This window comes from Eucalyptus grandis, chromosome 6 (genome assembly GCF_016545825.1).
Source record: "Eucalyptus grandis isolate ANBG69807.140 chromosome 6, ASM1654582v1, whole genome shotgun sequence".
NCBI classification, from domain to species: domain Eukaryota; kingdom Viridiplantae; phylum Streptophyta; class Magnoliopsida; order Myrtales; family Myrtaceae; genus Eucalyptus; species Eucalyptus grandis.
This window is the reverse complement of record NC_052617.1, coordinates 18689010-18741303: the sequence shown is the minus strand read 5'-3', so window position 1 is coordinate 18741303 and position 52294 is coordinate 18689010. Positions and strand designations below refer to the sequence as shown.

The following is a 52294-nucleotide window of genomic DNA, read 5'->3' as shown; positions in this document are numbered from 1 at the left end:
ATTTCCCATTTTTTTTCCTTTTTCTTTCGTTTAGCCCGTACATAATTGACCCAAATTTTAAGTTCATTTGAAACTAACAAGATATCCTTACTGTATTAAACACGTTTCCCATGAAAAGATATATTTTTATGGCTAAAATAATGAAAATGGGGACTAGCGCAAATACTTCATGTTGTGACTACCATAAGTCTCCTGCATCGATCGATTTAAGTCGTAAATTTTAATCCACTAGGATTGAAAAGGTTTAAGGTAGATTAGCCTGTAATCGCAACCCGACTGGCAAAAAAATGAATAAAAGCTAAAACTTATTAAGGTTGCAAACAGATATAGAAGTTGCAATAAAGATGTTTAAACAATTTTCTTTTAAGGATATTTTATATTGATGATGTTTCTAATATATATCTTTTCTATTTCTTAATTTTTTTTTTTTTTAATCTAAAATAATCCACTTGGTATGTGGATCCACAAATTTCTTAGGAATTTGTTCGGATTCTTTGGGAAAAATTTATGGCGGGGTCTCCAAAGAGTAAGGGCACCGTCACCCTCTCATTTTCGTTTTAATCGCAAACTCCCAAGAAACTCTCTCTTTTAAAAATTCATCTTTTTTAATGTCGGCACATTAGTAGGTGGACATTCACTATCAGCCGAGAATGCACTCTATCCTCTTTCTTGGGCTCAAGATTTCAAATCCGAAAGATTTGAGATCTTAAAAGCCATTCCGATTTTTATATTACTGTCTCATTCGTCATCACACTCACTCGTCCTAGATTATATATATAAATTATATATTCTATCACTCTGCCCCAGTGCAATTATCACACATGAGTAACACTTAGTATCAGCCTGACATGCACTCAATCCTCTTTCATGGGCTAGACGAGATTCGAAACTGTAATTTCGAAAAATAAAGAGTTCTCCGAAATCATTTCAATTTTTCTCTCACTTCCTCTTTTGTTATCACTCTAACTCATCCTAAAATAACATAGATTCCAACTAAGGGTGTCATCGACTTGAATCAAGTCGATATAGTAGTGCCAAAGTTTGAGCTCAACTCAATTCAATATTTGGTGCTCGAACCTCCACTCGAGCTTGATTGGGCATTATAACCTCAGCTCAAACTTGGGTCAAATAAAAATTCAAAATATTTGAATTCTACTCAATTATAATAGAGTGATAGATGAACTTGAGCTCAAGCTCGAGCTTATCAAGCTCAGTTATTTAGGGCGCGCATGACAAAATTTCTATTTCTCGATTTCTCTATTTCCCTGTTCCCCGAAACAGGTTTGGAACAGAAATCCGTTTGGTAACGCAATTTGATTTCTCTATTTCTGAAACAGATTTCTATTCCAGAAATAGAGAAATTGAAGAAATCAGAAACTGAAATTTTTAACTTCTCAGTTTCTGAAATAGAAATCAGAAGCTGAAATCAAACCATATAAAAGAACATTGTGCTTTCTTGCTAACTTAATTCACTCATAACCACAACTTCACAAATTATTGCTAATTTTCTTTTTCTTATTTTGCTTGTGTTTTTTTTTTTCATTTTTTTTTTATAACTTCCTCTTTAGGATGAAAGGCAATCGAATGGGTCCCAAATTTTCAAAAACGACCAAAATTCTTAAATGCTTACTTAAAAACAATGGAGATTTTTCCTCCTAGAAAAAGCACACGCATGGCCGGTTGAAGAAAAAGTTCTTACGTAATAGATGAATAAAAAACATGCCTAGAAATTTAACATTGTTTCTTTACGAATTCAAAATTCTTGCAAAATCAAAATAGTTAGATTGTTACACAATCTTGAATTTTAATTTGAAGGCAAAAGATTCAAGAGAATCTCTCTCTTTGCTATGCAAGGGCCATTAAAGGTTCATTGAGCAATAATAAAGAAATTAGGATGAGCAACTGAACTGATTCAATTCGAGAATCAAAATAAACCGATCTTCTCCCGATTGGTTCCTAATCATAAACGTTACTTCAAGGTAGAATTCTCATATATTTATTTGCACCATCAATTTTATTTTGTTAATAATCTTGTATAATACTAGTCTTTGATAAAATGGCAAGGCTATATAGGCGCCATTGATGGCACCCATATTCATGCTTCCACAATACTTGTTTGAACCTATGCAAGATGAGTTTGCAAACGATACATTGACCGAAGAGGAAAACCAAATAAATACGCTTAGGAAAACCATTGCCAATAAAATGACAATGGATAATAATATGTCGGAAGATTCTTATCCAAGACATGTATCATTTAATGATACCATGTGAATCACTAGAAACATGTGATGTGTATGGCTAACCCAACATGAAATTGTATTTTCAAATTTTGCAATTTATTAGTATTATTTCGACTATTATTTTGTATTTGAGGATTTCCTATGTTGTTTTAGTATTATTTCGACTATTGTTTTGTATTTAAGGATTTCCTATGTTGTTATCTAATTAATTTCTATTCCTAGAAATAGAAATTTTATTCTATTATCAAACGGATTTTTGTTTCAAAAATAGAAATTTTGAGTCGTTATCAAACGGGTTTTTTTGCTCAAAAACTTGTCCGGAAATAGAAATTGAGAAATTGATTTCTGACTAGAAATCAATTTCTGTTTCAGAAATTTTGTCATGCGTAGCCTTAACTTCCTTAAATAGTAAAATATCAAAAATGTTCTAAATTTATTGCATTTGTATCAATTTAGTATTAAACATTTCTATTGTGTCAAAATGTTTAGGACTCAATTAGTATAATTGTTAGGTTTATGATTGAATTAGCATAAGTGTAATAGATTTATGATTTTTTTAGTACTTTTTCCCTCACTAAATATATATATATATGGGTACTATGTAATTTTAAGGACTTTCCGGTCTTATTATTATTTTTTTTTTGTAATTATAAAGTATTTGTTCGTAAGTTAATATAGAAACTTGATCAGGATTAATTAGTTTGGAAGGCCGTCGAACTTTGTATTAGTGAGCTCAAGCTCGACTCAAAGTTAGGCGAGTTGATCTTGATTAATCATTGAGTCGAGTCTGAGCTATTTGCAAGTAACTTGACTTGATTACATCTCTATTTCCAATTGATCACACGTAACACAAGAGTGTATTAAAAATCACAAGCTTTTGTTACAAGGGTGTTTAACAGGTGCCCCATTACAGAACCTTTGTCATTGACGAAGGGCCATCTTTCTCTTATTATGTACGATCAATAAATTGTAAATGCAAATAATTCTTTAATAGATATGACTAAAAAGTGCTCTGAAAGCACTCGTCAATGAGACCGCAATATATTATACATTTTTTCATTGCAAAACCACGAAATTATTTGGAAAAAGCATAACAGTTTGACCTAACCTCTATTTAAGGCCCATCTTACTCCATGTTTTTACAACTCCTTGTGAACCTCTCATTCTCCAACCCCTCCTCCCGCTCCAACTACGCCATGGCTTGTGGTTTCAGTCCTCTTGGTTATCCTCATCCTCCTCTCGAAATTCACATACTCCAATCTCTTTACCCCGCTAAAGCTACGGTGCCACTTCACGAAGCAAGGCGTCCGGGGCCCAGCAACCGTCCGATCCTTGGCAACACGGCGGAGATCAACCGCCTACTCGTGGAGGCTCAGTCGAAGCCCATGCCGTTCGACCACAGGATCCTCCACAGAGTGGCTCCTTTCTAACACCATTGGTCCTTCAAGTATGGGAGGACTCTTGTATATTGGTTCGGGTCGAGGCGTAGGCTGGGCATCTCGGACCCGGTCATGATCAAGAAGGTCCTGACGAATACAGGCAGGTCGTACGACCGGGTCAAGTTAAACTCGCACGCTCGGGAGCTGTTCAGGCAAGGCCTTGTTGGGCTGGTGGGCGAGAAGTGGGCCATTCACCGGCGGATCGCTAACCAGGCCTTTACTATGGAGAGAGTTAAGGTGAGCGTTGGAGGCAGTATATATTATCAATTTACCATCGCATACATACCATGTCATTGTTTGACGTGATTTATGAACACAACATCTTAGTCCTGCACAGCCCCCACACACCGCAGAGTAATATGAAATGTTGCGAAAAAACAAACAATCAATCAATAAAAGAAACAAAACAAGTAAATAAATTGGATTTTAGATTTACATCATTCAATTAGTGGGACCTAGTCTATGAGGAGAGCACCACATTCCACAATATATCAAGTGACACAATAGAGTGACTACTTATATAGAAAAATTTGGGATCCAATAAAGGAAGTTCTTTTTAGGAAATCCACTATTATTAGAAAACCACTAAAATTTAAAAAAAAAAACATTCAACTAAGAAATCTACTCAAATTTGGAGTCCCACGTGAATTGGATTTCCTTTAAGGGTTTAAATTTAAAATAGATTTTCAACAATCTACATGTTGGCTCGACAATCTCTTCGTTAGAATTTGGACTTTGCCGTTACTCTTCCCACAACCCTTTATGGGCAAGACCACCATAAAAATCTTCCAAGCCAACTCCCTAGACCTTATTAGGACACTAATTATATCTACACGCTCCATAAGGATTTGCAAACACAACCCCATGTACCACAACTAGAGCAAAGCTCATGTTGCATTCGTTTTAGTAGGAGATTGGACACACATCTACAAAGATGATTCCACTATGGGATGTTTCAGTTAGTGGGACCCACTCTGTAGGAGAATGGCACGTGATTCCATTATAAATCAAGTGATATAATAAAAATTACTAAAAGTACTCGATTTGCTCAAACACTCATAATGTTTTTTAGCCCCCAATTACACCTAATAACTCAAACAATGTTTAACCCTCATAATTCCTCGCTTTACCAAGAGATTTAATAGCTTGAACACTGAAAGCTCCTCTTACATGCAATTCACGAAGAAAATCTTTTTTTTTTTTTTTTTGCATATATAGAAAAGATTTTGATCCAAAATAGGAACCCTTTTAGAAACCTTACCCAAATTAGGAAATTTACTGAAACTAGAACTCCTTGAAATGGGTTTCCTTTATAGGTTTAGACTTGGGACATGTTTTCAATATTAAAAATGAAAGCTTTAAATTAACATTGCAACTCTGACAGTTGAAGCTTTGGAGCAAGGGATTGCGCATTCTGTGGCAAAAGAGGTAATGATGCGAATGCAATCTGAATATGGCAATGAGTAAACCAAGCAGAAGCTAGTTTTATGTTCTTTAAATTGCCGTACGGTCTTTGGCAATATGGCGAAGATCAACTGCTCTTTTGCACTGCGAGCGGTTTTCTTCACCGCTGGACGGACTTCGCAGCATGCGTTTGCTCTCATTTTGAATAGGGGTGGATCCCGGAGATCGTGGCGAGCGCGGCCAAGATGCTGGACACGTGGAGCGATATGTGAGGAGGAAGAGAGGAGTTCGAGGTGGAGGTGCTGAAGGAGCTCCAGGGGCTTTCGGGAGCAGCTTCGAAGAGGGCAAGCGCATATTCGCCTTGCAGGAGCAGCAGATGTACCTCTTCACTCATCTCGAGGACTGGCTTCAGGTCTAATTTAACTTGCTCCATTTCAGGCGATAAACAAATTTACTCTACTCACATTCTGAGTTGTTATATATGTACAAATAGTATCTAAGGACATATGTTGCATCGTTTCTGTTGGAGAAATCTTCTTGAAGTGTTTTGAAGCTGACAAAACGTTTCCATCAGTCTAGTCTGAAGGCTTGCAGACTCTGCTATTTAAAGTCTGAAGACCTCCGGACAGCCAGACTCAAGACTCAAAGTCTATCCTCATTGACAGTCTCTAATCCGTTGAAGAAAGGTTATCCGAACTGGATGTTTCGTTAAGGATTTAACCTTATCAACGGAGAAGATCTCGTGGCTGGAAAAGACATAACGGAGTCCTTTGATTGATCGAAGATTGACTCGATAATTGAAGATCCGGTGATTGCCTAAATATTATTGGAAGGTTCTACTTATGGAAACCGAGATCCTGATTGTATGGGCGAACATGATTGATGGGCTATCGACACGTTCTTTTAATAGCTCGAACAATCTTCCTAATTGATTCCGTCCAACGGGTAGATTGGAGGAATTCCTTTGGTAAGTGCCAATGGGTATGATGGCATAAAGGAGTATATAAGGAAGACGGTCTTAGCTGTTCAAGGTGTGCGCGATGGAAGAATTCCAAAGTCTGAAGCTCCTTTTTGTTTAGACAATTACTCTGAGCGAATACTTGTATACAAAAGAGAGTTTATATTTGTGAGAAATCTTAAGGAGGTGTGGTAGAACATCTACACTATGGAATCAATGCAAAGCTGTGCTGTAACTTCTCTCTTGTTCATAGTGGAATCCAGCCAATAGGCTGTCAGTGAAGAAGAGTGGACGTAGGCTTGATATAAGCTGAACCACTATAAACCGCGTGTTCAATTTTCTCTTCTTTCAGTCTTACTTTGATTATCATTTGTCTCAAATCCATCAATTGTCTAGTATTGTGCAATTATCGAAGAAAAATCTTTTATATACCTATTCACCCGCCTCTAGGTACTTATACTAGCAATATCAATTGGTATCAGAGCCTGTGTACTTACTTTATTTGAAGTGTTTTACTTCGTAGTAAAAGATCCATGGCTAGTATGCTAGCACCAGGGCTGATGGAAGGGCAAAGCAATACCAGACCACCCTACTTTGATGGAAATGATTACAACATCTGGAAGAACAAGATGAAAGCTTTCCTACGATCAAAGGATCCTCTGGAATGGGACGTTGTAGAAAAATGAATTACTCCTATCACTGCATCAGTCTCTGAAAGAGGGAAAGAAACTGTTGAGACCAGCGGAATGACTCAGGAAGAGATAATCAAGAGACAAGCACTCGATGCAAAAGCAATTTACTCTTTATATTGTGCTTTGTCACCAACTGAATATAATAGAATATCATCTTGTGTTACAACAAAAGAAGTTTGGGACAGATTGCATATCACCTATGAAGGAACAGATCAAGTGAAGGAAACCAGAATTAACATTCTTCTCGGTCAATATGAAACCTTCAAAATGAAACCAGGAGAATCTATAACTGACATGTTTAGCCGTTTTACAGATATTGTCAATGGTCTTGACAATCAAGGACAAACAATTTCTGATCCCATGAAGGTAAACAAGCTACTGCGTGGACTCTCCAAGGATTGGAATCACATAAAGACTTCTATAAGAGAGACGCAAAGAATTATGCCACTATCTGTCGACGAGCCGATTGGAACTCTTCGAGTCTTATGAAGTGGAACGGATCAATGAAGATGAAGATCCAAAAGGTAAGAAATCCATTGCATTAAAATCAAATGATGATTCGATGATACAGATTCTGAAGATGATATGGACGATGAGGAGCTTGCTCTCATGATAAGAAGATTCAGAAAACTGAATAGAAAATGAAGAAGGTTCAACTCAAAGAAACAAAGCTTTCAAAGACAGCATACCAAGTCTGTGATGATGAGGAACCAAACAAAGATGTAGTCTGCTTTGAATGTAAGAAAAATGGACACATCGGACCAACTGTCCTCTTCGAAGAAGAAGAGAGGAAAAGCTGAAAATTTTTGAAAAGCTCTCAAAGCCGAAACCTGGAGTAATACAGAGTGTGAAGAAAATGATAATGAATATGCCAATCTATGTCTGATGGCACAATCAGACTCAGACTCTGGATCAGACTCAAACAGTGAATTTGAGGCAAGTAATTTTAAAATTCCTGTCAAAGTTTCTAAATACATTGATGAATTGTGTTTTAGTCTTAAGACTTCTCTCAAAAGAATTTCCGAACTGAAAAAAGAAAACTCATCTCTAAAACAAAAGGAAAACATTTTAGAAGAAAGAGTTAAAAGTCTAGACTTGACTGTTTCCACTCTTAAAGAAAATGAAGATAATCTTTTAAAAGAAAATGCTCTTTTAAAAACTGACTTATCAAATATTTCAAAGAAATTTTCAATAGGATCTAAAAAACTTGAAAAAATTCTTTCAGCTCAAAGACCTTACTTCAATAAGTCCGGTCTAGGTATGACAGCATAAACAATTCCCTTGATTGATTTTCCTAAAGTAAAAGAAAGAATTAAGAAAAGACTCTCGAGAGAGGCTTACAAAAATCATTTCAAGAAAGTTTTTGTAAAATCTGTAGGTAGAAATGCTCTCAGATGTTCAAAGTGCAACAGTCCGGATCACTTTGAAAAAGAGTGTCTTATGGTTTGGAAACCTGTTAAGAAAATATGGGCTAATACTGCTTATGTTACTAACACCAAAGGACCCAAGAAAGTTTGGGTACCAAAGAAAGCTTGAGACTTTATTTTAAATGCGAGTCACTTTGTCAAGAAAAAGGTAAAGTGGTATCTTGACGGTGGATGCTCAAGACACATGACGGAGACTCAAATTGTTTTATAAAGCTTGCTCAAGTAAATGGTGGAAAAGTTTCATTTGGAGGAAACAGCAAAGGAAGTATTGTGGGATTTGGAACTGTGAAAATTGGAAATCTCTCAATAAGTAATGTTTCCTTAGTGGAAGGACTCAATTACAATCTTCTCGCATTAGTCAATTGTGTGATCTTGGTTTCAAGATCTTCTTTCAAGAAGGAATATGTTTTGGAATTAGTAAAGACTCTACTCGATCTTTCATGGGCCGAAGACATGGAAACATCTATCTTCCGGATGTGAAACCAAATGAATCGCAATGTCTTATCTCAATTCAAGACGAAGCAAGCTTATGGCACAGAAAGCTTGGTCATGTCAACATGAAGCAATTAGCCAAAATCTCATCAAAGTAGCTTGTTCGAGGTCTACCCAAATTGCCTTATCAAAAGACTGATCCATGCACTCCATGTATTTTGGGAAAGCAGGTAAGAAATTCTTTTAAGCCAATAAATCATGTCTCTACTAATCATGTACTGCAGTTGCTGCATATGGATCTCTTCGGACCAACCAACACAGTATTGGAGGTAAAAATATTGCCTAGTAATTGTGGACGATTACTCCCGTTTTACTTGGGTATATTTCCTTGCAAGTAAGTCCGAAACCTTCTCGTATTTTGAAAAATTTGCTAAAAAGGTTCAAAATGAAAAAGGATGTGTTATCTCAAGTATAAGAACAGATCATGGAGGTGAATTTGAAAATCAAGATTTTACAAAATTTTGTGATGAATCGGCTTTAAGCATGTGTTCTCCTCTCCATATACTCCTCAGCAAAATGGAGTTGTGGAAAGAAAGAACAGATCTCTTCAAGAAATGGCTAGAACTCTTTTAATTGAAAGTAAGATTTCTTCACGATTTTGGGCTAAAAATCTTGTTTCAACAGCATGCTATATCATCAATAGAGTCTTCTTAAGACCTATTCTAGAGAAAACCCCTTATGAGTTATTCAAAGATAAGAAGCCTATTGTTTCATACTTTCATGTATTCGGTTGCAAATGTTTTATATTGAAAAATGCAAAAGATCGAGTTTGTAAGTTTGAAGAAAGATCAAATGAAGGTATCTTCCTGGGATATTCTACATCAAGCAAAGCCTACAGAGTCTATAACAAGAAGAGCCAGTCTATGGAGGAGTCAATGAATGTCAGATTTCAAGACTCAACGCAAGATGAATCAAGTCTAACTCATCAAGAAGAGTCTGAACCTGCTCCAGACCCTCCAAATCTTACAACTCAAGAAGCATCTCAGACTCTGGAAGACCAGCATCTGGTTGTTCATGAAGATCCAAATAAAGAGAGAGATCATCAACCAAACAAATCAACAAGTAACTGGAAGCATAAGTCAAGTCATCCCAAAGATCTTATAATCGGCGAAAATTAATGAAGGAATTCGCACCAGATCCAAAAGGCGAGAAGAGTCTAGTGATGTGGCTCTCATTTCTGAAATTGAACCAAAGAGCATAGAAGAAGCTTTATCTGATGAAAGCTGGATTGAAGCTATGCAAGAAGAGCTCATACAGTTCAACATTAATGATGTCTGGGAATTGACATCCAAACCAAAAGGTAAAACTGTTATTGGAGCTAAATGGGTGTTCAGGGACAAGATGAATGAGAAAGGAAGAGTCGTACAAAACAAAGCGAGACTCATGGCCAAGGGATATACGCAAGAAGAATGAATAGACTATGATGAGACTTACGCACCAGTAGCAAGGTTAGAAGCTATTCGACTATTACTTGTGTTTGCTTGTTATAAGAATTTCAGGTTATTCCAAATGGACGTCAAAAGCGCCTTCCTAAATGGATTTATCCATGAGGAAGTTTATGTGGAACAACCACCGGGGTTTGAAGACCCAAAGAAGCCGGACTCGGTCTTGGACCGAAAAAGGCTTTGTATGGTTTAAAGCAAGCACCTCGAGCTTGGTACAACAGATTAAGTAAGTTCTTAATACAAAATGGTTTTGTCAAAGGTAAAGTAGATACGACTTTATTTATCAAAAATGAAAACAAAAGTTTCTTACTTGTTCAAATATATGTGGATGATATTATTTTTGGATCCTCTAATGAAAATCTGTGCAAAAAATTTTCTAAGTCTATGCAAGATGAGTTTGAAATGAGTATGATGGAAGAGTTAACATTCTTTCTTGGTCTTCAAGTAAAACAATTGAAGGAATGAACTTTTATTTATCAAGAAAAATATGTTAATGATCTTGTCAAAAGGTTTGGACTGGAAAAGTGCAAAAAGACCGACATACCGATGTCAAGTTCTTTGAAGATAGACAAAGATGAAGAAGGGAAGAAAGTTGATCAAAAGCTGTACGGGAGCATCATTGGTTCACTTCTTTATCTTACTCGCTTCTAGACGACATTTTGTTGAGTGTTTGCATCTGTGCTAGGTTTCAATCGGATCCTCGAGAATCCCATCTCGGTGCTGCGAAAGGTATCATTAAATATGTCGCTTCATCATCAAGCATCGGTCTTTGGTATCCTAAGAAGGGAGACTTTAATCTTAAGGATATTCGAGACGCGAGATCCGGTTGCGAGTTGATAGAAAGAGCACTTCGGGAACTTGCCAGTTGCTTGGAAGCAGGACAGTGTCTTGGTTTTTAAGGAAACAAAGCACTGTGTCTCTTTCAACAACAGAAGCATAGTATGTAGCCCTTGGAAGTTGCTGTTCGCAAATTCTATGGATAAAACAACAGCTAAAAGACTTTGAAATTAAAGACTCATGCACAGAGATTAATTGCGACAACACCAGCGCTATCAACCTCACCAAAAATCCAATTCTCCACTCAAGAGCAAAGCATATAGAGATTCGACATCACTTTATTAGAGACCATGTTCAAAATGGAGATGTTTCAATTCAATTTGTTGACTCAAAGAACCAACTAGCGGATATATTCACAAAGCCTTTGGAGAAATATCAATTTGAATCTATCCGTTCCAGACTCAACATTTTGAGGTATGAAGATATCAAAGTCTAAAGACTTTCAGACTCAGACTTACAAGACTTTATCTGTAAGATAGTCTTGGTACGACCGTCAGACTGTAAGTCTTTCTCTCTTTAATCTCATCTTGAAAAGGTACGATCGTCAGACTGTGTTTAAATTGTTGCTATATTTTAATCGACGTAATTATTGCATCATTTCATTTTCAAAAATGAAGTTATTTTTGAAATGGCTATTTTTGCGGAAAAAGACAGTTATTTTGAAAATGCATATTTTTTATTTCATTTGTGACGGTTCGTTTATCTCTCTTTTTAATTGATCGTGCACTGTCGATTCCTCTTCACTTTACTCTCAAAAACCCTAGAAAGCATCGATCCTCCATTCCCGTTTGTCTTCTTTGTTTAATCTTCAAAAAGTTGTCATTTTTCTTGGGAAAGTCAAGCAAGGAATCTTCCAAAAACGAGAAAGATGTCATCTTCAAGAAAGTCTTCGAGAATCGCAAGCAGGGGACCACGACGAATGAGTGAGGGGCCTACGCACTTCGATCTTACTGAAGAAGAAGTGTCTCCAGAACAGCAACCGAGCCCACAACACTCTCAGCAACGTCATTCTCCTCCATCTAGTCCTCAAGGCGTTGATAATCAACAACAGGAAGAAATCATCGAGGATGCAGACCCTGTAAGAGTTCAAAAGCCCGCTTATATTTACCAGCTATATCGTGCCTTAAAAGGAATTCGTACTCCTTTGAACTATGTTGATGATTTTCTTAAAGACAAAGGACATGGGAACGAATATATCTTTCTGCGAAAAATGGAAAGTTTGGGAATTGCTCGTAAAGGGGTGGTTGAAGAAACCCTTGCGAATATCCCAAGTGATCCTCGTGGATCGGGGCCGAATCACGTAGATGGGAATGATGATGACAAATTGTACGAGTCAATTTCAACCGAAAATGGGTATTGCGGTTGAAAATCAAGGAAAAATGGGAGATTTGTTCAGATCGAAGGAACAAAAGGATATGTACTCAAAATTGCTGAAGCATGGGGTAATAAACCCTAGGAGTGTGGATTTTGATTTTCTGGATGCTTTGTGAATGTGAACTTTGAGGGAAAAGTTCGGTTATCTTCAACTTGAAAAGTTACGCTCCGACACTACGAGGCCTATCTTGAATTAACTTGCATATTTCTATTCAAATCTTAGCTTTTTTTATGCGAATAGATTCTCTTTCAGCGTTAAAGACCATGACTATGTTGTGGATATGAATATGCTGGCAGATGTGTTAGGAGTTGAAAGAGGAAGATATCAACCAATCAAAGTTTCCATTGCTCGGGCCACACTGGAACTGGTGAAGGACAGGAGAACAGATGAAAAGATCACCTACTTAAGGATGAGTGCATTCAACATCTTGCTTCACAAGATTGTGATTAATTGCCTCCGACCGAAATCAACTTCCAAGACTGATGTTTCAAGTTCAGAGGCCAAGCTGATGTATGCCATCCTCTTTGGGAAAAGGTTTTCTCTCCCTCACATTGTTATGTTTCACATGTATAGAGCAATGATGAAGGACAGAGGTCAACTCCCTTATCCAAGCCTTGTTACGAAGTTATTCAGACATTTGAATATTCAGCCTCCGCAAATCTTTTGTGTTCGACCATGCGATCATATGGTGGTAGGACTGAAAATGGTGACCAAAATGCGTCTGAAGGAACTGAGCAAGGAGTTGGAGAAATTCAAGGAGAAAAATCTTGCCAAATCTCATCAAATCTCTTCTGCAGCTAAAAGAAAAGGGAAGGAGCCCATGGTTGCTCCATCCAAGAGAAGAAGAGCTCTCCTCGTTGAGGATGAAGATGATGAGGAAGACATCACCATCTCTGCAATGGCTTTGAAGAATTTAAGTCATCCTATTCCACGAAAGAATCGGAACAAATGACGAAAGAAGCGAGAGGAGAAGGAAGAAGAAGAAAGAGAACTGAAAAAGAAGCGAGAGGAGGAAAGACCTGAAGAAGAAAGAAGAGAAGAAGGAGAACCTAAGGAACACTCTTCTCCACCTATAGGCATGGAAACAGGGGGAGATCAGGAGAAAGGAGTGAAGTCTTCATATCATGATGCAAGTGAAGGAGTTAGTTGCTCACTGCACCCGAGAGGATGTTTATGCCGCTCAGTTTCCAGAGGAAGGTCATGAAGTCTCATTGCCAAACCTGCGAGATTATGTTGATCTACCATCGTCTGCATTTACTCCATCAGATAGGGCTGAAGCAAGTACTCAGACTGATAATACAGCAGATTTTCGCAGAATCATGGATATTCTCTTGGAGATGCGAGGTCAAATTTATGCCTTGGGTTGTGAGGTTCGAAACTTGCAAAATGCGGGTCAAGTTTCTTCATGTTCATTGAATGATAAGATCCAAGCCCTCTCTGTTCAGATTCAGGCCAATGCCAAGGGTGAAGAGATTGCACAACTAAAGGAAGACTTTAAAAGGCTGGAAGGCATCGTTCAGTCTATGGAAAATTTCCAGCTTGTCCGTGTTCCCAAGCAATCTTGACTTCATCTAGTCCTTTTTTATGCTGACAAAAAGGGGGAGAGATGCAAGATTTGAACAAACTTTCAATTGTTAAACTTTTTGTTGAATTTGTTTTGTTGTTTGAACTCTGTATGACTTTGTTTTGTGTCTGGATGAGAACTAAACTAGACTTGGACTTGACTGCTTCTATTAACTAGTATTTATATCTTATGGATGGCTTTATCGTACACTAGACTAACCTATTTTCTGTGGTTGCAGATTCTAGCGTTATTCATTTAGCCATTTATCTCTATAAGATATACATATGTGTTTGAGAAATGTTTTGCAGGTCAAAGTTATCCAAATCTGCAGGAAAGTTTTGTCACCATCAAAAATGGGGAGATTGTTGGAGAAATCTTCTTGAAGTGTTTTGAAGCTGACAAAACGTTTCCATCAGTCTAGTTTGAAGGCTTGCAGACTCTGCTATTTAAAGTTTGAAGACCTCCGGACAGCCAGACTCAAGACTCAAAGTCTATCCTCATTGATCTCTAATCCATTGAAGAAATGTTATCCGAACTGGATGTTTCGTTAAGGATTTAACCTTATCAACGGAGAAGATCTCGTGGCTGGAAAAGACATAACGGAGTCCTTTGATTGATCGAAGATTGACTCGATAATTGAAGATCCGGTGATTGCCTAAATATTATTGGAAGGTTCTACTTATGGAAACCGAGATCCCGATTGTATGGGCGAACGGATTGATGGGCTATCGACACGTTCCTTTAATAGCTCGAACAATCTTCCTAATTGATTCCGTCCAACGGGTAGATTGGAGGAATTCCTTTGGTAAGTGCCAACGGGTATGATGGCATAAATGAGTATATAAGGAAGACGGTCTTAGTTGTTCAAGGTGTGCGCGATGGAAGAATTCCAAAGTCTGAAGCTCCTTTTTGTTTAGACAATTACTCTGAGCGAATACTTGTATACAAAAGAGAGTTTATATGTGTGAGAAATCTTGAGGAGATGTGGTAGAACATCTACACTGTGGAATCAAGGCAAAGCTATGCTGTAACTTCTCTCTTGTTCATAGTGGAATCCAGCTAATAGGCTGTCAGTGAAGAAGAGTGGACGTAGGCTTGATATAAGCTGAACCATTATAAACCGCGTGTTCAATTTTCTCTTCTCTCAGTCTTACTTTGATTATCGTTTGTCTCAAATCCATCAACTGTCTAGTATTGTGCAATTATCGAAGAAAAATCTTTTATATACCTATTCACCCCCCTCTAGGTACTTATACTAGCAATATCAGTTTTTATTTCTGGGAAAAGTCTTTCTTGATTCTATTTTTGGGAAAAGTCACGATTCAATGATGTGTCTTTTGTTTAATCACGAATCATTACCTTTCTACTTTTTAGAGCAGTCCTAAATTACCTCTCTTCCTCTGCCTGGAGTCTTCATATCCATTGAAGATTAGATGATCACATGTTCCACTCAATACGTAGGTTCCTACCGACTCGGAAGAATGGGCAGAGATGGAGACTAGAGAAGGAAATACGGCACGCGGTCCGGAAGCTGATGCAGAACAACTTGAAATCGAGAGAGAATTTGTCCAATTTTCTCACTCTCCTAACATCATCCCACGAAGAAGAAAGATTAGGAATGGAGGAGGTCATAGACGAATGCAAGACTTTTTACTTCGCGGGAAAAGAAACGACGGCCACGCTCCTCACTTGGGCGCTTCTCCTTCTGGCGAAGCACCAGGAATGGCAGGACAAGGCCCGGGAAGAAGTGATCCGCGTCTGTGGGAAAACCGGGCTTCCAGGTGCTGAAAATCTGAACGAGCTCAAGATTGTAAGTTAATCACTATTCCTCACTAGCCACATTACTACAAATAGGCACGTTTAGTTTTCTTCATTGGTTGTTTGCTATCTAATGAATAAAAATCATTGTTTGTCGAACTTGGGCTAGCTTCTTAGTTGGAAGAAAAGGTTTGAAACTCCATCATCAAATCCCAGGACCAATCCGAGGATGAGATGGTGGTAATTTAATAATTTGACCTGTGTGATGAAGAACTTCTGTGCACATTCAAGCAAGAAGTTTGAATTGTCTCACTTGCCTATTTAAGAAGAAATTGTACATGACATGGAGACTATCTTCCAGTGTTTGTTATGTTATACATGGAGGTGCGGTCCCAATTAATTATATAGGTATAGCTAAGGTATCGCCTAGCGGGTTCATTCTTCGATTAGGGTCAATTTAATGCTCTAAATTCACTATTCGAACGTGCTCACTGCTATCAACTGGCATTTGTCTTATGTAAATTTTCCTAATAACCTATTACGCCACTCCATTGGCCTAAGTTTTGAAAGTTTAGCTTGACTAAAAAATTAAACATTTTGGGTTCACTCAATACGTCTTTCTTCTGTCCTTTTTTTGAACAGACAACGATAGTATTGAATGAAACACTCAGACTGTACTCTCTTGCGGTGACGGTGACAAGGCAAACCCTTAAAGATGTGCAGCTAGGAGACCTTCAAATTCCGGCAAAAATGGAGCTCTACTTGGCCTTCCCTTCTGTGCATTGCGACACCAAGATATGGGGCGAAGACGCAGACGAGTTCAACCCGGCAAGATTCGCAAAGCCCCGGAAGCACCAGGCCGCGTTCCTTGCATTCGGGCTCGGCCCAGAACCTGCGTAGGCCAGAACTTGGCCATGGTCGAGGCTCAGGTTGTTCTAGCCATGCTGGTTAGGCGATTCGCCTTTGAGGTGTTGCCTTCGTATGTTCATGCTCCGATGCCTCTTGTGGCCGTGCAGCCTCAGTACGGGGCGCGATCATCTTCGGGAGGACTCATATCTGGTTCATCTTTCTTCCTTTTGTTTGTGGACTTCTGTTTGTAACATGGTCGCATAGTGTGAGGGAAGACAATTTTTTAGGGTTCTTGAGATAGAAACTTCATTTTGTGTTTGCATCATAAAAATAATGTGCTGTAATTTGGTAGAGCTTTGTGACTCCTTTGTTCTAAGTTTAGCCCATTTCTCAGGTGTTTCAAATTTGTGCACTTAGGCTATGTTTAGCAGTTAGGATAAAATTTAGGATAAGATAAAATTTATCATATTCTATATTTGGTGTCTACTCAATATATAATAAAGTCGGATATAAGGAGAATATAGATCCGATAAAATTATTTCATAGAGAGGTGAGATAAATGTGGACAGGATTTCTAACATCTATATTAGGAAAGTTATTTTTTTCGAATAAATAACTTTTTAAATTAACAAAATTAACAAAATTAAAATTATTTGACCAAAAAAAAATTATATTTTAGTATATACATAATATTTGAATTCTAATATAAGAAATTCAAATAAAAATAAGAATTTAGTTATTTTAATTTAATCTTACTTTTACTTATATATTTGAATTTAATTCTATTTTAGAATATAAATTCAATATATAAATATAAATATAAATTTATATTTATTACATATTTTAGGTATTTTAGTATTTTAGATATATTAGTATAGTTTACTATTTAATAAAATTTTATTAGAGAATGATAGAATGGGAAGAAAGAAATAGCAAAAGATTAATTAAAAAAGAGATGAAAGTAAAATATAAAAAGAAAATAAAAATAAAGTTTGCAAAAGTGTCGTGAAAATTTTCACTATCTCCATTTGTAAAATTTTAGGTTCATTTATACTAATATACCATTTATACCAAATAATATACATGATATGATATAAATATATCTTATTGTAATCACCGAACAATTGATAGAATATAGTAAAATTCTTGATTTCATATTATATTCTATCAAATCCTATCCTGATTAGAAATTCGGACAACCAAACGTAATCTTATATCATACGTTGTCTTATCTTCTCCCCAAGCTTTTTGGGATGTTTTATGTTTAGAAGTATTATCTTTCTCTAGTTAAATAAAAATATTTCACTTTGCCAAAAAAAAAAATTGTTATGACTTAAAAGACTTAAAAGAATTGGATATGTGATGATAATGTAATTAGCAAATGGGGTGTGCTTATAAATCATATCTCAGTATTGTCGTAATGCAATAAAATATTTTTGACCAAATATTCCCTTCTATCGTGGCAGTCCAATCATTGCTAATCATCTTACATGTTATGGTCATCAAGATGTTGATTTCGGTTATTGTTCACTGTACTTGCTAGTTACTAATAACTTTGTTCCTTGCTTTGTGTAGAAGCCGTTGTGAAATGGACGGCCAGCCCACAGCTGAAGCGAGCTCAACTTGGAGCTCTCGATTGCCTTAGCTCTGTCCCGGCCTAAGCTCAATTGGGAGAGTATGTCGGTGACTTCGAATACGGTCAATTCTAAGCTTTAGGTGCTCCACTACTGGTTCTTCGTTGTGCAATTGCCCATGATGGTGGCGGTGGCGATGGCAGTATGTTTACATTCCAAATTATGGTTTCAAAGCAGTGGGATGTGTCGAAATTGGTGATAATCGCACAATCACGCCGCACCATCATGCCTTCACCACTCCTCACCTCTATTCGTCTCCCTCCCTCCCTCCCTGTCTCTCTCTATTCACTTTTTTTTTTTTTTTCTGGTCCTTTCTTCTTCCTTCCGGTTGAGGTGGCGATGGCAATAAAATTTGAAAAATATGAAAATCATTAAAAGTGTTTACATTCAAAATTAGCAAATTATGGTTTTAGGGCAAATGCAACATGTTTATTTTTCTGTCACTTTCCCAAAAAAACTGTGGAGATGCTCATGTCGAAAGTAATCCTAACATTAATTTTAAACGTGATAATATTATTGAGTTGTGTTAGGAAAGTCAATCATGTGGTGTGGTTCGCCATAGTTGCACCATCAACTAGATATAGTTCTTTGGATAAATATATTGGATTTCTACCTAGAAATCCAGTGGTTGCTTCCAACAAATAATATCAAAGTAACAAATGGTAATCTAGTTACCAATGTGGTTTTAGGGTACACATGAGGGAGACTTATTGGTTTAAGCTTGCTTTTAAGTAAATGTGGGTTTAACGCTCCCAACAAAGATTCTATCCTCTCCAATCTTTATCCTAATGTCACATCCCAAATCCTACAAAGATAATGGAAATGACAAAATTGTCCTCCTACTTGAAAGGAACAGCCTTAGACATAAAACGACTTAAACCTGTTATAAAAATATAAAACCAACAAGAATGGGGACGACACCTAATCTCTCTTTTTTCATATGGACCATGATCATGGCTCCTCCATTCTTCTCCCCACCGATCTATGGTTTTAGCCGGGGATTCTGTGATGGTGGTCATATACTAGTACAGTGAATGCAATGTCGACATCTAAAGCAGTGATCGGTGAGAAGAAATGGAAGATAGAACATGACCTGTGTATGAGAGAATTGTAGAACCTGAACAATCAATGGAAATACCTCAGCTCTGATATTCTTCTTCAAAACTTCTGGTTCATCTTTTACATGACTTCAATCATTATCGAATACAGAAGTAGAAGAGAGAAATCTAAAGATGAATCGAGGAAAATCAGAAGGAAAAACAATGAACTAACACACTTAACTCTTCTCTCCTTCACTTATCCTTTTATACTCAACACTTGTTTAACAACTTCTGTTATAGAACTGTTACAACAGAAAAGCTAAAATGAGAAACACGTGCATTTCCTCTGGTTGTGCAGCTCCTTCAGTTAGCTTGATCAGCTTATGTATTCCAGGTTTTGATGTCATGGATCGCCAGCTCATCAGTTCAGCTCAGGATCGCCAGCTCATCTTCTTTTCTACTTTGAGTTTCGTTTAGAAGTTTGCGACCTTCCTCTGCTTCAGCTTCCTCTGCCTCAGTAACTTCCTCAGGTTCAGCTTTTCTACTATCATCAGCTTCTTCATTCATCTGTACTTTTAATATCTGTTTTATTTCTTTAACAATCGGCACGGCGGTAAGGTGGTGGAGTGGTGGAGGCAGCGAGGAGAGTTAAATAGGAGGGAGGGAGAGAGGTTAAGTCGACGTAGGATTTCTTCCATAATGTCTATAAGTTAAACTACGCACGCGATAATTAAAAACAGCGATATAATGACCGTGTGTAAGGGGAAGCTCAATTGCACCTGAACCTTTCTCGAGTTGATAATGTCCCTCGTATGAAATCATTTCCGAGTCAATATCTGAAAAGTGGCTGATGTTAGAAGTACTATAGCCGGTCGGCAAATAAGGTATAAAGTAAGGTGACAGATTATAAGACGAGCGTTCACATGGGACATATGAGTGGTATAGTGCGTTGGTTCGGCATTTCAAGTGGCTCCTTCAATACAATATTAGTCCCACAGTTTTGCAAATCTGTGATTGCTTGCGTGCTTTTGGTATACACCAGTCCTCGGACTGGTGTATTCATTAAACATGCTGAAACCTCGATATAATCTCAGAACATAGTTTTGCAACTAGTCATTGATCAGCCTTTTTGTCTCGCTAGGTTCTCATTCAAACTAACGTGCGTGAGGTGCGGTCTTTTCCTTCGCAAGAGCTGACCATCCAAAATCCGACGAACACTTCTCAGACCCACGATTTGTATCATATGCTGTACCATGCTGTCATGCGGTCTCGCGGTCCGGTATTACTTTTGCTTGGCATGTTCACAACGATCCTGTATATTTGCAAAGACAATTTAACATGCAACAGCAGCACTGTGCCAGAGGACCATCTGCAAATAGAGATCTTGAGCTGGCAATACTTACCATGCAAAGAATGATCGAAGATAAAAGGAACCTCATGTCAGTCATGATCGATTTCAGCTGCTGAATTCAGAACATTACGATTCCATTCGCAGAATTGCCAGTGAAATTCATGCTCAGGCTCCGGATGCTTGTGTATTAACCACTTACTGTGGGAAACTCTGTTAACGATCATTACATTGTACTTTGCGTCTTGCTTCATTGATTCATTTATTCTTTTTTGTTTTTTACTATGCCTGCAGTTGGTGGTGAAGTCACTTAATAATCTCATGTTCTTGCTGACATCAATAATTAGTTTGGATTTTCTTAGTCTGTATACGCTGCAACATACAAACATCAAGACTGGTTAGATCATCTGATTCGTGATTTTAGTTCTAAAGCATTAAGGGGATTATCATAATTTAGTTTAAGGACACGCTAGAAGCATAAGTTACCTCTTGATTTATGGCAGATTACCTAGAAGTAGAAAGAATTATAATCCCTGTCTTACCTAAAATTCTAGGAATTCGTTGATAGTTCAAATAGATTTGTAAGCTAGGCCTACTGATATTTTTTAAATTTAAAATAGTTCAATAGGGTCCTTTCCTATTCTTTCTATGACGTAGGGTTAAAACCAAAAAAATATTTGTTGTTTTCTTGATGCTTCCTCATGTTTTTTTTTATAAAACCTTGTCTTACAAGTATTTTTAACAATGTTTTCAATGATATTAGCGGATGCTATTTGAATCGTCCATTTTCTATTCATGTCAGCATTTTGTATGGAGGTTATTATGTCAGCAATAGTGTCCCTACCGATGATAAACTAAAATTTTGGTTGCCTCACATTTTTTATATAATCAACATGCTATATTTTATTTATTAATTAATGTTCATATTTTTTAATTAAATAAAGGGATATGCATCAGATACAACCTAATCCACTAATTAATCTATTTCATCCAAACACTGTATAATATAACTATATTATGTATGATCTCATCTTATAATACATCAAGTGCTAATAAAATTATTTTAGTGAAATTTAAGTCATAGCTCATTTGATTGAAACCTTCCTGATTTAGGAAGAACTCATGAAAATGACAGCACAAATGCTGCAACTTTGGTGTTCCACTCACTTTGTATATTTGATTGTTTAAGTGTCGTAACTTTTAAAAACTGTTTACTTGAATGAAGTTAGCAATTTCCCCTTCAGAAAAATCTGGCTTGGCATTAATTTAATATGAATCGTCTAGCATGGACCATTGGGAAATGGAGTTAGCAAAAGCGTGCAGAAACAATGTTCCTTTGGCCCTAAATTGATTCGAAGATGAAAACCTCACTTAAAAATGTCCACTCATTGTACTTGATGGTAAACCGATTGGTTTATGTTCTCCTTTCATACATCATGAAACTTGACTCACTTCTCATTACCTTGAAAGTTTCTATTGAAATATCTCACGTTACTTAGAAATGGATTTTTATGTTCTTTATGTATGGGGATTTTCGTTTACCTATCAACTTAAACTTTTAAGTTGGACTTTTTAACATGATATTAAAGTTAGGTTCTATCATCTTTCAAGTGAATCCAATGCTCTTAATAGACATGTGGTCGCCCTCCACTTATTAGTTTAAACTTTTTGGTTGGTTCTGCCCTAATTTTATTTATGCAAATGTTCTTAGCTGCTGGAAAGTTGCATTAAACATCTATTTTACCGATGTGGCAAAACAGGATAAACAAAGTTAGAAGATGCTCTTAGTTGCTCTCGTGTTTGTGAGCGCAATTTACATGCCCCGATGAGGTGGATTTACGGGGGTACCCAACTAATCGGGTGGGAGAAGAGTACGAATGGCTACTAAAAACTTGCAAAAAGCTACATTCATTCATTTTTAGTAGCGATGAACTTTTAGGAATAAACCACATAAACCCCAAAGAAACCTTCTCTCTCTCTCTCTCTCTCTCTCTCTCTCTCTCTCTCTCTAAATAAAAAAAAAAAATTTACTCTGTCCCCATGTCATCATCATGCGTAGGTCAATCCTCATTAGCAGTCTAGCAAAAATCCAATCCGTTTTCATGGATAAAGCGAGATTCAAGGCTTTCATTCTTAAACACAAGACTTGGTATATACGGAAATGTCTTTTTTGGGCCAGCAAAATAAGATCTTCTCAGGGTGCATTCGAGTTGAGCTGGCCGTTACATCAATACTTAAAACTTGAGTTGAAGCTCGATCAAATATCACAATTTTGACTCAAGCTTGACTCAAACTGATATTCAAAATACTCAAATTGGACTCGACTGTAATTGAATCGAGTTTAATATTGGCGAACCAAAGCTCTAGTCAATAAGATACTTGAGTAACTTGAGCTCCACTCAAAAATTGAAAACAAGCAAGTCGATTTGGAGTAATCATCAAACCTATCCTGAGACATTCGTAAATAAATTAACTCTATTATTTCCTTATTTCCAATTGATCATACATAATGAGAAACTATTTTTAAATGAGTGCTTACCTAGTGACCTGGTAAAGAAATTTTGTCGTTTACAAAGGGTGTATTTCTGTTGAAATGCACAATCAATCTAAATGCATAGTATTTTTTTATTAGGTTTAAAAAGTGGCATGGGGGACCCAGAATATTATATATATATTTCGCCTCAAAACCATCAAATTATTTAGAAAAAGCATGACATTCAAGTTTGACCTTTTTTCTATTAAAAGATGCACAACTTGCTCTACTCCTCCAGATCACGGTCGCAAAGATATCATTATCTTTACTCTATATTCTTCAACTCCTCCCTGTGGACTTCCTTGGTCTCCATTACCCTCCCTCTCTCCCTCTCCCTCCCTCCCTCCCTCCATCAACTATGCTATTGCTTCTTGTTCCAGTCCTCTTGCTAATCCTCATCCTCCTCTTAAAGTTCACGTACTCCAATCTATGTATCCCTTTAAAGCTACAGCTCCACTTCACGGCGCAAGGCATCCGGGGCCCCGGCTACCATCCTTTCCTCGGCAACACAGCGGAGATCAGGCGCCTGTTCCTGGAGGCTCAGTTGAAGCCCATGCCCTTTGACCACAGTATCCTCCACCGGGTGGCTCCTTTCTACCACCACTGGTCCCTCAGGTATGGGAAGACTTTTGTTTATTGGTTCGGGTCAAGGCCCAGGCTGGGCATCTCGGACCCGGACATGATCAAGGAGGTCCTGACGAACACAGGCGGGTCATATGAAAAGATCGCGTTCAACCCGCAGGCCGGATTGCTGTTCGGGCAAGGCCTTGTCGGGCTGGTGGGCGAGAAGTGGGCCGTTCACCGGCGGATTGCCAACCAGGCTTTCACCATGGAGAGAGTCAAGGTAAGTATGGAGCCGGTGTAAATTATCGTATAGTCATCACATCGCACCACATCATCATTTCAGGTGATTTAGGAAGTGATTGTGCCCTTTTTTGGTAAAAGAGGTAATGATGCAAGTGCAATCTAAAAGTTGATAGCAGTAAATAAACGTAGCAGAAGCTACTTTTATGTTCTTCAAATTGCCGTACCGTTCTTGGCTGGTAATTTGGCGAAGATCAACTGTTCTTCAATTTGCTTAAGAGAGCATAGGGTAATGCTCATTTCAACAGTAACCAGTTGTATTATCAATGAATCTGTAAGACTTAGCTGGTTCCCATAAAAGGAAAAGGCAAGACTCTTGTTCAAAATCGTCAGTGAGCGGTTCTGTTCACCGTGTCAATTGCTCAACGGACTTCGCACGATGCCTTTTCTTTCATTTGGAATAGGGTTGGATCCCAGAGATCGTCGCGAGCACGGCCAAGATGCTGGACAGGTGGGAGGAGATAAGAGGAGGAAGAGAGAAATTCGAGGTGGAGGTGCAAAAGGAGCTCAATGGAGTGTCGGCTGACATCATCTCGAGGACTGCTTTCGGAAGCAGCTTCGAAGAGGGCAAGCGCATATTCGCCTTGCAGGAGAAGCAGGTGCACCTCTTCTCTCAAGCCATCCGAAGCATCTACATTCCTGGCTTCAGGTCTAACTAAACTTGCTCCTTTTCAATCAATTATGACATTACTCACATTCTTAGTTCTTAGTTATGTACATATAGTATCTGAGGCTAGACCATATGTCGCATCGGTTCTATTAGTTTGGAGACCTTACAGTGAAGCAAGTATCTGCTCTCATGGGTGATAGTCAATCGGTAACTGATTCAATGATGTGTGTTTTCTGTAATCACGAATCATTGCCAGCTTGGAATTTTCCTATCCATGGAAGATCAGACAATCACACGTTACAATCCATGCACAGGTTTATACCGACCCAGAAGAACAGGGAGAGATGGAGACTGGAGAAGGAAACACGTGACTTGATCCGGAAGCTGATCAAGAACAACTCGAGATCGAGAGAGAATTCCTTCAACCTCCTCACTCTCCTAAAGTCATCATACGAAGAAGAAAGACTCGGAGTGGAGGAAGTCATAGATGAATGCAAGACTTTCTATTTTGCAGGAAAAGAAACGACGGCCACTCTCCTCACTTGGGCGCTTCTCCTTCTGGCGAAGCACCAGGAATGGCAGGACAAGGCCCGGGAAGAAGTGATCTGCATCTGTGGGAAAACCGGGCTTCCAGCTGTGGAGAATCTGAACGAGCTCAAGATTGTAAGTTCGATCACTACCAGAAGGCCCGTTTAGTTTTCTTCATTGGTTGGTTTTTTTTTTTTTTTTGGTAAAGCATTGGTTGTTTACTGTCAAATAAAGAAAAAATCATCACTTGTCGAGCTCTGGCTAGCTCCTTAAAATGGAAGAACTTAATGTTTGAAACTCGATCATCAAATCCCCAGGACCAACACAAGGGCGAGATGGTGGTAACTTAATGGTCTGATGTGTGTGATGAAGAGCTTCTGCGCATATCCAAGTTGGTTGTTTAAATTGTCTTTACTTACCCATTAAGAAGAAATTGAAAATGACAGGAGACAGATTTTTCTTCCTACATTTGTGCCCACAAGATATATTATACATGGAAACTCAGTCGATATGTACTGCCTAGCCGGCTCATTCTTTAAGTGGGGTTGATCTAATGCTTTAGATTCAAATGTATGAACAAGCTTATTGCTATCGATTGACTTTTGTTCGCTTAAATATTCCTATGACAACGACCTAAATTTATGAAAGTTTAGTCTGGCTGAAAGATCAACATTTTGGGTCCACTCAAAGTTACATTGTTCTTCTGCCCTTTTTCTGAGAAAATTTCTGACAGGTAACGATGGTATTGAATGAAACACTGAGACTGTACCCACCTGCCGTGATGCTGATGAGGCAAACCTGCAAAGATGTGAAGTTAGGAGACCTCCAAATTCCAGCAGAAACACAGCTCTACTTGGCCGTGACTGCTGTACATCACGACCCCGAGGTATGGGGCGAAGATGCTGACGAGTTCAACCCGGCGAGATTCGCAGAGCCCCGGAAGCACCTGGCCTCGTTCGTCCCGTTCGGGCTCGGCCCCAGAATCTGCGTGGGCCAGACCTTGGCCATGGCAGAAGCCAAGGTTGTCCTGGCCATGGTGGTGAGGCAGTTCGTTCTCGAGGTGTCGCCATCTTATGTTCATGCTCCCATGCTATTCGTGACCTTGCGGCCTCAGTATGGAGCGCAGATCATCTTCAGGAGGACTAATGTTTGATTCCCGTTTCTTTTCCCTTCCTTTTCTTTCCAGACTTACCGTTTGCAACATGTTCACACATGGAAAGAGGGAAGAGAGTCGTTGTAGTTTTTTTTTTGGTATAAAAGGCACTTCGTTTTGTGGATCATGAAGTAAATGTGCTGAAATCTGTATCATAAACTCCCTCTGTTCCCAGTCAAGCACGCTTTTTCAGGTTTGTCACAGTGCGCATTGATTTTTCTGTCTTGTGTTCTCATGTATTTAAAGTAAGCTGAAGTTCACCACGATCATTGAATACAGCTAAGCAATGACCGTCTACTAGGCGAAGCTATCTCCATCCTACGACAATATTTTGTAATCGAACGCCAAAAAATGGTAAATATTCAAAGTGCTATAATTGGTCTGCAATGTTTGAGACATTGTTGGAATTTTATAAGATCACTATTAATTATTCTAAAATGATAAATTCTTTAATGAAGTTGGGGGTTTTATACTTAAATATTTTCATACTTTCCCTCACACTAAATCTATTACAGGAGTTGAAAAGATTTGAATTATTTCAAAAATTAAAGTATTTCGATGAAGGCGTGATTTGATATACAAATTTTGGGATAAGTGTATATTTGTTTTTTTGGTACAAAATAAGCGTATTATAAATTCTAAAATTCATCACGAAAATATAATTGAGTTATAATACTTTTAAAATGAACAATTAAATTCTACGGCTTATCACAAAATGTAATTGAATACTACAACTTTTATATCCTTCCATTGATTCTATTAATTTAAAATTTTAGGACTTTATTGTATTTTGTAATAAATTTTAAAACTTGATTAAGTTGATTATATTTTTGAGATAAATCTAGAATCTGGTTATATTTAAAAAAAAATTAAAACTCAATAAAACTTAGAGTAGACTTATACCTTGAATTTTTCAAAACGGAAAATGAAAATTAAGAGGGACAGACACAGACCGACTATATAAGCCAGCGTTCAATCCCACTCCCAATGTCCAATCGGAGTAACATCGCATTAATTGACAACCGACCACCTAAATCCCTATAGGTAGTGCTGCAGATCGGTAAATGAACGTTAGTTACCTAAGAAGTTCGAAAGTACGGGGGCAAAAAAAAAAGTCAACACGCCACGTCATCAGCCCCCGGGGGCCGTGGGGCCCCCTCTCACTCTAGACCCACCACCACCACCACATGCTGACCGCCCCGACCGCAACCACCTTCTTCGGATCCTCCCTTTCATCATCTCCCCAACCTCTCGCCGAGACCGAGACCGAGACCGAGTCGCCGCGATTCGATTCCGACGAGCTCCGCGTGACCGCCGCAGCCGCCGCCGCCGCCGCCGCCGCAGCCGCAGAATCTCTCATGCCGTGAAGAGGGAAAAGGGAAGCCGGAATCACCGCCCCCGCTTCTCCCTCGCGAGCGAGGTCAGAGCGCGCCATGGCGGGCCGCCGGGAGGGGTCGCTGATGCGGGACAAGGGCGGCCAGCCCTCCCGCGGATCTCGGATCGCCGCGGCCGTCGCCGTCGGGGTCCTCCTCGGCTGCGTGCTCGCCTTCGTGTACCCTCACGGCCTCTTCGCCGCCGCCCCTACCCGCGCCCGGATCGCCGCCGCGGCGTCGGCGTCGGATCTCCTCCAGGTCCGGAACTCCCCGTTTCCTGTAGCGTCGATGATTCGTTTTTCGGATTCGGGAACGTGCGGGGTGTGGGGTTTTTGCTTTTGAGAATGCTGCGGATTGGGGGGAGTTTGACTTGCTTTGCTTCGTGTGGTTTGACTCTGGGTTTGGGACTTTGCTGTCTTCCATCGAAGGATTGGTTTTTGTCATGAGTTTCTTGGGAGTGTTGTTACTTAACTGAAAAGGAAGCTTAATTATTCAAGTTCAACTGCCTGAATACTTCCTTCCTTTTCCAGAAGCATCCTTGAATTTGATTACGTAACTGATTTTCTAGCATCAATTATGTATATAGGGGGAGGTCACTGCTTTGAAAAATTTAAACTAGTTCCTTAAGGACAATAACGAGTTCTTGTGATGTTACCTGATCTAGCTGGTCATCCTCAATCTTTGTCATATAAATTGCTCGATAGATTCGAGTGCATCGTATTGTGCGATGTGCTTGCTGCTTGGTGCCTTCGGTGAAATTGTTTCGACCCACAGATCAATCTTTGCCTCTGTGCGTGATTTTTATTGTACCATCTGTCCTGTTATATGGGGGACTTCTTTTGCTTCCTTCTCACATTTCAGAAAATTGTTCTTTTGGGCAGTCTGGGTCATCCCCTTGTGAATCTTCGGAAAAGGTCGTCTCGCTGAAATCTGACATTGCATCGTTATCTGAGAAGAACACGGCACTCAAGAACCAGATCAGAGTATTGAATGAGAGACTAAGGTCAGCAGAACAAGGAAAATATCATGCACAGAATCAGTTCTCAGCATTGGGCGATCAGCACAAAGCTGGAGCATTTGGAACAGTCAAGGGCTTGCGGACCAATCCGACTGTCATGCCTGATGAATCGGTGAACCCGAGATTGGCCAAGCTGTTGGATGAAGTTGCCATAGGAAAAGAGCTTATAGTGGCACTTGCTAATTCTAATGTGAGAGAAATGTTGGAGGTCTGGTTCACTAGCATTAAGAGAGTTGGTATACCTAACTACCTAGTCGTAGCTTTAGATGATGAGATTGAAAAATTGTGCAAGTTAAATGATGTTCCCGTGTACAAGAGGGACCCTGATCAAGATGTCGATGCAGTTGGGAAGATTGGAGGCAACCATGCTGTCTCTGGTTTGAAATTCCGCATTCTGAGGGAGTTTCTGCAGCTGGGTTACAGTGTCCTACTCTCAGATGTCGATATTGTCTACTTACAAAATCCTTTTGATTATCTTTACCGGGATTCTGATGTTGAATCCATGAGTGATGGTCACAATAATTATACGGCTTACGGGTATAATGATGTTTTTGATGAACCTGCCATGGGTTGGGCTCGATATGCACATACAATGAGAATATGGGTTTACAACTCTGGTTTTTTCTACATGAGACCCACGATTCCTTCAATTGAGCTTTTAGACCGCGTGGCAGGTCGGCTTTCCAGGGAGAAGGCATGGGACCAGGCAGTTTTCAATGAGGAGCTCTTTTTCCCATCGCATCCGGGGTATGATGGTCTTCATGCTGCAAAGAGAACTATGGACTTCTACCTTTTCATGAACAGTAAGGTGCTCTTTAAGACGGTAAGGAAAGATGCGAAACTGAGTCAGTTGAAGCCTGTCATTGTCCATGTCAATTATCACCCTGATAAACTTCCTCGAATGAAAGCAATCATTGAGTTCTACATCAATGGTAAGAAAAATGCACTGCAACCTTTCCCTGATGGTTCTGAATGGTAGGAAGACAAGGGGATCTGGTCCTTATCTAATCTCCAAACTCGACTCGGCTTCTCTTTTCCTAGCTTTTGATGTACCGGATAAATGTGGGTTTTGATCCGATGCCTTTCTAAAGCAACGAAATGTTAGTCTGTAACTTTATCCATTTTGTTTCAATGTATTTGTTTTAAAATAGCTGTATGACTTTCATTCTTACTTTATTTAAGTCACAGTGTGTCTGCTCAAAAGACTACACGAACACTCTCAAGAATGTCCTTTTATACCTGAATCACTCCTTTGTATTTGTAATGTTAATGGCAATTTATTTGGAAACTGTGATTCTGCCTGTCCATATGCAAGGCTTCAAGCATGGGTAGATCATGCCTGTCCATATGCATCAAGTTGATTGTACAAGTGAATGTGCCTACAAGAATTCTTTCCGTGCAAGTTAATTCATTTTGCTTTTTTAATTGGTACTGACCAGATTTTCTGAACTCATGCTTTTACTGGGTGAATCGCACATTTTTGTGTGCTGGTGGGGGTCTTTTTCGTTTTCTGTCAAGCCCCAAGCCGAACTTATGTCTGTTCTAATGGTAAGAAGATAGTAGGGCCTGAACTATTGCTTCAATCAGGAATTTCCTTCTACGGCAGTCAGAAGACTCTTTGCATCCCTAAATTTACAGCCACATTGGTATCATATATGATGCAGACCAATATTCCTCGGCACAAAACGAGTATCAGGATTGAGGACCAACTTGAGATTAGTTATAACTTATTTCTGTTATATATTGTAATTTTGTGACGTGTTGGTAGCTGCTCTGTTTAATTTTGTAAAAACAAGGCCATGTTGCTCACCCCCTAGATGGTCCCCTCCTATACCTAAAGCAGCACATACTTTCTGATTCACAGCCACTTCATCTTTAGGCAACCAATGAGATCACATAAGTGATGGTTCCATTCAATTCAGCTTCTCTATCGAGCAAGCAGAAACGATTGACGCCATAAATTTTAGAGAGAAGTGAAGGCAGTGCAAGAGCTACGCATTTCTGGCTAGAAGATGGTTACTTTGTATTTACGCCATGTTTGTTTAAATTAGTAAACTAGAACTTCCCCTGTCCTAGATGACATGATCTTATCGAGTTCTTCTTTAGCGCCATTTCTTAAGATTGAGATGAATTGATTGATACCATACTGTACAAATGTCCACCATCCACTCGCTGATTTTGCCAAGTCGCATCTCAATACCACATCGATTGGCTCCATGAGTAGACCAATGAACTCAAAGCTCATCAAGCAAGTCAAAATGTTCTCTTCCATATGGCCACCGCCAACCAAAAATCAGGGAGCCAATCAGATCTGCAATCGTGATTTAACTAAGAGAAATGGGGGCTTCTTGGAAAAGGAAGTTCAGTCCATGCACCTTCGCAAATATCCAGTGATTAATGTCCACCAAGAGAATTCAACGTAAATCTACGTCCAAGAACATTAACAAAACCTCCAGAGAAAAAAAGAGACCCACCTAAAATGACTTCTCTTTTGTCAGCTTGCAATTCTCCCCTTATCCTCAGAAATTCTGCAGTCCCCAGCTTGTGTGGCTTCAATTCTTGCATTCCTCTCAATACCCACCTCCATCTTTGTCCGCTTCTCCTTCTGTGTTTTCATTTTCAATTCTTCCTTCTCCCTGATGTACTGTCTATGTCTGATTTCATCAGCATTTGCTCTTGACGCTGTACGCTCTGTTTCAAATTCTACAGTTCTCTCTGCAAATATGTCAGCCCATAACTCATCGTAGTTCTGCGAGAAGAGTTTCCCGCTGTTTTCCTTTTAAATTCCAAACTTCCTCGGCTTCGGTGAGTCACGGGTGGAAGCGAAAACCTGTCAGTGAGTTAAATCCGGTTGATGGGCATTTACTGAAATGGAGAGATTCTCCCGCAGGGACAATGTTCTTGTAGATTTTAGCAATAGTAGTCCTCAAAGAGAAATACCGGGCGATGGCTTTTTGCCGAAGAAATTGTACCGAAACTCGGACATTGATTTCGACGACGTTTTTGGTGGTCCGCCAAGGAGGTCCTCGATCCATGAGACGAGGTACGGTCTCAGCGAATCTGCGGATTCGTACGGATTGAGGGGAAGCGGCGAAATCCCTTCGTACAGTAATCCGTGGACTGGCGAGACTGAGAAGCCGGTTTTCGGAGGGGAAAACAGGAGGAGGAGGAGACTTATGAGTGAAGACTTCTTTGATGACATATTTAGGGGCAGCGAATCTGGCAGTTCCGCTCCGAGGAAGCATGACCAGGATGTGTTCTCATCGTCACCAGGTTCGCGGGTCACGAGCCCCGCGAGGCCTCTGCCACCGCGAGCTGAGCCCTTGCCGAACTCATCGAACTCATCAGTTCCGTCACAATTCAGGTCTTAAAACTGTTTCTAGATAAAACTCACTTGGATATGCTTTATTACAATAGCTGCTATGTTTTTAGTATACCCACCGACAAAAAACTATTCATTGATCTGCTAAAATTTAGAAAGATGTGATGGATTCCGTAATTGTTATGGCCAAATTCTGTTTTAGACAGGCTTTCTGCTATGTGTTTTGTCTGTCGCATTCTTGGACATGGATGGTCCGGTAAAGAAATTAGGGCCAATTGTCCGGTCACTAGGATATGCAAAAATGATTCCAAGGTGCTGATCTTATCTCAAGGTGCTGTCCATTTATAGCAGAACAAAACTTGTCTCGACACTTTCGAGCATATTGAATAGATGGTTTTCGCTTCATCTTTTTGGCAGCACGAGGAATCGAAATGACCCAGATGCTGTGCAAACTCTATAGAAATCCCCTTAGGATGTTAGATAAAACAGTTCTGATTAATGCCTTGTTTTAACTTCTGTTGACTTCATCATCTTCCAGTCTCCCTGCGACAGTGAGCAAACCAGTCGATTCCCCAGCACTCGGCTCCAGTTCTATGAAATCTTATAAGTACAAGGATGGCTCTTTAAATGGAACAAGCCAGCCACGCTCTCCCAAGGTTTCTATATTGGGATATCCAAGCCGAATTACACAAGTTCAGGATGCGTCCAAGGTTGTCATTCAATCATCCTATCGTCCGAGCCCTCTGTCCCATGAATTCTCTCTTAGCGGTGACGAGATTCTGAATGCGAGTAAATCTGACAAAGTCCTCGATTCTAATAAGGGCACAGGTCAAGAGATGCCAAGCGGTGCCCAATTTCACTTCTCTATATACAAATGGGCTAGCAAAGGAATACCGCTGGGAATGCCTCTTAGAAGATCGAACAGTTTGAAATCAAAAGAGAAGGTTAGAACAGAAAGCTCGAACAGAAATGAGCAGATAGACAGTCAGAATCGGACAGCAGAATCGGCATCACCATATATTGTTTCCTCCTCTTTGAAGAGTAAAGTGCTAGACACTGCATCCTCTGCAGTAGAAAACAGCAAATTAAAAAGTGACACCATGAAGCAATCAAGCTTGCAAGTTGAATTGGAAACACGTCACACCACTGTAGAAGCTGGCATTGATATTAGTAGACCAAAAACTATTGGCAGCTTAACGAACGGTGCAGATGGTCATAGTGATGCCATGCCATGCAATACAAGAGGAGAAACAAAATCCCAAGCTCTGCCTCAGACAGGTTCACGTCAGAATGTAGAGAAAGAGGAAGAAATATCCAAGCCTGAATTGAAACCTCTTCATTCTTTGCATTCTTTGCCTAGCGATAAAGATGAACAAGGTATTCTACATTCAAAATTAAAGCTTATATATCTTTCCATGCAATCTCAAATTCAGCATCTCTTTTTCCTGTTGCAGATGGTAATGAGGTCAAGGTAGACAGGAAGAAGGAAGCGGAATGTGAAAGTTTGAGGAGTATTGAACAGTCTCTTGGGAAGAATGATGCTGATAAAGGAGTAAAGAAACAAGACAGTCTTCACCGTTCGAATAGCAAAGGAGTGAAAAAAGTTGCATTGCCGGGATCGCCAACAGATCGACGAGATGGCATTGGTAGAAGCAGAGAAAAAGGAAAGGTCAAAGAGTTTATTAAAATCTTCAATCAGGAAGCTCCTGTGAAGCCTAAAGTTGACGTTCGACCTCAAGGTGGGAGCTTTAGATGGAGTGAGAGAGGAGGAAAAGCGGACAATCCAGCAGATCATAACAATATTGGAGTGGAACGACAAGTTAAAGCATCCCACGAGGAAACTGCTGACACAATACCTGAAACTTCCACTCATCATGTAATAATGATCCACTCCGCAAATATCTTTACAGTGCATATTAATATCCTATCTGAAGCAAATCACCAAGGAAATTTGTTTACTTTTCCAGGTAAATCAGTTTCGTAAAAAGACCAGTAGAGAACACTCTGGCAGAAGTACTGCTAGCCTTTTCTTTAGTGATGGTTCATCAGAGAAGAAGAATAGCTCAGCATCAAGTACTGGTTAGTACTATTTATGATGGTCTAGCTTAACTCCCTATAACTCAGAAGAATCTATTACTACCTATTGATTTTGCCCGAGCATTTATGGTGGGAGGGGTTCGAATGTTAAAAAAAATTGAGATGTCTGAGAACTGTAAGTTATTGAATTGAAGCGCAGTGCTTGCTATCACCACATTCCACAGCATGGGATGAACATCTCAATCTCTAATAATGAAACTTTCAGACAGGCTTTCTGCAAAATTTTAAAAATTTATTCATGTAGAACAACACATTAAATTATACCTCTGAGTATTTTCACTTCTCACATCCTCTTCATCTTATAATCAGTCAACTTGTTTCCCAAGGACTACTTAGAGTTAACAAAAAACAAAAAGGGATTGATTGAAGCTTTATACTAATATCCTTCTTATTATGCCAGAATCTGCTCCTGAGGAGGCAAGACCCGTGGTTATTGAAATTGATGAATCCTTCAGCGGGAACTTTGTGGTATTTCATTAACTTATTCAGATAAATAACTCCATCAGTTAACTGATTAATTTAGTTTTCTTCAATCAGCTGCAAATCTATTGATCTTAGACTGTTAGTTTCATCTAAATTTTTCTACTGCAGCTAAAAGAATTGCCCCAAGATGAAGATAAGCAAAGACAACCAAGTGAAGAACTTAATGATATCAAAGTAATGCTGGATAAAAATGCATGGTTTGATATAGGTATGTTGCTTTAGAATCTAAAGCTCTGATTTTGGAATTTTATAATGCAGGATATTGATGCTAAAATCCGGCAGTGGTCTCGTGGGAAGGAAGGAAATATACGGTCCCTTCTGTCAACTTTGCAGTATGTGAGTATCATCAATTACCAGCTTTTCTTGTGCCAAAAGGAAAAGTGTGAGGCTGGTTAAACTCTCCTTGTGCTGATTCTTCTTGGCTTTATGGTTGTAAGCGTATTATTTCTCATGCTTTTAGTAGCTATAAAAACTTCAGGATAATGACTGAAAAGAGATTATTTGAAAAACGCAAATTGTTGATGGAATATGACACTCTAGAGTCAGAAATGTAAAAGTTTTTGTTGCTGACTTATGTCCAATTCAGTGGACATCTAATAGTTGCTCGGCTCTGAATTTAATCCTGATCCTCAATTGCTTTCATGCTTATCGCGATTCAAAGGGTAACAGTTTCAAGAGAAAAATGTGGAAGACAGTTACCTTCAAGACTGCTCAGAAACTTTTGCTGCAACTTTAGATCATTCTTCCTCTGTGTTACCAGCTGAAGGACTTGGTTAATTTCCATGGCAGGTTCTTTGGCTGAAGAGTGGGTGGAAGCCAGTTCCCCTTGTCGACATAATTGAAGGGCCTGCAGTGAAGAGAGCATATCAGAAAGCCTTGCTTTGCCTTCATCCAGACAAATTGCAGCAGAAGGGTGCTGCTTCACATCAGAAGTACATAGCGGAGCAAGTCTTCGATATATTGCAGGTGATTTTTCGTTACTCATGTGATGTGTCATCTGTCAGTTTGTAAAATTTTAGATAGTCAGAACACGTTCTTCTCAAAAAAAAAAAAAAAAAAAAATAAAAAAGGCGGAGCATGTTGAGATCACTGTAATGGGCAAAGACCAATCATCCGCACTATCGAATTGATTTTCCAGGCTACATGAGAATCTCTTAGTACCTATCTTGTTGACAAGCCAATTCGTCTCAAAACTACCGACTTCTTTCTGAACTTAGAACTTGTTAGTTGATCATCAGCCAATCTGACGAGTGAATACAATTTATAGCTGTTAATGACCGAGAGGGTCAGTGTTAAGATGAGTTACTGTCTGCTTTAACTCCTTTGCCTGGTCTTTGCGCAAACCTTGTGACCTGATCAGTGTAGTGTCATGCTGGGGGAGGAGGCCTCACTAGGCACTCATTGCAATAGACTGAAGAATTTCTCTAGCACTGAGGTCTTTGCTTCGCTTGCGTGTTGTTGGTGCTGTTTGTCTTCCTCCAGCTTTCATGTTGTTGCCGTTTTGGTTCTGGGTTCATTGTCTCCTGAAACTTCTTCGTGTTGTTGCCATTTCGGTTATGGGTTCATCATCTCCTGAAACTTGTTTGGCTATAGTACGTAAATACTAGAAAACAACAATGTTGCATCACCCTGTCCATCACAAGTTTGCGAACTCTTGTCGACTTCTAACGAGGATGAACTGGAATAACACGAGAGGTGTGCGATGTCTTGTTGCAGGAAGCATGGACTCACTTCAATTCTCTTGGATCTGTATGAGCCATCAACGTTTGCCTACTTCATTCTCAGCAACTGCATGCAAAGGACATGGATCGGATCTATATATGCCATCAAAATTTGCTTACTTCGTGCCCAGCAATTGCTTGCACAGGATATGGAATTGCTTGCTATAGTAAATAGCACACCAGTTGAGGAGCACAAAATCGAATTTAGACCGGTTTGAGAGGCAACGTTCAATGATTTTCAAAGAAGTATCGGTCAATAATACACTCCTTTTCTGTCCTATCTCTGGTAATGCTTCATATAGAGCACCGAGGAGAGTTTTTTTTCGAGTCGACAGAACCCGGAATCTGAAGAAACCCTCTCTTATGTTTGGCCCAACTTGTCCTTCAATTGTGCATCAGAAGAATCATCATGGACAGAACACATCTTCACATAACAATCATAGATGGAACTGGACCAAACTAAGAAAATGCAGCGACCTCCTATTTTGTGGGCAAAACCCATTACTCTAGATTTGCAGAATAGCACTTCTAGAGGAAAAAGAGTCAACATCACACCAATGTAGGAAGCCTTGTAAGATTAGTGTCCTGAATTCACCTCCTAAGGGAATCCCTCATATTTTGCCTGATCTTTTATGTTTTTTTGAGCGGATTCGAGATTGATTGAGACACAGTTGGAGAAAAGAAAAAACAGACTAAGCACTTGTCTATGTAGATGGAGAAGCGATGGCAAGGGCAAAGTCCAAAGAACAAAGGCCGGCTCATAACAGGATTCAAGAACCATCAAACACTCATTAATCGGGAACTAGAGAGCCAACCCAAGATGATCAGTTCGCCTCTGCACTGGAATAGAAAAGGCTAGAACACCAAAAACAGATGGAGCTTTTAAGGACAGCAGCTTTGCACAGGATTCTGCACATAGATTTTCAGGGTTGAAATTAGAAGAGAACGAATATACAGTGTATCAGCCTCGACTAATTAGACTTGCTGCAGCACAAGAGAGCTTCAACTTGTCGATGCATAGGTGTGCAACTATGCAAATTATTAGCTCAGAGAAGGGAATGCGTCAACAGCAAGAAGTGTTTGACCAGTGAACTTTAATATGTCAATGGCGTAACTTAATCGTCTTTCTGCATGTGGTTACCATTGAGAGCAGCATGGTACACTCGCTTCTCAGCCAATCCACTATCTGATAGCGTCAAATTTCCCTGCAGGCGAAGAGGGAGAGCAATTTGAACCAAATAAATGAACATCACAACTGAGGGAAATAATTTAAGTGCCACGGGGGAACAGGATATATAGTGTGAGCAGAAGGGCTGCCAAAACAGATGATGGCTGAAATACTTCTATGAGAAAACAAGTAATACATCTTTGAGGATTGAGGCCTTCTTCCTCCGAAAAAAAATGAAAAAAAGAAGACGTACAATTCAAAAATACAAATTTAACCCTCATACACATAAATGCAGGAAGATTATATTTAATATGAGTTGAGCTCAGGTATTTGGATTTTCTATTCGAGCCAAGCTCGAGCCTAAATTGTAAAACTTGATCGAGCGCAAGTTGAGTTTCAAGCCCCCAATATGCAAGTTGAGTCAAGCTCCAGCTCGGCACTGTATTGACATGACACGCTTTGATTACACCTCCTGCCAGGCACAGAGATTACAAGGAAGGGAACACAAAGGGTCCATTTCTATGTCAAACAGATGCAAAGCATCAGCATGTTGTGGACTCTCCACAGGTGGAGAACTAAACAAATTTATGAAAGAGGATGTTCCATTAACTGCCAGCTCCACCCTACTGTCGCCTCTGAACAGTCAACGGAAAGACAAAAACAAAGAGAGGCCTTCAATATTAGTGGCAAGTGGGAGCATGGACAATAGTGCCGAGCGTCATCATCATCACTGTGAGAAATACTGACAGACTGTTCAGAGCTTCCATTTCTACTTTGAATCCCATCGTCCAGAAAAACATAATCCAATACTAGCTCGACTTGTATCTCCCGGCTACCAATTTGGCACAATATATAAGCCCTGAGTTTAACTTTCTGATCAATTAAAAATCTAATAAACCAGATAGATCTTGTAGGGGGAGGGTTAGATAGTCTGAATGCGAAGAGTAAATTAACATTTCAACAATCTCCATGGCCAACATTCAAGGACATAATTGTTAAGCTTCCAGGCAAGAAATTCAAAAGCAACTTATTAACTAGTGAATTGAAAACTGTTAAACAATATTAAAAAATAGGACCATACCATTATAGCCATTAACCTTCTGACATTATCTGCATAAAGTTTCGGATCATCCTTTTCTTGCTTTGAAGGGTAGTAAAGAGGTAGATATGTTACCTCCAGGTGATTAACGAATTGACACAGGAGAAAAATAAGATGGCGCACCTGCAAATGATATTCTTCATTATATACTTCTTGACCATTAAGGACTTAGTGCACTGGAAAAAGTAACAACTCAGCAGAGTGATGGCAGCCATGAAAGCATGAATGTTAATTAAAATAGCACTATGATTCCAATAATTGTCATTTCCAGAGAAACAAAAAACTGTTTCCTGAGTTGCTCTAACCAAACTGGAGGACCGATACTTATTTATAACACAAATAATCATAGGGGCAAGGAGGAAATTTTCAAGCATATGCTCCAATACAGGAGCAGTCCCACACAATATGCAGATTTATCGTAAGAAACTGCTCGCTATACTGTCGATTTAGAGATCAACAGAGAAATTGTTATATTTACCTCAGGAAAAGGTTTCATTTTCTCTTCTAATAAGAAGTGACGGTGTTTGCAAGATATATATCTGGTAACATTTCAAATTTACCGAGCCAAAGATAAAAATTGCATCAGATGCACACTGACCCCAGATATTGAGTCCCAGGCTGGACTAAACCTCTCATAAGGGTATCTTAAAATCACTGGGAGCACTGGGGCGTTTGACAAAAATGCACCTGTCTTAAATGGAAGAAGAAAGTCCCCATTTGTGGTTGTGCCTTCTGCAGGACATTGGGAGATGGGTTAAGTAGACGAACCAGTGTAGAAGAAAAGGTAGATCGCAAGATATGAATCATCTAAGTTGTGCAGCTGTCTTTAATTTAATACCAGTAAACTTTTACTTTGCAAAACCAAATACTCCATAGTGATGAATCATACGCCTGGTGATCAGCAAGTTGCCAGGTCCCCGTCGCCTCTTATTTGAGAAATTTCAAACTTTAACATCAGAACAAAAATCAAAGTTACCAAGCTAGTGAAATCACATAGACCTATTGACCAACCATTTCAATGTGCTGAAGATAAAGCATGGTCCGGTAGACCCTTTTGGTGCAAGTGATATCACAGAATCTCAGTAGAACAAAAATAGAGAGAGTCCTCCAACAGGTGAACTGAAGTATGTAAATAGGTTCAAACATCTCTTCCATTGACATATGATGGTGGAAGACTACATATGAGAGAAAAACAAATCAAGCTTGCAGAACAAGATTCTGGCATCACAGATTTACAAACCTGGAAAAAGCATCACTATTGGAGCATCTTTATTCAGATGAGCTTCTTGAACTCTTTTAGCCACTATACCTGTACAAAATGGACTGGACTAATGAAGAAAACAGTTCCACAACCAATATCTCGAAAAAAGAAACAAGGTGCCCATGTTTAAAACTCTAGAAAATCCTATCTCAGGGTGAAAATACAGGAAAATCCTCAAAATAAAAGATCTTCGTTTTTTTCTAAAAGATCACGGAAACAAAATACAACCACATGTAAAACAGCTTCTAATAAGGGGAACTTGTATCCAAAAGGACACGGCAGAACTTAATGTACAATTCAAATGGTTCAGCTGTAGAGATGTTCTCAGGTGCCCCTTCTCCCAGTAGTGCAGCTCCTATTCTTTCACAAAAGTTGCTTTCATTCTAGAGGATGCGGGAAGAGAGGATTTTTGAACTAGAAGAATGCTCATACAGGAGAGTAAGAATAGCTAAACAGCAGAAACTAATTATTTGAAATATTTTGTATAAATACAAAATCCACCTGATGCGCTCCTAGATGAGAATATTAACTCTTTGAATATTTATTCAGTAGTAAGACAAGTTCAGGACTTCTCAGAATAAACGAATTGGTCCATGGTTAATGCCACCACGCCTACCTAATGAGTTATTAGGATTTGCTCAATAGACTGTTACAATTCAAAGCTTCCATACCCTCATCGCTTCTCAACTAATTAGGTCTGAACTACAATGAAGCCCCTCATGAAAGTTTGGAATTGAATGGTATAGAAGCTTTGGGATGAAGCTGGGTGGAAGGAGAGGGTTTTCCTTTTAGGTAAGGGGGTAAGCAAATGAAGAACTGTTCAGAATGTACAGCTAGGTCCAAGTTGCAAAAGAAGAATGTATTATGGGCAAGCCGACATTATGTTCAAAACACATCCATCTGAAATAGGGAGACCAACTAGCCTCATTAATTATCTTCTAAGTTCTCCCTATGGCTCATATCCTTTTCCATATTAAATCACAAAATCCAACTTAGTGGATAAACCATAGCAATTGCTCTCTTAGACTCTTACACCATACGACTAGGGATGAATGTCGAAGGTCAGAGCTCTGCCAGTTCGGCTACCAAGAAAGGTACTATCCTTTCAGGCAAGTCCTTTACCTTGAATTATTCATTAGTTGGGTCAGGAATAGCTTGCAGCCTACATTCTTTTTAATGATCAACATGGATAACTACTACAGAATAAAATATTTTAAATCTTGTCTTTATGCATAGCAATGATAGCATTATAGTAGGAGAAATCAAAACACAGAAATATTAATAGCTTTTTTGCAGGCAGGACTTGTCCTACGACCAACTGCTATTATCAAACAAATAGCAGGATCAAACAGACTCCTCCATTTCATATGTCAAATTTCTTGGCAATTTAAATTGCTCTCTCTTCTTATCTGCATTTCTTTGTAGGAAAGGTGTCAACCTCCATCACAACGACCAGCAGCAAAAGTTATATGGTGTTTATTCAATTAAACATTTCTTGTGAAGAACAAAATTTTAAATTATGACAAACATAGTGATAAATAGTATAGGCACCTGCAACACCCCTGAAGTCTAATGCTTTTGACTCCCTCTGGACATAGATACAACCAAGGCACTTGCTGCAAAACACGTTGCAAGAAGCTGGTATCATTGCGTCGAAATGTAAAGTGATAGATGTTATAAATTGAAGGTGAAACGGCCAACTCACACATGTTCTAAGAATAAAACTATGATATTTTTAGGGTGCGTTTGGTATAACTTTCTTGAGGGGCTTTTGACCTCCAAAGCTCCTTGGGAAAATACTAGGTGATTAGCAAGTTTTCCTAAGAGGCTTTTGGCAATGCTAGTCTTGAGAAAGCTTAAAGCTCAATGCTAATCTCTACTAACATTAAGCTTTCGACATTTGGCCAAATGTTGAAACATGTTTTTTCTTCAAAACTACTCTCACCAATTCTTTAAATTTCTAATTTTGTCATTGGTTATATTTTAATTAAAAAATATTTAAAAAATATACTCAAAGCTCATTTCAAAAGTTTTTTTTTTTTTTTTCCAAACACAACTTGAACTCAAGTCCATTTGCAAAGAGTTTTTACCAAACACAATTTGCATTTCCCCAAATAACTTTGGCTTTTAGTATTTGTATTACACTCAAAGTCCATTTGCAAAACTAAACCAAACACACACTTAGTTGGCAAACATATGTACCTTGTTCACAACTCACAAGATATTAAGCACTCTTCTTTATTGCTTATTTAGTACTACCTATATGATGTTTCAAAACATTTTCTTGCCAAAGAAAATGTTCCTGGAATCAAGAAAGGTGGATCTAATGAGAACAGAAATTCATTAGTAACCTGAAGTGCACCAACCTGACAAGGCCAACAATGGGAAGTTTAGCCACTGATCTCTTCAGCAATTTCACAAAAGTTGACATTAGTATCAGTAAAGATATCACAGCAGCAAAATTTAACGTTATGCATTGACAGACCTTGGCAACAAAGCTTGGAAAAGAGGAGGACATGTGATATAATATGTCTATGTAAGATAAGTGGTTAGATATAATTGCTCCCGGCCTCTCGTTCTCCTCAAGCTGCTCTACGCCAAAATTCTGACCCATTGGAAGAGAAGGTACCCAAAGAGGTAAAAGCAATAAATGTCAGTAAAAGAAGACTCCGGAAAGTTTATTGCCTAAGGATGCAATGGATGTATGAAATGCGCAAATATTTCAAAAATGCATCACGATTTGCTTGGTTGCTCCCCTGTTAATTGGACAATCAGAACTAGAAAACAATATTAGCTAAAATACAACACTCAGCAAATTCAAACACTTAATAGACTTCCATTCATTTCAAAAGGGGGCAAGCATCTCAAAATGGTATAACAAATGTGACATTTTGAGTCTTCAAACGGTACATTATGAATCTCTCCAAGTAAAGCAAAACAACAGACAGAAATTGCTAAATTTAAACTAGAGGTAATCAGAATCGCTTCCTAAATCCATCAGGGCAAGATTCTTCGAATATCAAACCATAGCATTACATTCCACACAGATTAAAATTCACAAAAAAAAAGCTTCAAAAACGAGCAAATGGCGTAACATTTCGCCCCCATACCTCATCATCACCGGACTTGAGAATTCTCGGCCCACAACGCCTCTCGCGAATCCAGTAAAACCCGAGCACGAAGAACATGACTCGGGACAAGAACCTCCCGGAGTGCACGATCACCGCCCTCCGCCACCCTCCGACATGCGCGTAGTCCTCCTGGTCGTCCTCCCGGTGCGGCTCCACCCCGAGAGTGCAGACCCTGCAGATGGAATAGTAGAACAGCGCCATGTTCACGGCGACCACGACGCGCACGGGGACGATCGTCACCAGCGCGAGGCCTAGGAGAACCTTCTCCGCCAGAGGCGGGTCGCCGCGCCCGTGGGGCCGTACACGTCGCGGCGGACGAACGGGGCGAACTTCTCCTCCAGCTCGTCGCGAGGCAGCTTCGTATCGATCATCGCTGGGTGCTTGAGCTCGGACTCCATTGATGGATGCTGGAAGCTCTGGCTGAAGCAGTTAGGTTTGAAGAGCTGAGAGTAACCGAGAGTCTGCGGAGTTTCGCGAGTGGAAGTGTTTGATGAAATTCTCAGCGTTTCGCCGTTCGTGCATCTTGTCGATACGATCCATGCGAAGTGCCTGCGATCTCTCGAGCTGGAAGGGAGCAGGGACGTGGCTTGCGCGCGGAAATGATACGTGACGCTTATGACGCAGCGACTGTCCGACAGGGTGGAAAAAATTACGTAAGAGGGCAGTTCTCGTATGTTTCTGAAACATATGAGCTCCAATCTCGGTCGTTAATTGATGTAGGTCCCACGTAGAGCCTGGGCGATTCAACGCTGAAGTCAAAAGGGTGTGTGCGCGTGATGCGTATGTAAGAACTCCCGAAAATAATTCATCGCCGCAGGGCGATCGCCCGCAGCAACGGTACGTGTTTGATGACTGACTAATGTTTAGCGAGTTGTTAAAAAATTTTGGATGTATGCGTGCATAAGTATAGTTTTAGTAGTATGATATAGTTTGTAAAGGATGGATAAGAGATAAGATAGGATAATTCAAGGGATAAATAAATTTTTATGGAATAAGAATAGTTTCATTAGTTTATAAAAATAATTTTATAATAATTGTAGGAAGTGTTGGTGGAGGAGTTTATGATATGGAGTATATTCTCATTATTCTCTCTCTTACATCGGTTATAGCCTTTTTATAGACATTTCCACCGATTAAGTACAGTCACCTTAAAATATCCTGGACTTCTCTCAAATGCTGTCCTTTTCTTCTTTCTCTCTCTGGAGACTTCTACATTTGTGCTTCTACACTTTTCTTTGCTGCCTAAACTAGATTTTCTTTTTTAAGGAGTTTTATTGACTTTTCTAGCTAATATCAATCTTGAAATTTCTAGAAAGTTTTAGAGAAAATGGATCACAATTTCCAACAAGTGTAAAGACTTTGCAGTCACTTTGAGGCTTCATATTATGCGAATAATTTTCAAGAGGACGTAATTTAGCTTCTTTTTCATATTCAAAGTGAGGATTTTTAGAAAATAGAGGATGCAAAATAATTGCGAAATCTCACTATTGCCACTCTCGAATATGAAATCTTAGGGTCTGTTTGGCAACGTGTCAAACAGTGCCTGATTCTGATTTTTTGTTCCCATAATCAGTTTGAGACAAGAATCGCGTTTGGTAAAATTTTTATTCCCGGAAACAAATTTGTTCTCGGGAACAGTTTTGGACAAGATTTGAGAATAAAAAAAAAAATTTGATTCTCCGTTCGAGAATCAGAAAAAGAATCAAAAGAGTAAAACTTTCATTTCTTCCTTCCGTCATCCCGCGATTGTTGTCCGCCACCGCCCACCACCGTCCGCCACCGCCTCGCCGCCGCCTCCGGCGAGGTCCTGCGAGCTCGCCGAAGGCAAGCCCGACCACCGGCGAGGCTCCCCTAGCCTCGCCGATGGCCAGCCGCCTCGCCCAACCCCGGCGAGGCTCGGCCTTGCCGATCGGGCGAGGTCGAGCCTCGCCAGATCGGGCAAGGTTGAGCCTCGCCCGGCCGGCGAGGCTCGCCTAGCCTCGCCGGATCGGGCAAGGTTGAGCCTCACCCGGGCCTGCCGGCGAGGCTCGCCCAACCCCGCCGGTGGCCGGGCGGCCTCGCCGGGCTAGGCGAGGCCGGCCTGGCCACCGACGAGCCTCGCCCGGTTGCCGAGGCTCGGCCGACAAGGGCCGACCTCGCCGAGGGCCGATGAGCGTCACCGGCCAAATGAAGAAGAAGAAGAATAGGAAAAAGGAAAAAAAAAAAAAAAAATTATTTAAAAATTATTTAAAAATCAAAAGAAATTAATTTGGAACATAATCAATTAGCACGGTATCAAACACAATTCTATTCCTGAATCAAAAATTTTGGATAGTTACCAAACGCGTTTTTTACTCAAAATCAGTTCCCCGAAACATAATAAAAAATAATCATTTCTAGTCAGAATAAACTCCCGGAACAAAATCGTTACAAAACGCGCCCTTTATTATTGTAAAGGATCCGACATCCCAAGTTACGAGCTCCATTTCTTGCTGTATATCCTCGGTCAAACTTCCTCGCATCCTCTACACTTCGCCTTCCAATCTTCGCACACGGCGGCAAGCGATGCATGGGACGACCCGCCGGCGCTCAAGCTCTCCACCGAGCTATATCTAATCTCTCGAGCCCGACGCCTCTTTCTCTTCCCTTCCTCACCGCTCACCACGGCCCTCACCACCCTCTCGATCTCCTCCCTCCCCGCCACCTTCCTCCCCTCCTCGACCGTCGGCCCGATGGCCACCCCGATGTCTTCTGCCAGCATCGCTGCGTTCGTTCTCTGCTCCACGTAGAGCGGCCGAGCTATCATCGGCACGCCTTTGGCCAAGCTCTCGACGGATGAGTTCCAGCCGCAGTGCGATAAGAATGCTCCGATGGAGGGGTGGCTCAGTATGGTCACCTGGGCAGCCCAAGAGGGCACCACCATGCCTACCTCTCGAGTCTTCTCCTGGAAACCTTGCGGTAGATACTTGGTCGGATCGTCTTCCTCGTCCCTCCCCACATTGAAAAACGTAGCTGAGACGAAAATGTTAGCGTATCAGTCCGTTGGATAATACCAGAAACATATGGAGAGAGTTCTATTCCTATAACTTTCAAAGCGGCACGCTTCTAAGACACACTGGTATAATTGTTTGCGCACCACACGCACGCGCGCGCACGTATTCCAGGGTTCTTTTATGGTGAAATCAAGATGGACATGTATCGTAGGTAGTCATTAACAAAATCGCTTCTGTTTTCATTTTATCGCATCAATATTTTCTGTCGAGTAAGCCAAAACAAGAGCATGGGCACGCTCTCGCCAAGGAGTTTCGTGGTCCTACCCGAGGCGGAGGCATCCGTGGGCTTCCGCACGATCCACAAGAACCTCTGCTGGCTCAGCTCCAGACCCCAGGCCATCTCCACCTGCTGCTCCATCGTCAGCGTCCCGCCGCTCCCAAGCGATACCAACACAACCGACTCTTCCGGTTGCCTGTCCAGCCACGCGAAGCACTCGACGTCTGTCGAGCGCTGCCCCTCCGCATCGCCGTCCTCATGCACGAGAGGCCCGATCGCGTGGATCTGTGGGGCCGGCACCTGCCTACAAAAGGAGTCCTCCCTCAGCACCCGGAGCGGACACGACTCGAGGCCCTCCCACGTGTTCAGGAAGATCCCGGCCGCCATCGGGAACCGGCTGACGTGGTACAGGAACCACCGGTACTCCTCGTTTTTTCGGTCCTTCACCTGGTCCAGTAGGTCGGAGGGGGCACCCGGATCGGCCCCGGCAGGTCCACCAGTTCACCCGTCGCCTCTCGGTCGAGCGTCGGCAGGTACAACGAGAACGCGAGCATCTTGGCCGACATCGTGCAGAACGAGTAGGCGGGGATGCCTAGCTCGCCGGCCACGTCCAAGGCTTGAGTGCAGAAAAGGTCCACGACTAGCGCCCTCGGGTAGCTCAGCTCGATGAGTGTGGATTTGAGGCTCTTGAGGCTCGCTTCGACAATGAGGCATACGCGGGTGAGGAGCCGGGAGTCTTCTGGGACGACGGAGGCGGTGTCGACGGCCGGGAGGCCGAGCACGTGCAGGTCATGCGGGAGGCCCGGCGCATTTAGTAGCTGGTCTTGAGCTGGGGTCGAGTCGACGGTGGTGACGACGAGGAAGGTGACGCGGAAGCCGTGGCCGACCACAAGGCGTTTCGAGAACTCGAGGAGGGGGACGACATGCCCGAGGCCCGAGTTCGCTAGGACCGCCACGTGGGGCTTGTTGCCTCGATCGGCGACGGCCGACGCATTGTCCGGCATGGTGTGGGGGTTTGGGGATGAACGGGGAAGCGGGAGACGGAAGGCGCTTGTCTTGTCGTGGTGTTAGTTTTTGCGAGCGTGCATGTCTTTTTTATAGATCGGTGTGATTCTGAATTTCGTTACGTTATACAGAAAAGGTTGCGCCGGACAATTATTGTACAAAAATTCTTGCATAGTCGAGAGCGACCAAAAGTGACGATCGAACGCACATTAAAACAAATTGGTGGCCGCTCTAAAATAAAAACGACCTTACAAGAAAATACAAGAAAGCGCACTTAACTTGTCTGTTGCCATCGGCTTTCGTTGACATACATTCATGCATCCATACGAGAAAGAAAGACTTCAACAGTCCACTTAGTGCCTGTAAAATCTATGGCGTCCCGTTTTCCTTGTCTAATTATTACGGGGAAAGCTTACACCAAATACGGAAAAATTATCCAATCAATCCTAAATTTATTTTAAAAATACCAATTATGTCTTAAATTTTTAAATTTTATCAACTTAATTTTAATTTTTGCCCGAAATTTCATTATAATCTTTCAAGTTATTTTTCACCAAAAATCACTAATGTGGCGGTCCAATCATCACCAGCTATTTTACATGTCACATTGCCTCATCGGTAGTTTTTGATGAAAATTGGCCATAATGATTACTTTGATATTTATTGTAAAGATTCATGACTAAATTAACAAAATTAGAAAATTTAAGGTTAAAAATTGACATTCCGTATACTAAAGTTAGAACTGATCAAACAATTTTCCCCACCAAAAGCTCATGTAACCTCCCGACACTTCAACTTCAGCTTTTGGATCACACTTTGTTACAACATCAACCCTTCTTTGGAACTCCCCCTACTCTTTTTTGGCTCCTTTTAACTGGGCCCGAATAATCTGATGGTCCAGAAAACCATTAGCCAAATCGGGCATCGGCACTTTTTTTTTTTTTATCGTGCGGTAATTCTCAAAGTCGTCTGCAAGTGGGAGAGAACCAAATTCCCCCTTCTTCCTTAGAGTCCACTAATTTTATCTGATATTATTCTGGTTTTGAGGGGTCGATTCAGTATCCGACGTTGAATGGTGTTTTAAGGGCCGATAAAATTATGCTAAATTCCAAAATCAAATAGGCATGCATTCAAATCATATCATCTTTCGAAGTTGAGATAACTCAATAAAAAAGAACAACAATGAAAAAGACGAAGTTGCACAGATGCTAGGTAGATCATTAGGTGGTTTCGAGCGAATTCTTGTCTATCTACGCCCTTCCTAAAAGAGGGGAAGGAAATGTGATTTCTAAAGTTCTATTTATTCCGCGAAAAATGAATAACTTAAAAAATATTTTTCTAAAAATGATCGCTTGTATTACCTAAAATAATTAATTGATGAAAAATGTCGCCATTGTCAGCAATAATTTATGTTTAAATAATACATGGACAACAACAAAAATCTCATTCATTCATTTTTGTAAACGATATAAGGTTCATTTTTTAGAAAATATTTTTTAAATCACTCATCTTTTGTAAAATAAACGGAGACTAAAGAAATAACGTCGCAAATTGGAGCAAGCATGGTTTCGATATGTGGCTGAGAATTTGTGTCGATTTTTCACAGCAGGGAGCACTTATGAATGATCCTTCAGGGCGTGCGGCCCGGGATTCGTATATTTGGAATGCTTGACATGGCATTTGCGGGAGAAGGAGGGGGGCGAGTATTGCATACCCTGTAGATTCATCAATATAAAAAAGTCGATGGGTTGAAGTTGAGCGCGGTTCGGGAAAGTATGATTTGAACTTTAAAGGCGTTTAGGCCAAAAATAAATAAAAAAGTTCAAAGGGGTACCTAAACCAAGCTAAATTGATTTTTTTTTTTTTTCTGGGGAAGAGAGCGAGATCCGATTGCATTGCATCTGGGGACATTTTGGAATTGAGGCGGCGGCAGCGGCCTGGTGGTATAGGGCTCCTAATTTTTCAAATGGAGTGGCACGAGTTTGAACTCGGGACCAGTGCGCGTATCTTCGGGCAATTCTGAACCTGGCCCTTGGTGGGTAGGGGCCTGAGGCAATGGGGCTCGCGTGCCTTGGACGCAGTGTGCGAGTGGTGCCGAGAGACAACTTTTCCGCAATTTGAAATCTAGATATTCCATTCGAACACTGGACTTAAACAAATTTTTTAAAAGAATTCATCTCGATACTTGTCCGGAGTGTATTAACTCCTCTCAGGGAAGATAGAAATACAAGGGAACTAGGGATGCGAAGCGTGTGAACATCCATACGTTAAAATAAAGAACACATCTATGAAACTTGTCGTCCCTATATATCAAACGGATAGGCCGCAGAGCCCTCGTAGGAGCGCAAGCTCCCTTCTTTTGGCGAGGTTGCCTTTTAACCGAACACCAAGGATCCAAGGGAAGGCCCTACTTAAGAAGGTTGGATGCAAGTCCGCACATTCCATAGCGTTGGATGCAAAAAGCCTTGCTTTCTCATGTTGAAGAAATTTCCATAATTGATTTTGAAGATTAATAAAAAAAATTGCTTACTTCACTCTTGCTTCTGATGATGAGTTTTTCCAAGTGATATTATTGGAACAAATTGATAAGCTCATATTCATCATATTTAGAGTCTTACTGGAGATCTATTTCTCTACAAGCTTGAACTTGATAATCAAGAACAATGCATGATTGTATTGTATGAGGATTATCGTCAGGTGTTCTAAGATCTCAAATCTTCGTGTAATGGCTAGGAAATTGGCATAGATTTCTTTTTATATTTATTAATTGTGCAAGAGGGATGAATATCATAATAATCTTTCCTGATTGGAGATTCGTAATACATGCAAAAATCATTTTGAGATGAGACGAACTTTCCATACGAAGAATTCAACTTATGGAAACCCAATCTATTGTATGGGTAATAGAATAAAGGGAGACTTTATCATTTGCATTCTTAAAGCAATCAAATCTTCCATATCATTCAAGTCCAACTAGTTGATTGGGTGAATAATCCTCAAGGTCTCTGTCAAACGATCTGCTTGGATATTGAGAAGTATTAAAGGAAGTCATGATACCGAAGAGATAAGAGAGAACTGAAGTCTAAAAATTTCAAATTTCTAGAGAGCTTCGTTCTTACATACTTGTCTTCATGAGCTTAAATTTATGATCATTCAGAGGTTATTGCCAAGAGCTGACTAATGGGATGTCGTACGACTTAATCCAAACTCGCGATATCGCGAAAGACAACTCTATCACGTGCACATATCAAACATCAAAACCATACATTGTATTTACCATGTCACCTACCCTTATAATACATCCAATTATCACGATTAAATCCGATCATGGGTCCGAAGGCCCACACGCCCCTTGAGGCCAATAAAAGCCTCAAAGAGCACTTTTGGGCGGGCCCCGTCGAGCCTGTGGTTGCCCAATCCAGCTAGCTTAAAAAATTAACTTTCTGTAATGGGTAGGCTGGGCATGATATTGGGCCCGTTCCGCCAACCGATCGCCTCTATTATGGAATAGAGTCCCTGGGGGCTTCCTCATCACTTGGCTTTTCGCTCGACCAATCGAGCCTTACATCGAAACTGTCCCAAGAAAACACAACCAGCAAACCTCGGACACGAATAATGTGAAAGAGAGAGAGAGAGATCACTGAAGTTTTTATATAACACGTGGATATTGAACTTCATGGTGGTAAGGCCACTTCTTCGGATGCCTTTGGGAGAGCATTAGCCCAAAACCTTTGCATAATTGCAAAGAACTATAAGGTATTGTTAAACACTACTTGCATAAATGCAAAGAATTTTGACAAAATGTAAATAGTGCTTTGCATAGAAGACCTTGGTTTAAAAGAAAGAAAATTGCAACGGTGACCTTCCTCAAACAACTCAAGCAAAGTTGGAAGCTTCAGGAACAGCCGTCACCGAGCTCCCGTGCCTCAGGCAAGCCAAACGAGAGGGCATCTGATATCGTGCACCCCAAGGGATGGGTTGCCAAGATTACATGACCCTAGAGGAAAGGTGACGACGAGGTTGCGTGGTCTCAAGCCAACCAAATCTAGGCTTTGACATTGCACAACGCAAGCACCAAGTGTAGACTTCGGTGTCACACAAGCCAAGTGATGGGTTGTTGAGGTTGAGCAACCCTAGGTAGTATGACACTAGAGTCACTTAACCCCAAGTGATGAGTTATCGAGTTTTCGCGACTTCAAGTAAGTCAAATCTAGACTCCAACATCATGTGAGTCAAGTGATAGGTTTGCAAGGTCACCTCATCCTAGGCGACGGAATGAAAAAGTCACGCAATCTAGGTGACCCTAAGCAATCGTTTATTCAACTCCCCTGAGTCACCTCTATGAATTCCAAACTTGCAGGAAGGGACTATGAACAGTGCATAACTAAGGGGTAAAAAAGGAATATGAAAAATTAAAAAGGTAAAATTGGAATTAAAAATTTCATTAATTTTGGGCCCCTACATCAAAAATGTTGGGATGCCAATAATGGTTTCCAGTAGCCTTGAGAGAAAGGCCCTTGAAAGCTTTTGGAAATACATTTTATTTTTCAAGTTGATTTGCTAATGCTTTGGATTATGCTGTGAAAACTACAAGGGCGAGGGTTGCCCATGCCCGCCCAGGTGAGGGTGGCCATCATTAGCCCAGGCTTAGGCATCCCTCGTTCAAGGGCGACAACCTCCACTACAAAAAAGGAGGAAAAAAAGAAGAGCAAAAGGAAAAAAAAAAAATTAAAAGATTGCAAAAATTATCTATTTCAGGATTGACCGTATCACGTAGGACAATTGATGTAGACTAGACCGCTACATCACATTAGCATTTTCAGTTAAATTTGATTGGATTAATTGGCAAAGTTTGGGACTAAATTAATAAATTATTAAAAATTTTAGGACTAAAATGTTTAGAGCTTTTTAAAGTATTTTCCTCAATTTATCTCTTCCCCCTTTTGACAAACTTCATTCTAAATCTAATTCCACACTTATTTGATGACATGGGCGCATGCCACATTGCGCACCATTTTATTTAATAAATTCGAGTAAAGTCTTGCTACATGTAGTGTCTTGCTAGTTCTCACTTTAACGACGAAAAAAAGAAGAAGGGAAATGCCAAAAACTCTAAGAATTTTTTATAAATCTGGTGTAATAAGTGTTGTGTGTTATGAAATACATGAATGAAT

General features: G+C 40.1%; 6 protein-coding genes across 6 annotated transcripts; 3 read left to right on the top strand and 3 right to left on the bottom strand.

The window, feature by feature from the left end:
• Nucleotides 1-23328: 23328 nt before the first annotated feature.
• Nucleotides 23329-26415, top strand: LOC104448738 (cytochrome P450 734A1). The gene is made up of 4 exons (XM_010062623.3): nt 23329-23882; nt 24307-24551; nt 24827-25175; nt 25774-26415. Exons 1-4 carry the CDS (start codon nt 23397-23399, stop codon nt 26191-26193), a joined length of 1500 nt encoding a protein of 499 aa, XP_010060925.2. The 5' UTR covers nt 23329-23396; the 3' UTR covers nt 26194-26415.
• A 989-nt stretch (nt 26416-27404) lies between these two features.
• Nucleotides 27405-29891, top strand: LOC104448737 (arabinosyltransferase RRA3). The gene is made up of 2 exons (XM_010062622.3): nt 27405-27824; nt 28448-29891. Exons 1-2 carry the CDS (start codon nt 27627-27629, stop codon nt 29561-29563), a joined length of 1314 nt encoding a protein of 437 aa, XP_010060924.2. The 5' UTR covers nt 27405-27626; the 3' UTR covers nt 29564-29891.
• A 1232-nt stretch (nt 29892-31123) lies between these two features.
• Nucleotides 31124-36833, top strand: LOC104448736 (J domain-containing protein required for chloroplast accumulation response 1). Its single transcript, XM_010062621.3, has 9 exons — nt 31124-31948; nt 32445-33283; nt 33361-33782; nt 33874-33985; nt 34404-34471; nt 34595-34660; nt 34745-34822; nt 35276-35452; nt 36203-36833. The coding sequence occupies exons 1-9, from the start codon at nt 31455-31457 to the stop codon at nt 36239-36241; spliced, it is 2295 nt and encodes a 764-aa protein (XP_010060923.2). The 5' UTR covers nt 31124-31454; the 3' UTR covers nt 36242-36833.
• Nucleotides 36834-37306: 473 nt separating this feature from the next.
• LOC120294226 (lysophospholipid acyltransferase LPEAT1-like) lies at nt 37307-43559 on the bottom strand. Its single transcript, XM_039314196.1, is given in 9 exon segments — nt 37307-37412; nt 38457-38597; nt 39073-39206; nt 39715-39783; nt 41287-41351; nt 42102-42139; nt 42221-42340; nt 42846-43153; nt 43156-43559. Coding segments are annotated over 9 exon segments (1074 nt in total). The 5' UTR covers nt 43265-43559; the 3' UTR covers nt 37307-37322.
• Nucleotides 43560-45351: 1792 nt separating this feature from the next.
• Nucleotides 45352-46502, bottom strand: LOC120294355 (anthocyanidin 3-O-glucosyltransferase 5-like). Its single transcript, XM_039314411.1, has 2 exons — nt 46163-46502; nt 45352-45857 (listed from the first exon to the last, which is right to left on the bottom strand). The coding sequence occupies exons 1-2, from the start codon at nt 46500-46502 to the stop codon at nt 45352-45354; spliced, it is 846 nt and encodes a 281-aa protein (XP_039170345.1).
• A 56-nt stretch (nt 46503-46558) lies between these two features.
• Nucleotides 46559-47119, bottom strand: LOC120294354 (UDP-glycosyltransferase 72B3-like). Its single transcript, XM_039314410.1, has one exon. It carries the CDS (start codon nt 47117-47119, stop codon nt 46559-46561), a length of 561 nt encoding a protein of 186 aa, XP_039170344.1.
• Between the last annotated feature and the right edge of the window lie 5175 nt (nt 47120-52294).

Excerpts from the sequence above, each read along its gene's own strand:
- LOC104448737 (XM_010062622.3), top strand. The coding sequence starts at position 27,627 with ATGGCGGGCCGCCGGGAGGGGTCGCTGATGCGGGACAAGGGCGGCCAG. Across the intron at positions 27,825-28,447 it reads CGGCGTCGGATCTCCTCCAG|TCTGGGTCATCCCCTTGTGA; the intron begins GTCCGGAACTCC and ends TCTTTTGGGCAG.
- LOC104448738 (XM_010062623.3), top strand. The coding sequence starts at position 23,397 with ATGCTATTGCTTCTTGTTCCAGTCCTCTTGCTAATCCTCATCCTCCTC. Across the intron at positions 24,552-24,826 it reads ATCTACATTCCTGGCTTCAG|GTTTATACCGACCCAGAAGA; the intron begins GTCTAACTAAAC and ends ATCCATGCACAG. Across the intron at positions 25,176-25,773 it reads ATCTGAACGAGCTCAAGATT|GTAACGATGGTATTGAATGA; the intron begins GTAAGTTCGATC and ends AATTTCTGACAG.
- LOC120294355 (XM_039314411.1), bottom strand. The coding sequence starts at position 46,502 with ATGGCGGCCGGGATCTTCCTGAACACGTGGGAGGGCCTCGAGTCGTGT. Across the intron at positions 45,858-46,162 it reads CACGGATGCCTCCGCCTCGG|CTACGTTTTTCAATGTGGGG; the intron begins GTAGGACCACGA and ends TTTTCGTCTCAG.
- LOC120294354 (XM_039314410.1), bottom strand. The coding sequence starts at position 47,119 with ATGCCGGACAATGCGTCGGCCGTCGCCGATCGAGGCAACAAGCCCCAC.
- LOC104448736 (XM_010062621.3), top strand. The coding sequence starts at position 31,455 with ATGGAGAGATTCTCCCGCAGGGACAATGTTCTTGTAGATTTTAGCAAT. Across the intron at positions 31,949-32,444 it reads TCAGTTCCGTCACAATTCAG|TCTCCCTGCGACAGTGAGCA; the intron begins GTCTTAAAACTG and ends ATCATCTTCCAG. Across the intron at positions 33,284-33,360 it reads TAGCGATAAAGATGAACAAG|ATGGTAATGAGGTCAAGGTA; the intron begins GTATTCTACATT and ends TTCCTGTTGCAG.